The 72,089-nt window shown below is 41.2% G+C and overlaps 1 protein-coding gene and 1 pseudogene across 1 annotated transcript; one reads left to right on the top strand and one right to left on the bottom strand.

The window, feature by feature from the left end:
• The first annotated feature begins 42,513 nt into the window (after positions 1–42,513).
• On the top strand, positions 42,514–43,416 carry LOC150040022 (sperm motility kinase-like). The gene has a single exon (XM_090327446.1). It carries the CDS (start codon positions 42,514–42,516, stop codon positions 43,414–43,416), a length of 903 nt encoding a protein of 300 aa, XP_090183572.1.
• Positions 43,417–52,874: 9,458 nt separating this feature from the next.
• Positions 52,875–53,098, bottom strand: LOC150040021 (cytochrome c oxidase subunit 7A2-like, mitochondrial pseudogene; annotated as a pseudogene).
• Positions 53,099–72,089: the final 18,991 nt, after the last annotated feature.

Below are 72,089 nucleotides of genomic sequence, written 5' to 3'. Positions count from 1 at the left end.
GAGTTTCTTTCCTGATTATTGCCTCGTTCCTCTCACTATTGGCGCAAAGGAAGGCAGTTGATTTTTGAGGGTTGATTTTATAGCCTGCTACCTTCCAAACCTTTGAATCAGCTCAAGGAGCTTGGGAATAGAGTCTATAGGATTCTTTAAATACAGAATCATGTCATCTGCAAAGAGGGATAGTTTTATTTCCTCTTTCCCTACTTGGATCCCCTTTATGCTTGCTTCTTGCCTTATTGCACTGGCTATGAATTCTAGTACTATGTTAAAGAGGAGTGGAGAGAGTGGGCATCCTTGTCTCATTCCTGATTTTAGAGGGAATGGGTTTAGATTTTCACCATTAAGTGTAATACTAGCAGTAGGTTTCTCATACACAACCTTTATTACATTGAGGAAAATTCCATGGATTCCTAGATTCTCCAGAGCTTTTAACATAAAGGGGTGTTGGATATTGTCGAATGCATTTTCCGTGTCTATTGAGACAATCATGTGATTTTTGTCCTTGCTCCTGTTGATGTGTTGAATTATATCAATTGATTTGCGTATGTTGAACCAGCTTTGCCTCCCTGTGATGAATCCACTTTGATCATAGTGTATAATTTTTTTAAGAGATGTTGTAGACGAGTGGCCAGTATTTTGTTGAGAAGTTTTGCATCGATGTTCATCAAAGATATAGGTCTATAGTTCTCTTTCTTTGATGAATCTCTGTCTGGTTTGGGGATGAGGGTTATACTGGCTTCATAGAATGAGTTTGGTAAGAAACCTTCATTTTCAATTTCGTTGAAGAGCTTGAGGAGTATTGGTGTGAGCTCTGCTTTGAAGACCTTATAGAATTCAGCTGTGAATCCATCTGGCCCTGGGCTTTTCTTAGGTGGAAGTTCTCTAATTGCCATTTCTATTTCAGAGCTTGAAATAGGCCTGTTGAGTTGGCTTAGTTCTTCTTGGTTCAGTGTGGGTATGTTAATATTGGCTAGGAATTCATCCATTTCATCTAGATTCTCAAATTTGTTGGCATAAACGTTTGAGAAGTATTCCCTCATGATATTCTGGATCTTGGTAATTTCTGTCGTGATATTACCATTTTCATCTGCGATTTTGTTTATTTTGATATGCTCTCTTCTTTTTTTGGTAAGATTTGCTAAGGGCTTGTCAATTTTGTTAATTCTTTCAAAGAACCAACTCCTTGTTTTGTTGATTGTTTCAATAGTTTTTTTTTTGGAATCCAAATCATTTAATTCTGCTTTGATTTTAATTATTTGCTTTCTTCTACTGGGATTAAGGTTGGTTTGTTGCTCTTTTTCCAGGAGCTTAAGGTGAGACATTAACTTGTTTGTTTGCAATTTTTCCAACTTGTTGTTGTAGGCACTCAGGGCTATAAATTTTCCTCTGAGTACTGCCTTTGCTGTATCCCAAAGGAGTTGGTATTTTATGTGCTCCTTACTGTTAAATTTCATAAACTGTTGGATTTCTGTTCTGATCTCTTCGATGACCCATTGGTGATTCAACAATGTGTTGTTCAGTCTCCATGAGTTACAGGGTTTTCGTTGGTGGAGATGTGTGTTCAGTTCCAGTTTGATGCCTTTGTGGTCTGAGAGTGTGCATGGAATAATTTCAGTGTTTCTGTAATCTGTCCAGATTTGTTTTATGGCCTACAATGTGATCTGTTTTGGAAAATGTTCCATGTGCTGCTGAGAAAAACGTATATTTTATTGTTGCTGAGTGGAATATTCTGCAGATGTCTTTTAGATCTTGTTGGTCTATATAGTTGTTCGGTTCTAAGGTTTCTCTGTTGAGTTTTTGCCTTTTTAATCTGTCCATAGGTGAGAGTGGTGTGTTAAAGTCACCGACAATCTCTGTATTTCGATCTATGTATGGTTTCAGTGTAAGTAAAGTTTGCTTGATGAAGTTTGGAGCTCCGGGATTGGGTGTGTAAATATTTAGGATCGTTATGTATTCCTGGAGGAAAGATCCCTTTAGTAGTATGTAGTAACCTTCTTTGCTTTTTCTTACTAATTTTGTTTTGAAGTCTATATTATCTGATATGAGGTTGGCAACTGCAGCCTGTTTATGGAGGCTGTTAGCTTGATAGAGTTTATTCCAACCTCTCACTTGAAGACAGCAGAACGATGGCTCTTGCTTTTTGATCCAACTAGACAGCCTATGCCATTTAATTGGAGAGTTAAGTCCTTTGATATTGAGAGTTAGGATTGAGAGGTATTTATTAGGTCCTACCATTTTTAAAAGCTTTTATTTGGGCCTGTGGATTGACAGTTCTTGTGGTCCTTAGTTGGCATGCTGTTTAGGTGCTATTTCTTTCCCTATATTGCATTTATTTTGGTTTTCTATGTATAGAACATCTTTGAGAATTCTCTGTAGTGTTGGTTTTGTTGCGACATATTGTTGCAGGTTTTCCCTGGAAGGGAATGTTTTTATTGTTCCCTCAGTTATGAATGAGAGCTTAGCTGGCTACAGTATTCTTGGTTGGTAGTTATTTGACTTACGGGCATGACATATATGCTTCCAGTCACTTCTTGCTTGCATGGTCTCTGCTGAGTAATCTGGGGTTATTCTGATTGGTTTTCCTTTATAGGTTGCTTAGCCCTTTTCCCTGGCTGCCTTTCGGATCCTTTTTTTGGTTTCTATTGATCCAGTTCGGATTACGATGTGGCGGTGGGATGTTCTTTTCTGTTCAGGTCTGTTTGGGGTTCTAAAAGCTTCTTGTATCTGGATGGGTCTGCCCTTCTGGATATTTGGGAAATTCTCTGAGATGATTCCCTGAAGTATATTTCCAATACCATTGACCTCTTTTTCCACGCCCTCTTCAATACCAATTAGCCTTAAATTAGACTTCCTAATTGTATCTTGGACCTCCTGAAGCGCTCTCTCATTTTTCCTAGATTTGGATTGACTCATTTTCTTTTCTTTCTCTATAATAACTAAATTATCTTCAGCCCCGGAAATTCTCTCCTCTGCATTGTCTAACCTACTATCAAAGCTATCTACTTTATTTTTCATCTCCCTTGCTTCTAATTGCTCATTTTTGATGCCTTGCGTATCTTCTTTTATATCCTATATGGATTTCTTTAGCTCCTTGTTTTCCATTTGAGTGGTTAGCTCAGTAGCTTTATTTTCTTTGAACATTTGCTGGAGTTCGGTCACCTTTTTATTTTTGGATTCTATGAATTCATCCATCTTTCTTTGAAAAAACTTTATTATGGCCTCCTTTATGGCTTCTTCTTTTTCACTTATCACCTTGTTTATGGTTTCCTCTTGTTCAGCTATGGCTTCCTCCCTTATCTCTTTCTTTATATTTTCACATTTTTCATTAATGATGTTTATCATTTGCTTTTGTACAGCACTTGGAAGACTCTCCTCTAGGTTTTCCAGTGACTGTTCCATTGGCTGTTTACATTGGGTGGGGGGGTGTGGGATGTTGTTTCTTGATTTGACATTTTTCTTGAGTTTCTTGTTCTGCCCCTTTGAAACTGGGAGCATGATTAATACTAAACACGATTATAGTTTTTCAGATATAACCAACCTAGACCTCTGTACCTGGCAGACTCTAGATGTTCACAAGTTTTGATTGGTGTTATCACTCTTTCTTTTTGTGCAGTTATCGACTAGTCTAATAATGAGCGATTTTTATCCAAAACAATAAGCCGCTCAATCCAATCTCTATTGTCTTTAAGTCCCTCTGAGCCTAGAGAATAATTAAACACGTAGATATACAGTATTGCTCAACAGCCATCAAGTGTAGATCCATGCATTATAAGGGTTGAAAGACAAGCAGAGGTCCAGAGATAGAAAAATAGAATGAGAGAGGTCAGGGGGTAAGTAGGTAGCGTATTTGAGTACAAAGTTTGGAAAGTATTAGAATAAAACTTATGTGTTGCTGCACGACTAGCTCTTACCCCAACCAGTGGCCTCACAGTGGACCATGGGATGGATCTGCGAGATTCCTTCTGAGCGCGGTTGGCAGACGTTTTCCTGTGCTGCTTCCAGGGGCGGCCCCAAGCCAAGGGTCTGGGGATTGAGAGTTTCAGGGGCTCTCAGCCGGACGAGCAGGAGACCCCTCTGTTCCCAGGGGCGGGGCCTAGCTGGGGACGTGGTCTTCAAGGGCGGAGCCGCGCCTTTTTGGTTCTCAGAAGGGGAGCTTGGCTGCTGGTCTGCCCTTCAGATCCCTGCTGTGTTTCCACTGCTTTGTCAGAGTCTGTGACTGTTGGGGGGGCTCTCGGTGGTTTCTTGCTCAGGATTCCCAGCTAGAGGATGCCCCGCTCAAGAATTGAGGGGGGGCAGATGCAGGCTCCTATTTACCCGCACCCCCTACCTACTGTTGTAAGGCAGGGTCCCAATGCCCTCCACTCTCCAGATCCAGTGGCCTGGGAGAGGAGCCTGGTGGGCGGGTGGGAGCTGGGACAGCTCCGCCTCCCCTGGTGGGGTGCTGAGTCTTAGGGTTCGTCCGCTTGTCAGTCTCCAGTCAGAGGGCTGGGGGTTGAGCCCGTTGGCCGGGTGGGAGTTGGGACAGCCCCGCCTCCCTTGGTGGGTTGCTGGGTCTTCGGTGACCCGCCTGTCAATCTCCAGTCAATGGCCTGACGGTGGGGGCTGTTGAGGGAAGGGATAGGACTCTAAATTCCTTGCCCCCCTGCTCCGGCCAGTCTTTCTCGGGCGGGGTGTTGGGGTCTGAGTTAAGTTCTATTGCTTGGCACCCGCTCCACTTTCCCGATGTGTTTGGGGATGCGCTGTATTACTCATGCCTCTGCGTCCGTCTGCGGGTGCTCCACGGTGGTGGGGAGTCTTTCACTCCCCTCGCGTCTCCGCAGCCGCCTGTGTTCTGCGTCTGGGTTCCGCTGCTTGCTGTTCTGGTTCCGCGTCTGGGTTCTGCTGCTTCCGCCGTTCAATGGCCCGGTTCTGTGCAGGTTTCTGCAGCTGTTGGGCTCCCAGCCTGGCGCCCTCCACTGCTGGCCCCTTTTGTGGATTAGAGCCGGTGCCCGCCGCCGCTTTCCCAGCATGGAACCGGTGCCTGCTCAACCCACCTTTCAAGGCTTGGTCCAGTGCCAGCTGCCGCTTTTTGCGGCTTTCCGTGGCTTTGGGCGAGAGGTGGGGGAGGGGTCCTCGTGTTCCAAATTCTTTGAGAAAGTTGGATGTAAGCTTTATCTGGATTTCTTTTCCAGTTTGAATCCTTTTCCGTTGCTTTTTGAGTTTGTTGTTGTGGATTTCTTTAGGTAGTTGGCTCGTGGGATTCCCTGGTTCTCTCTTTTTGTCAGAGAAAGCTAGGCAGTGTCCCTATTGTCTCGGCGCCATCTTCCTTCTTGGGGGGTGTTTCTTAATCCAATCTGCTGCTCTGTGTGTTTTGATTAGATTGTTCAGCCTGTTCACATTTATGGAAATTATGGAGAAATGGTCAGTGACCATTGTTATTATTTATTTTTACTTCTAAGTTTCTTTCTCTCTTTTTTCCCCCTTTGTGTTTAGTGAATTAGAGGCAATTTCTTCTTGATGTGGGTTCTTGATGTTCTGCAAGTTGTCGATTAATTAATATTTTTTGTAATGCTGGTTTAGTTTGCAGGTATTCATATAGCTTCTCTTTGGAGTGAAATATTCTTGTTTCCCCCTCAAATGTAAATGCGAGTTTTGCTGGATATATCAGTCTGGGTTGGCAGTTGTTGTGTGGAGAGATCTGCTGTAATTCTAATTTTTCCCATTGTAGTATGGCTCTTTGTTTTAGCAGCATTTAAGATCAATTCCTTGGTATTTGGATCTAGTGTCTTTACTATGATATGTCTGGACAAGTTCCTTCTAGGATCTTGCCTGTTTGGAGTCCTGAAACCTCCAATAATGTGAGTATTTCCTCTTTTGAGGTTGGGAAAATTCTCTGCTATGATTTTGTTAACTTTTGACATAACATTTTTTCACATGTCTTCATTCTATCTTTTAGTTTACTTCTCCATATGTGTGTGTTCAATTAGATCTTCTTCAAAGTCACTGTTTTCTTTTTCCCATGTATTTTTATTGTAATTATAAAGAGGTTACATTTTTATTTACCAGTTAGAAGTAGCATTACTTCACACACATTCATACTCCTTCTCAAATTTTTCTCCTGATTTCCCTCCTCCAACCCCCCAAAGTCACTATTTTCTTCTGTTTAGAATCCCATATATGCATGCAATATATGTCTCTTTGAATTTCCATCTTGCCTCAATGTCTTCCTTTTAAAAATAATTTGTTTTCATCATATTTGTATATTTGTTTTTGAAGGTGAGTGTGTGCACACAAGCATACACACATACACACACACCTCTTTTTTTTCTGGTTGTGGGGCTTGAACAATGTGCCTGGGCACTGTCCTTGAGCTCTTTAGCTCAAGGCTACTGACCTACCCTTGAGCAACAGTGCCACTTCTGGTTTTCTAGTGGTTAATTGGAGATAAGAGTCTCATGGTCGTTTAGTGCCCGGGCTGGCTTTGAACCTCGATCCTCAGATCTCAGACTCCTCATTATCTAGGATTACAAGCATGAGCCACAGTGCCCGGCTTTTGCACACACACCTCCCTGAACACACAGATATGATAGAAAGAAAAGCCCTTTGGTCATATTTACTCCTCTGTAGTCTTTGCTTTTGAGTATGTAAATCTAAATATATTGGGAAAAGTAGACACCACTGCATTTTACCATAGTAGCCTTGGAGCATGGATTTCAAAGTAAAACTTGCTTACAACTCTCTCCATAATGAGTTCCTTGGAGTTAGATGTATCCCCTCTGTTTTGTTACATAAATAATAAAATTCCCTTATCTGATATTTAAGCTCTGTTCTGGTTGCTATATGTTGGGTCTGTGAACAGACCGAGTTGTATAGAATTTCCCTTACATAACTTTTCTTTTGAAAGTTGCTCTTGAATTGAACATGTGTTCTTTTTGTTTACATGGCAGCATGTCCTGCCATATAAACACATAGTATTAATGGCATGATTCAAAACACAAGATTTATTTTTTACTCAGTTGGAGCTAGTTACCCTATGAAAAAGGCAACACAATATTTGGTGTCTCACAACAGTCTAATCAACATTTAATGGGCAAAAGCTTTCCGTTGTGGTGCACTTGATAGTGAGGGAAAAGCTCTCTCTCAGCTTATATAAATCTCTAAATCTCACTCATGATAAATTATCTTCATGTCCTTACCTAAGATACAAGCTTAAGACATGACATTCCATTCAAACTAAGGTTAATCTATTAACATATTCCTTGGGAAAGATCCAAGTAACAAAGTCTTAAGATTGGAAATACTCCCCCTAAATTCTTTTTTTTATTTCAGGCCTGGGGCTTGAACTCAGGGCTTGGGTACTATCTTTGAGCTTCTTACAGGCTAGTGCTCTTGCTCTACTACTTGAGCTACAGCACCACTTACAGCTTTTTGAATGTGCATGTGGTCCTGAGGAGTTGAATCCAAAGTTTTGGTCATGCTAGGTACACTATAGTAGGCCATGCTCACAGCCCCTGCTAAATTTCTCTGCTTATTATGCAGAGTTATCTTCAAGAACTACCTTTTTGTTTTGGCCTTGGATTTTGCTATTTAGGAGATTTACAAAAAACCCTGATCTTTCTTTCATATATTTTTATTGTAATTAATAGAAGGGTTTCATTATATTCACCAAATAGAAGGTGCATTATTTCACAAACATTGATACACTTTCTCATGTTTTTATCCCCATTTCCTTCCCCCCACTCCCACCACTCATCTTGTTCTCCCCTCTTCCCTATCAGATTTCAAATAAACAAATACACATATGCCCAATATATCAGATAACATACGAAACTGTAACAATTCAAGATAACTAAGGGACAGGAAATGATATGAGAGATAACATAGTACATTAAGGACAACAGTCACTCACTATATAGCTTTTGTTTCTATATCATGGAGGTCCTTTCATTTAGTGTCATCCTATATGGCTTACTTCACATAATATAATTTTTTCTAAGTCTTTCCATTTTCTTACAAATGGGGTGATGTCGTTCTTTCTGACAGCAGCATAGAATTCCATTGTGTATAAATACCACATCTTGTTGATTCAATCATCAAATGAGGGGCATCTGGGTTGGTTCCATATCTTTGCTATGGTAAATAGTGCTGCAATGAACATTGTGGTGCTGGTGGCTTTAGTATGTCCTTGTTTCTGGATGACTGGGTAAATGCCAAGTGGTGGAATTACAGGGTCTTTTGAGGAGCTGCCGTAGCGCTTTCCATAGTGGTTGGACAAGTTTACACTCCAACCAACAGTGTTGTAGTGATCCCTCCTGGCTACATCACCACCAGTATGTGTTGTTATTAGATTTCTTTTTTTTTTGGCAGTCTTGGGCTTGAGCTCAGGGCCTGAGCACTGTCCTTGGACTTTTCTCAAGGAGGCTAGAGCTCTACCACTTGAGCCTCAGCACAACTTCCGGCTTCTTTTTCTATGTATGTGGTACCATGGAATCGAACCCCGGTCTTCGTGCATGCTAGGCAAGCACTTTAACCACTAGGCCAAACTCCTGGCCCCATTGTTATTAGATTTCTTGATCATGGCCATTCTAACTGGAGTGAGGTGAAATCTTAGAATTATTTTTTTCATTTATTTTATATTGTAATTCATAGAAGGATTACATTATATTTGCCAGATAGAAGGTACATTAATTCACATACTTTGATACCCTTTCTCATGTCTTGGTACCCATTTCCCTCCCCCCACCTCCACCCCTCATCTTGTTTTCCCCCTTCCCTATCCAATTTCAAATAACCAAAAAAAACATATCCAATATATCAAATAACAAAGTAAGATACTGTAACAATATGAGATAATCAAGAAATAACAAAAGAGATGAGAGATAATATAGTACATTAACGACAACAATCACACATTATATGGCTTTTGTGGAATCTTAGAATTGTTTTGATTTTTATTTCTTTTTTTCTTTTTTTTTTCTTTTGGCCAGTCCTGGGCTTGAGCTCAAGGCCTGAGCACTGTCCTTTGACTTTTCTCAAGGCTCTACGACTTGAGCCTCAGCACCACTTCCAGCTTTATATTATGTATGTGGTACCAAGGAATCGAACCCAGGTCTTTGTGCATGCTAGACAAGCACTCTACCACAAGGTCAAACTCCCAGCGATTTATATTTCTTTTATGGCCAGAGATGTAGAGTATTTCTTGATGTGTTTATAGGCCATTCTTGTTTCTTCTTCAGAGAAGACTCTTTGGCCAATCTTTTAATGGGATGGTTGTTTCTTTGGAGATTAGTTTTTGAGTGATTCAGTTTTCGAGCTGTTGATATATTTTAGATATGAGGCCTTTGTTGTATGGTTAGTGAAGATCTTCTCCCACTCTGTAGGCTTTCTAGTCAGTTTGCTAGCTATGTCCTTTGCCATACAGAAGCTCTGCAGTTTAATGCAGTCCCATTTATCCAGACATTTCTTTGATTTGTTGTGAAAATCCTTGATTTTTTACACAATTTTACTATGGTATTTGATATCTATGATGTTCACTTTGAAGCTTGGACAGCATTTAAGAATTTCTTCATTTGTTGTTTTGTTAGTGAAGATATTCTCTCACTCTGTGGGCTTTCTCTTTAACTTGCTAGATATGTCCTTTGCCATATAGAACCTGTGCAGTTTAATGCAGTCCCATTTGTCCAAACTTAATTTGTTGTGCTTCTGGGACTTTATTAAGAAAGTTTCGACCTGTGCTAAGAGGACCTATGATATCTCCTATTCCTTCTTGTAAAGATTTTAGCATGTCTGCTTATACTTTTGGGTATTTGATCCATTTGGAGTTAATCCTGGTGCAGGTTGACATAGAAGGATCTAACTAATTTTCTGCAGGTGCTTAACCTGTTCTGCCAGCTAGGATATGGAAACAAGACCTTTATTTTGACTGATTGTTGTTCTTAACATACTGTGTTCTCTTCTCCTTTATTGCCCTTTGGATAATCTCATATTGTCACTGTACCTGCCTCAATAATCTGATATATTGAATATATGTTTATTTATTTGAAATAGGAAAGGGAAGGGGAAAACATGATGATTGGGATGGGATGGGAGGAGGGAAATGAGGACAAAAACATAAGAAGGGGCATCCATGTGTGAGAAGTGAAGCACCTACTATCTGGCGAATGTAACTATTTGGCTCTCCTGTATGACAGCCAGCCAGTCTGTAGCAGTACTTACAGGACCATCAGTAATAACATCTGCCCAGATTGGGACATTGCTAGAACTTACAGATTTTCAGAGGTGAGTGTGAGAGGGCTGGAAGGATATAAAAATGTCTATTTTCAGATGTTAGAAAAGAATGATAGGATGAAACTGGAATTATGAACCCATCAGATTTTGTATTATCAAGGTGTATCTGGAAGTTACACTGTGGCTGAAGTGGTAGAGTGCTTGCCTTGTGCTAAAGAGATCAGAGATAGCACCCAGGCCCAGAGTTTAAGACCCATGACCACCACCAACAAAAAATAGTGTAAGTTATCAAATAGAGTGGCCACTGTGTGGAGAAAAGATGGGAAAGTTAGAGCAGACAAAGCAATTCTTTGTTGTTTTAAGCCTTGTGGATCATTTTCTTTTAAAAAATCAGTAAGTGGAAAATGACTTTTAAATGTGAAGATAGCTTAAGCAGGGTAATGATGACTCACACCTGTAATCCTAGCTACCCAGACAACTTTGACCTCCAGCGAAATGGCAGAAAGCAGGAAGTGAATGTGTGAATAAAGTACCAGCTTTGATGAAAAAAGCCAAGAAAGTTCATGAAGTACTGAGTTTCTTGTATTGGTAGTGGCAGTCATGTACTCACATGTGTATATGCACGTGCGTATGCACACGCGCCCACACACACACACACACACACACACACCCATACATACACATACAACATACACACACACACACACACACACCATATTATTGAATGAAATAAGAGTCAGAAAGGGGCATGTGTTCTCTCACATATGAAAGTAAGTATGTTGTACAACTATTTAAAATTTTAATTTTAGAGCCTGATGCTGCTGGCTCACTCCTGTAATCCTAGTTACTCAGGAGGCTGAGATCTGAGGATCTCAGTTCAAAGCTACCCAGGGCACTACAGTCTGTGAGACTCTTATCTCCAATTAACAACCAGGAAACTGGAAGTGGCACTGTGGCTCAAGTGGTAGAGCAGTAGCCTTGAGCTGAAAATCTGAAGGACAGAGCCTAGACCTAGAGTTCAAGCCCCATGACCAATAAAAATATTTTATTTCAAAAATGAAAGCAGAGTGGGAGGAAGATGGTGCCGAGACAATAGGGACGCTGCCTAGCTCTCTCTCTCACAAAAAGAGAGGACCAGGAATTGCCACGAATCAATTACCTTAAGAAATCCACAACAACAAACTCAAGAAGCAACAGAAAAGGACCCAAACTGGAAAAGAAATCCAGATAAAGCTCACATCCAACTTCCTCAAAGAATTTGGAACGCGAGGACCCCACCCCCACCGTGCCAGCTCTGAGCCAAGAAAAACAGCGGCGGAGGGGGCGGTGGAGGGAGCTGGGCCAGGCAGCACCAGGCTGGGCAACCGGGTCAGCAAGCTATAGAAGCAGCGGAACCCAGCTGCGAACCAGAACAGCAAGCAGTGGAACCCAGACGCAGACCACAAGCGGCGGCGGAGATCCGAGGGGAGTGAAGGATTCTCCAGCGCCCTGCAGCACTGACAGCCAAATGCAGAGGCATGAGAACTGCAGCGGACCCCCAAACACAGAGCAGGTGCCAAGACATAGAATTTAACTCAGACCCCTCCACCCCACCTGAGAAGAGCAGGAGTAGGGGGCAAGGAATTTTGAATCCTGTCCCTTCCCTCAACAGCCCCCTCCAACAGGCCAATGACTGGAGATTGACTGGCGGGAGGCACTAAGACCCAGAACCCCACCAAGGGAGGCAGAGTTGTCCCAGTCCCCACCCACCCACCAGGTTCCTCTCCCAGGCCTCTGACTGGAGACTGACAGGAATGCTATGCCAAGACCCAGCACCCCACCAGGGGAGGCGGGGGTGTCCCAGCTCCCACCCACCCACCTGGTTCCTCTCCCAGGCCACTGGGTCTGGAGAGTGGGTAGCACTGTGTCCCTGCCTTACAACAGCGGGTGGGGTGTACGGGACAATAGGAGCCAGCGTCTGTCTCCCTCAAATCTTGAGCCGGGCATTCTCCAGCTGGGAATCCTGAACAAGACAGCACCAAGGGGCACAACACAGTCACAGACTCTCTGACAAAGCAGCAGGGAACTGAAGGGCCACCAGCAGCCAAGCTAGCCTTCTGAGAATCAGAAAAGCTCGGCTCCACCCTTGGAGCGCATGTCCTCAGCAGGGCCCCGCCCCTGGGAACAGAGCAGACAGCTGCAGGTCCTGCTGAGAGCCCCTGGAAACTCCCAAACCCCAGACCCTTGGCTGGGGGCCCGCCCCTAGAAGCAGCACAGGAAAACCAACCATCTGCCCAGCACGCTGAGACCGAAGCTCGCAGATCCATCCCACAGCACACTGTGAGGCCAGTGGCTGGGCTGAGAGCTAGTCATACAGCAGCACACAGCCTCTGGGAATTGACCGAACACCTACAAAAAATGGCAAACTCTGACATAGTCAGCAGAGGAATCAATTTGGCTGAGAACCACAGGTATTCACATACTCCCAGAACCACAGTTCCAATCCAAGCAAAGACCTCTACCTACTGACCACAGAGCGAACTACAACAACAGTTCTCGATGCCGAGGAGAGCTCAAAGAAAAATCACGACATACGTAAATAATCAAAGTCCTACGCAAACCCAAAAGGCAAGAAGAGCAAAGGGATGAGAGAGATGTCACCATCCCAAGAAATGACACCTGAAGAGACATGAAACATGACCCTATTCAAGGAGCTGATTGTGAACATGATTAAAGAGATTAAAACAGAATTCCAAAAACAACTCCAGGAACATAAGCAGGAAATCTCCAAAGAGCTCCTCGAATTCAAAAGAGAAATGGAAGAAAAGATTAATACCCTCAGAGCAGACATGAGCAGCTCAGCATCCACACTTCAAGCAAAAATGGAGGCATTAAGCAGCAGATTGATGGAGATGGAGAATAGAACATCAGAAATGGAAGACAAAACACAAGAGCTGGAACAGAGAATCGCCACCTTGGAAAAATCAGTCAGAATCTACCAGAGAGAGCTCCAGGAACTGGCAGATGCAGCAAAGAAGTCTAATCTTTCTATAATAGGGATTGAGGAGGGGGCCGAATTCCAGGACAAAGGTATGCAACCTTTATTCACCAAAATCATAGCAGAGAACTTCCCCAACCTCAAAAGGGAAAATACTGACATTATTAAAGGTTTCAGGACCCAAAAAAGGCAAGATCCTAGAAGGAACTCACCTAGACATATCATAGTAAAGACATTAGACCCGAATACCAAGGAATTGATCTTAAATGCTGCAAAAACAAAGAAGGAGCTATATTATAATGGGAAGAACATTTGAATTACAGCAGATCTCTCCACATAAACCCTAAATGCAAGAAAAGTTGGAAAAACATCATTGATGTTCTGAAGACCAACAACTGCCAACCCAGACTGATATATCCAGCAAAACTAGCATTTACATTTGAGGGAGAAACAAGAATATTTCACTCCAAAGAGAAGCTTTATGAATACGTGCACACTAAACCAGCGCTACAAAGAATACTAATTAACCGAGAACAAATTGTAGAACATCAAGAACCCCCATCAAGAAGCAAACATCTATAATTCACTAAACACAAAAAGGGAAAAAAGAGAAAGAAACTTAGAAGTAAAAATAAATAACAACAATGGACACTGACCACTTCTCCAGAATCTCCCTAAATGTGAACAGGCTGAACAATCCAATCAAAAGACACAGAGCAGCAGACTGGATTAAGAAACACCACCCATCCATATGTTGCCTCCAAGAGACACACCTCACTGCCAAAGACAGAAACGAATTACAAGTGAAAGGCTGGAAACGAATTTTCCACTCCAATGCACCAAGCAAAAAAGCAGGAGTAGCAATCTTAATCTCCGATAAAATTAACTTCTCAGTAAAATCAGTACACAAAAATAGAGACGGCCATTATATATTAGTAAAGGGTACAATCCATGCCCATAATATTACAGTTATAAACATCTATTCCCCCAACACGTGAGCACCCAAATCGTCAAACAAACTTTTAGAACTACAGAACAAGATAGACTCAAACACAATCATTGTCGGTGACCTCAATACTCCACTCTCAACAAATGACAGGTCAACTCAACAAAAAGTTAAGCAAAGACACCATCGACTTAAATGACACCATAGCCCAGCTGGGCTTAACAGACATACACAGAGTCTTCCACCCAACGGCGAAACATTTTACATTCTTCTCAGCAGCACATGGAACACACTCCAAAATAGATCATATAATAATTCATACAGATAATGGGTACCAAGACATGTGAAAAGATATCAATGTATGTGAATTAATGCACCTTCTATCTGGCAAATATCACGTAACCCTATTACTAATTACAATAAAAAAATTTAAAAAAAAGAATAAATAAACCCAAAAGGGAAAAAAATAGTTCATACAGAAAACTTAAGCAGATACAAGAAGTCTGATATAATCCCATGCATCCTATCAGACCACAGTGGAGTCAGACTAATTCTGAACAATGCAGTCAAAGTCAAAAAACATTCAATCACATGGAAACTGAACAACACACTTCTGAATAACCCCTGGGCAACAGATCAGATCAGAAATGAAATTAAAAACTTCCTTGAATGTAATGACAATCAAGAAACATCACAAAGAAACTTATGGGACACAGCAAAGGCAGGTCTAAGAGGCAAATTTATCGCACTATGAGTGCATATTAAAAAGAAAGAAGAAGAGCATGTAAATAACCTTAAAAAAACTGAAACACCTAGAGGAGCAAGAAAAAGTTAATTCTAAAACAGCTAGAAGGACAGAAATAACAAAAACAAAATCAGAAATTTCAGAGATTGAAATAAGATCTACTATACACAAAATTGATAAATCAAAAAGTTGGTTCTTTGAAAGAGTCAACAAAGTAGACAGACCCTTGGCAAGATTAATCAAAAAAAGGAAAGGAGAGACTCAAATAAACAACATTAGAGACCCCACGGGAACAATCACAACTGATTCCCAAGAAATCCGGTCCATAATGAATAGGTACTACCAGGGCCTATATTCAAAGAAATAAGAAAATCTAGTAGAAATGGATGATTTCTTAAATAAATATAGGCTACCCACACTGAACCACGATGAGGTAAACAAATTGAACAGACCAATTTCTTAAAACGAAATTGTGGAAGCAATCAGGGAAATGCCAACCAAAAAAAGCCCAGGTCCAGAATGTTTCACTGTGGAATTCTATAAGACATTTAAGGATCAAATAACACCTATACTCTTGAAACTCTTTCGAGAAATAGAAACAGAAGAAGCAATACCAAACACATTTTATGAAGCTAATATTACTCTCATCCCCAAACCAGGGAAAGACCCAACAAAAAAAGAAAACTACAGACCTATCTCTCTAATGAACACAGATGCAAAACTCCTCAATAAAATATTAGCCAACAGAATCCAGAAACAAATTTAAAAAATCATACACTATGATCAAGTGGGCTGCATTCCACCAATGCAAGGCTGGTTTAACATTCGCAAATCAATCAATGTAATACATCATATCAATAGAGCTAAAGATAAGAATCATATGATAATTTCTCTGGACGCGGAGAAGGCATTTGACAAAATACAACATCCATTCATGTTGAAAGCACTAGAAAAAATAGGAATAAGAAGTACATTTCTCAAAATAGTGAAAGCCATACCTGAAAAACCTACAGCCAATTATTATACTAAATGGTGAAAGACTGAAGCCATTCACCTTAAAATCAGGAACTAGACAGGGATGCCCACTCTCTCCACTTCTCTTCAATATAGTGCTGGAACCCTTAGCCAGAGCAATAAGACAAGAAAAGGACATCAAAAGGATCCACATAGGGAAAGAAGAAATTAAACTATCCTTATTTGCAGATGACATGATCCTCTATTGAGTTACCCAACAAACTCCACTCCCAAACTACTAGAATTAATAAACCACTTTAGCAAAGTGGCAGGATACAAAATCAGCCTTCAGAAGTCAGTAGCCTTCTTGTACACCAACAATACACAAACAGAAGGCCAAATCAAGAAAATGATCCCATTCGCAATAGCCCCCAAAAGAATAAAATACTTAGGAATATACTTAACCAAAGAAGTAAAGGAATTATTCAATGAAAATTATAAAAGCCTAATGAAAGAAATTAAAGAGGACACTAGGAAATGGAAAGACATCCCATGCTCATGGCTAGGGAGAATCAACATAGTGAAAATGGCTATACTGCCAAAACTGATATACAAATTCAATGCAATCCCCATCAAAATCCCAAAGACATTCTTTATGGAAATTGAAGATATAATCCAAAGATTCATATGGAAAAAGAAAAGACCTAGAATAGCCAAAACAATCCTGGGCAAAAAGAGCAATGCTGGTGGTATGACAATACCAGACTTCAAACTCTACTATAGAGCCATAGTAACAAAAACTGCTTGGTACTGGCACAAAAACAGACCAGAAGATCAGTGGAACAGAATAGAAGACCCAGAAATAGAACCATATACCTATAGGCAACTTGTATTTGACAAAGGAGCCAAAGATATACAATGGAACGAACACAGTCTATTCAATTATTGGTGCTGGCAAAACTGGGCAGCCACATGCAGAAAACTAAAAATTGACCCTAGCCTTTTGCCATGAACAAGCATTAACTCAGTGGATCAAAGACCTCAACGTCACACCGGAAACCGTGAAATTGCTACATGATAATGTAGGAGAGTCACTGGAACTCATAGACACAGGCAACAGATTCCTGAACAGAATCCCAGGGTCACAACAGATCGGAGAGAGACTCGATAAATGGGACTACCTAAAAATAAGAAGTTTCTGTACAGATAAAAACATAGTTGCAAAAGTAGAGAGACAGCCAACCAACTGGGAAAAGATATTCACCAACAATACATCTGACAAATGCCTAATATCCAGTATCTCAGGGAACTCAAGAAACTAATCCCCTGAAAACCCAAGAAACCATTCACTAAATGGGCAAGGGAAGTAAAGAGAGACATATCAGAAGAAGAGATTAAAATGGCAGAAAAACATATGAGAAAATGTTCATCATCTATGGTCATAAAGGAAATGCAAATAAAAACAACCCGAAGATACCACCTTACCCCAACAAGAATGGCCAAGATTTTGAACTCAGACAATGACATTTGCTGGCGGGGTTGTGGAGAAAAAGGAACCATACTGCACTGCTGGTGAGATTGTAAACTAGTTCAGCCACTCTGGAAAGCAGTGTGGAGGTTCCTTAAAGAACTGTAAATAGACCTTCCCTATGATCCTGCCATACCACTTCTGGGCATCTATCCTGAACAACATGACCCAGGCTATTATAAAGGCATCTGCTCAGCTATGTTCATCTCTGCACTATTCACAATAGCCAGGCAATGGAAACAACCCAGATGCCCTACTGCAGATGAATGGATACAGAAAATGTGGTATATATACACAATGGAATTCTACATAGCCACCAGACAAGACAAAATAATGGCATTCGCAGGGATGTGGATGAATCTAGAGCGAATCATGCTGAGTGAGACAAGTCAAGACTTAAGGAACAAAAGGCGCATGGTATCCTTAATATGCGGTTATTAAATCCAAAGTGTACAAGAGCGAGGACTCAATAACTGCATACCCTAAGCAATGGACATGGTAATGGAAATACAAACATAACTATATAGACAAAAAAACCTATGACTCTATAATCATAATGTTTTATGTCATAAACTGATATGTTTCTATGACATACAAACCGTTAGCCTAATTTTGATTAAGTTCTAAAGACTAAGTCCCAGAAAATGTAATTAGAGATTTCCTCCTTGAACAACTGTTTGTTAAATTGTCATTTAAAGTATGATATAAACATAAGCCATATAATTAATCATTGTTGTTCTTAAGGCACTATGTTATCTCTCATCACTTCTACTGTCCCTTGATTATCTCCTATTCTTACACTATCTCACTTTGTTACCTGATATATCCAATATAATTGTATTTGGTTATCTGAAATTGGATAGGGAACTGGAGAAAACAAGATGAGGGGTGGGGGAGGGGGAAGGGAAATAGGGACCACGACATGTGAAAGAGTATCAATGTGTGGTAATTAAGGCACCATTTATCTGGCAAATACCATGTAACCCTTCTATTAATTACAATAAAAATATATTAAAAAATGAAAGCAAAAGTCTTCCTTCTATTACTTCAAATGATTCTTAACATCAAGACAAATTTTGATGGATGACAGTCTTGTCATTCATAGCACATCCAATTTTCTTTCCCTATAGCTCACCTTTGGGCCTTTTGATCATGCCTAGAGTGACCTTTACAAGTTTCCTGCTCTCTGAGAGATGGCCCTGAAGGCACATCGATAACCATGGTTTCCTTACTGCTTCACTTCAGCTGGAACTAGGTGGGACTGTTGACCTCACAAGATGAGAATGGCTTGTAGATTCTTACTGAATTGAAAGACAAAATAGCCAAGAACATCCTTTGTCTAGCCTATGAGCTAGTGATACCAAGACAAACCCTACCACATGTGTTCAAATTCATAGCAGTTTATAATCAGATAAATCTTCAGCAAGTGTCTATGGTGATAATGTGCCTTTTAATAACAGGCAAAGAGTGTATCATGAACTCACAGTGGGATTTAACCTAAGGAAGCAAGAGTTCATCCTAGGTTCACTCCATGTACCTCTCATTTTTTCACACCATCATGCAGATGTTTCTGGATTCACAGCTTTTTATCAAAACAATTCATACATCCAAAAGCCCAGAAGATTTTCCTTGCTAGGCTATGGTTTTCCTATTTTAATTGCACAGATTCAGAGTCTGACTGTGTGACAATGGAGAATTGTCTTCGTGAGGCCTCCTTGGATTTATTGCCTAGACACATATCTGACCTGTGTCTTCAGACAGTTACAATGTGTACAATGATGTGTATGCTGTGGCCCAGGCTCTCCATGACATATTACTTCATCAATCAGAAATACAAACAATGGGAAACAGAAAAGGAACAGTCAAGGCTTTCCCCTGCACAGGTAAGGCCTGCTTTTCCATGTTGGATGGCACATACCCTGCTCAAACTCCCTGCCTAGAGAGGTGTCTTACTGTATGAAATTATTATTTCAGGTGTTTTTCCAAAACCCAGGAATTTGTAATTGTCTAAATGTTTGTGAGGTACTCTAGACACATATGCTTTCAAGAAAACAACAGGCCATACTTGGCACAGTGGCTAATGCCTATAATCCTAGCTACTCAGGTGGCTAAGATATGAGGATCAAGGTTCAAATCCTGGGCACTAACGATCGACATGAGTACCTTATCTCCAACTAACCACTGGAAAACCAAAACTAGTGCTCTGGCTCAAGGGACTGGATGATAGCCTTGAGCTGAGAATCTCAGGGACAATGCCCAGGCCCAGGAATAGGGCGGTAGCTGAAGAGTTCAGGGACAGTGCCCAGGCCAACTTCAAGCCCCACGACAACAACAAAAAAAAAAGAAAGAAAGAAAGAAAGAAAGAAAGAAAGAAAGAAAGAAAGAAATTTATTTCATGTTTTTATACATCCTTTTTTTTTCTGGCTAGTCCTGTGGCCTGAACTCTGGGACTTGCCATTGTCCTTGCTCATTTTTTGCTCAAGGTTAGCACTCTGCCACTTGAGCCACAGTACCACTTCTGGCTTTTTTCTGTGTATGTGGTTCTGGGGAATCTCACCCAGGGCCTCGTGCATGCTAGGCAAGCACTCTACCACTAGGCCACACTCCTGGTCCTCTATACATTCTTTTAGTTACAAATAACCTTAAAATATTCCAAGATAATGTTCTGAAAACTGCAAACTCATCTTTTCCCTCTGAGTTTCTTCAGTAAAATCAAAGGATGACCTACTAAACTGAATTATCAATTTTTTCATAAGTTTCATTCTACTTTCAGTATTAAAATTGTGGTTGGGGCCAACTGAAGATAGCAATTGAAAATTGTCTCAGTTTATGGCTATTTACCTGGTATTGATTGCTCTTGAAAACCAGCCTTCTACTCCTTTTCTGAGTAGCCAGGATTTTAAAAGATTGTTTTTATTCTTCCATAGATTTTTCTTTGGGATGACTCATTCTTGAATTCAGAATCAGAGATTAAGGCAACCAGAAGGTTTTCTTAGATCATGTTTTCTGTCTTAACTCTGGATTTTACTTCATCATAAGATGATGTATCTCTTCTAGCTGTACCGAATTGTGAAGAACATTCAGTTTTACAATCCTGCTGAAGATCAAGTTATTTTGGATGAGAAAAGGAAACTGAAACCAGAGCATGATATTCTTAACAGTTGGGATTTCCCAGAAGGTCTTCAACTTGAAAGTAGTAATTTTTTTTCCATATGCTCTACATGGTTATCAACTGTCTTTATCTGAAGATTTGGTAGAGTGGGCCATAGGAACTACAGAGGTGGGTTGAATCATATCATAATTATTTTAAGGACATATGTGCAAGCAAAGATCATCCTTTGAATTTATACCCTGATGAGTGCCTGCAATTTTCTCTTATGATCTTCCTAGCTAAATCAGATTGCTGAGATCTGAATATCAGTTTAAAGTCAGCTCCAGCCTGAAAATTAGTCAGACACTTATCTCCAATTAACTACCAAAAATCAGGAAGTGGAGCTGTGATTCAAGTAGTAGACTCCTCATCTTGAGAAAAAAAAATCACCAGGACATTGACCAGATCTTGACTTCAAGCTCCAGGATCAGCAACAAAATATTAAATGTCTCTAGATGTGACAAGAATATGGTCTCAAGATATAAATGATGTCATTCTTATTTGGTTTCTGTGATAAAGTACCTGAGCAATCAGTTGATGGTTATCAGCTCTTCATCTTAAAAGGTTTATCTTGCTCTCTTCTGTGGAGGTCTCCTTCAAAGGTTAGTTAGCCTGCTTCTTAGGCCTCTTTGGTGAGAGGAATGATTGAAGAAGATGTGTGAGAAGAAGATTCTCAATGGAAAGATTTCCCAATGGATAACAAGCTGAGCCTGACTATAGAGTGTCCAAGAGTGGTTTCTCTGTTCCTATTGCTTCAGAGATGAGTAGGAGTGACCAAATGTAATGAGACCAATTCAAGAATGAGCCACGGCGATATAATTGATGTTTTAAAGAGACATGTAGGGGGCCGGGAGTTTGGCCTAGTGGTACAGTGCTTGCCTAGCATGCACGAAGGGTTCAATTCCTCAGTACCACATACATAGAAAAAATCCGGAAGTGGTGCTGAGGCTCAAGACATAGAGCTCCAGCCTTGAGAAACACCAAGGATAGTGTTCAGGCCCTGAGCTCAAGCCCAGGACTGGCAAAATAAATAAATAAATAAATAAATAAATAAATAAATAAATAAAGAGACATGTAGGAAATTGTAAGTTGTAGTATGTACAATTTTCAATAGTATTGCAGAACTATTTACAATTCTGTTAATAACAGTAAGAAAAAGTGTAGAAAATTGTTATTAGTATATTGGAATGCCCCAAGTGACACATTATCAATGCATATGAAAATGGATGAAGGGAAAACAAAATGGAATATAAAAGAAGACAGGGACCAGGAGTGTGGCCTCATGGTAGAGTGCTTGCCTAGTATGCATGGATCCCTGGGTTTGATTCCTGGATACCATATACACAGAAAAAGCTGGAAGTGGTGCTGTGGCTCAAGTGGTAGAGCGGTAGGCTTGAGAAAGCCCAAGGACAGTGCCAAGACCCTGGTTCAAGCCCCAGGACTGGCCAGAAAAATAAACAGAAAAGATGACAATGAGAGAGTTTATGGTTTAGAAATGAAACAAAATTGCTTTTATGATAACAAACACTACCGTGGTAGGTTGACATCTAAGGGAACTGTTTCCTAAATTCTTAGAAGAATGTAAAGAAGTTGTGGTAGCTTTTTTTGTACCTCTCAGCAGATATAGACCAGTGTATGAAGTGTCCACATCATTAGTATGACAACACACAGAGAAATCAGTGCCTCCTGAGAGCTGCAAGTTTCCTGGCTTTTGGAGATGCCCTGGGCATGGTTCTGACCTGCCTGGCTCTCTGCTCATGTATGTTCACTGCTGTCGTTCTTGAGATGTGTGTGAAATGCCATGGTACTACCGTTGTTGAGGCCAGTAACTAGGATCTCAGCTGTACCTCACCTCCTTCATCTTTGGTTTCCTTTGTTCCCTACTCTTTATTGGCCATCCCAACACAGTCACCTGCACCCTTCAACAAACTGCATTTGGAATTGTGTTTAGTGTAGCTGTTTCTACAGTGTTGGGCAAAACTGTGACTGTTATTCTTGCCTTTTAAGTTTACTTCTCCAGGGAAAAGTGGTGTGGAGATGTTCTCAATCTTGGCTTCTGGTGCAGGGCTCCTGGGCTGCATTTTTGCCCCCAAAATGTTACATCATCTTACTAATGCAAAACAGAAACTTTTGGCATAGCCTCAAGGATAAAAGATATATTAGGAGAAATAAACATTCCTAAGTTGAAATTCATCTATGTTTGATGAGTACATAGGTCTGATTTAAATCTTCATTAATGTTCCATTGCTGTATTAGTTGTATTGTGAAATAATTACTTCAGGGAATATATATTGCTCATTTTTCTCATAATTACAAGTGATGGTTATTCCCCTTTTCTTTCTTTAAACAGTGCATATGTCATATGGAGAAATCCAATCCCAAACATTGTACATAATAGGAAAGCACTCTAAAATTAGGCTATGTTCCCAAGAAGGTGTTAACTTTTTTATGATTAAAATGCATAAGAATTTTTACTTCTCTCTCTCTCTCTCTCTCTCTACATATATATATATATATGTTTATTGCCAGTCTGGGAATTGAACTCAGGGCTTGGGTGCTCTCCTTGGACACTATTTTTCTCTTCAGATTAACATCTGTAATGAATAATAGTTTCTTCCTCCATGGTTGGTTATATCTTTAAATTTATTATATAATCACTCTTTACCTACTTGACACAGAAATTTGTAATTTATATAATATATAATATATTAGATTAGATATTATATTATATTATATATATGAGCTGGGCACAGTGGCTCATGCTTGTAATTCTACCTACTCAGGAGTCTGAGATATGAGGATCAAGTTTCAAAGCCAGTCTAGGCACAAAAATACTTGAGACTCTTATCTCCAATTAACTACTAGAAAATAGGAAATGGGGCTGTGGCTCAAGGAATAGCCTTGAGCTGAAGAGCTCAGGGCCATCTCCGAGGCTAAGTTCAATCTCCATGACCTAACAAAGCAAAACAAACAGGCTTGATTTGGTCCATAAATCATAGTTTTCATAAGTTGGTTTTGTGTGTGTGTGTGTGTGTGTGTGTGTGTGTTGAATTGGAAATCAAATGCCACATGAAAGTTATTATCTGATTTCTGTTGCTTTTTGATTTATTTTATGAAAATATTAGATATTTTATATGCATGAATGAAAATAAAAGATTGGGAATAGCAGGACCAAGATGGTGACATCCTTGAAGGTAAATCCCCCACCTCTCTCACTCTAACCAGAAGTGTGGGGCCTGAGGGTACACTGTCTACCACGAATCCCACTGTATAGAACACACAAACAGACTTATTTTATTTTTATTTTTTTGCCAGTCATGGGCTTGAACTCAGGGCCTGAGCACTGTCCTTGGACTTTCTCCAGGTTAGAACTCTACCACTTGAGCCTCAGCACCACTTGCGGCTTTTTTCTATGTATATGGTACCGAGGAATCGAACCCGGGTCTTCATGCATGCTAGGCAAGCACTTTAACCACTAGGCCAAACTCCCGGCCAACAGCCTTATTTTTGTTTGTTTGTTTTTTTAATATTTTTATTGTAATTAATAAAAGGGTTACATGATATTTGCCAGATAGAAGGTGCATTAATTCACATATATTGATACCCTTTCACATGTCTTGGTCCCCATTACCCTCCTGTCCACCACCACCACCCCCCGTCTTGGTTTTCCCCCCTTCCCTATCCAATTTCAAATAAACAAATACAAATAAATTCAATATATCAGATAACAAAGTGAGATACTGTATCAATATGAGATAACCAAGGGACAGCAAAAGAGATGAAAGATAACATTGTACATTAAGGACAACAATCATTCATTATATGGCTTTTCTTTCAATATCCTGGAGGTCTTTTCAATTAGCTTCATACTATATGGCCTTATATATCAAGGTTTTGCTCTATTGCAGATCTCTGCTAGTAGAGCCCAAGGTTTCTACTGATTATGACAAATGAGGGAAACCATTGAGCCTAAGTTCCTTTGAGTCTGGCTCACTTCACTTAATATGATTTTTTCTAAGTCTTTCCATTTCCTAACAAATGGGGCAATGTCGTTCTTTCTGACAGCAGCATAGAATTCCATTGTGTACAAATACCACAACTTGTTCATCCACTCATCAACTGAGGGACATCTAGGTTGGTTCCATATTTTTGCTATGGTGAATAATGCTGCAATGAACATCGTTGTGCTAGTGGATTTAGCATGTCCTAGTTTCTGGATGGTTGGGTAAATGCCAAGTAGTGGAATTGCTGGGTCATAGGGGAGCTCTATGTTTAGTCTTTTGAGGCACTGCCATACTGCTTTCCATAGTGGTTGAATGAGTTTGCACTCCCACCAACAGTGTAGTAGTGATCCATCATGGCCACATCCCCTCCAGCATCTGTTGTCATTCGTTTTCCTGATCCTGGCCATTCTAACTGGAGTGAGGTGGAATCTTAGAGTTGTTTTGATTTGCATTTCTTTTATGACCAGAGATGTGGAGCATTTCTTCATGTGTCTATAGGCCATTTTTGTTTCTTCTTCAGAGAAGACTCTCTTTAAGTCTTTGGCCCATTTTTTAATGGGATGGTTGTTACTTTGGAGATTAGTTTTGGAGTGATTCAATTTTTGAGCTGTTGATATATTTTAGATATGAGGCCTTTGTCCATTGTTTGGATGGTGAAGAACTTCTCCAACTCTGTAGGCTTCCTAATTAATTTACTAGCTATGTCCTTTGCCATACAAAAGCTCTGCAGTTTAATGCAGTCCCACTTATCCAGCCTTTCTCTGATTTGTTGTGATTCTTGGTCCTTATTAAGAAAGTTTTCACCAGTGCCAAGGAGGCCTAGTGTATCTCCTATTCCTTCCTATAAAGTTTTCAGTGTGTCAGCTTTTACCTCCAAGTCTTTGATCCATTTGGAGTTAATTCTAGTACAGGGTGACAAAGAAGGATCCAACTTTAGTTTTCTGCAGGTGCTTAACCAGTTCTGCCAGCACAACTTGTTGAAGAGACTATCTTTCTTTCCCTCTATTTTTTTGTCTCCCTTATCAAAGATTAGGTGGCTATAGGTCTGTGGTTTAATATCTGGGTCCCCAGTTCTATTCCATTGGTCTTCAGGCCTGTTCTTGTGCCAGTACCAAGCTGTTTTGATAATTATAGCTCTGTAATAGAGTCTGAAGTTTGGAATTGAAATTCCTCCAGTGCTGGTCTTTCTGCTAAGAAGTGTTTTTGCTGTACGGGGTGTTTTATTATTCCATATGAAATTTTGGATTGCCTCTTCTATTTCTTTAAAGAATTCCATTGGGATATTGATGGGTATTGCATTGAATTATACAAACAGACTTATGCAAAACCTAGCACCTCAGACAGGCAAGAAGAGGAAAGATGGAAAACAGTGAGAGATACCTGCTGTGGAGCAATGCCAGGTGTGCCTGGTGAGCAGCTCTAAAAACTCTCCTGGGAACACCAGAAATTCTGCTGTGAACCATAAGCAGCTTCTGAAGATTCCGGCATGTCCCTGAGTTTACAAATCTGCTATCTGGGGTGGTTCTGCTGTTATTAGATGAGTGGATGAGAAGCTTCCCTGTGTCTGTGAAAGAGCTTCTGGCTCTCCATGGCTTTGGTGTCTTTCAAGGGCTCTTCACTGTCATTCCTGGAACTATTCTGTTCCTGGTTAGTATCCTGCTATCCACCCCTTTTCTGTGCCATTTTCTCTTGGAGATAGAGGTTCTACTATCATTCTCTGGCTGCTGAAAAGTACATTATACTCTGACGTGCTTTCTGTCCAAAGTAAGAACAGCCAGGGGTCTTCACTGCCACTTTGCTCTCTGTGAGACAGTGATAGGGTTTCACCATAGCTATCACCCCCAATGATCTCATTGGTATCACAGTGGTCAGAAAAAATCTTCTCTAGCAGGACATACTATGACATATATTCAAATGTGCATGGCTCCATCTTAAGATCGGATGTGAGGGAGTCAATCTTAATAACTTACCTACATAAATATGCGGGGGACTAAACCTTGATTAAATTTTACTCAATAAATAAGGAGGTAGCAAATATTTTTTGTGGGGGTAGTGGGTCATGGGAATTCAATGCTGGGGCTTGGGCATTGTCCATGAGCTTTTTAGCTCATGGCTACTGTCCTGCCCTTGGTACCACAGCCACACTTCCCCTTTTATAGTGATTAGTTGGAGATAAAAGTCTCACAGTCTTTAGTGCCTGGGCTGGATTTCAACTGCAATCCTCAGATTTTATCTTCCTGAGTAGCTAGGATTACCACTGCACTTGCAAGCTAGGTAGCAAATCCTATCTGAAATGAATAGAATCAATTTGATGGGTAGCAAATCTTAAGTAAAATTAGATGTATTTAAACCACAGATTAATGGAAATCTCCAAATCCACACAACACAAAGCCTCCCTCTTACCCCCCCCCAAATAACCAAAAAGAAAACATTTACCTATCTCTGATTTCCTCCAGCAGGTCATGCAAAGAGGAGCTCAGCACTGTAACTATCAAAGTTACAGTAACCAACTGCCTTTAATAACCCTGGCTGGGACCTCACAATGGCATATGAGGTCAGTGAGGTAATGGACCAATCACAACTTAGCTTTCTGAAAGCTGGGATGAATGGGCCAATCACAGCCAGGCCAGTAATATTGGGGAAGAATGGACCAATCACATCCAGGCATGGAACGCTTGAGCTCTTAGACCTTGAGGACTGTTGTCAAGGGCTCCAAGTGGACTGCTATGGTAACCAGTGGCAAAACACTACCCTAATTTCCAGGGCCATGAGATCCTAGGACCTGCTTCCCACAAGAACACTGCCTCTGTTCTCCAAGCTCAAAGGCCACAGCCTTCTTGTGGGTAGGTCCTTGAAACAACAATCTGTGAAACTATGGTGGCTCACAATGAAGCCCTAGGCAGGCTGGGGGTGTTGCAAAGAGGCGGCCAAAGCTGCATCCAGGTTACAAAACACCCAGTGGTTAATGGAAGATAAAGGTCTCATGGACTTGACTGCCCTGGCCTGCTGCAAATCGCAGTCCTTGGAGTTTAGGATACTATATAGTGCCCTGGGTTTATAATGGAACTCTTATCTGCTATTAATGAAAAAAAAGAAAAGGAAATAGACAGAAATGGAGTTTTGGCTCAAGTAGTAGAGCCTGGGAGCCTGGAATCTACACGAAAACAAAAGCCTCAGGTAGAGTCACCAGGTCGTGAGTTCAAACCCTAAGTACCAATGCACATCTTTATATACAAAAAGACTCTGAAGTGAGTTTTTCCTCAAAGTATAAACCCTGCTAGCTTTGAGGAAATAAAAAGAAAAAGGTCCTGGACAGTGACCAGGCCTAGTTTTCAAGTCCTAGCACAAGAACCAAAACACCCAAAGCCAGGAGTTGAACTGTGGCCCAAGTGGTAGAACCTGCCAGTTATTTTCATCAAGGTCTTTTTTTGCTGTCATTGTTGGTTGTGCAGCTTGAACTCTGGGCCTAGGCACTCTCTCTGAGCTTTTTAGCTCAAGGCTACCACTTTACCCTTAGGCCTGGACTAAGATCTTCAGCTCAAGGCTAATGCCCTATCCCTGGAGTCCTAGCACTACTTCTGGTTTTCTAGGGGTTAATTGGAGATAAGAGTCTTATAGACTTTAGTGAGCGGTCTTTAAACCTCGATCCCCAGATCTCAGCCACCTGCACAGCTAGGATTTTAAGCGTGAGCCACCGCACCCCTGCCAGTTATTTTCAAACAAAACAGACATACAAACAGGCTTAGTGGCTAGGCCCTAACATCACATCTGAAGACCTGAACTAAAAAGAAAAAACAAGACAAAAAAAAGGCCAAAAAAAAAGATGAGAGAGGAGCCAAATAAATTTAAATTAAAATCATGGTTCACACTTGTACTCCTGAATTTGAGCTTTGGCTCCAAATGTGAATTCTGTTGGCCTTGAGGGGGGTAAAAAGCAAAACAAAGAAATAGACCTCAGGGAAAGTCACTGATTCATAACAACAAGCTAAAGAATCTGCACAAAAATACAAAAACAAAAAAGCTATAAAAATGAATGACAAAGGAGAAAATATCAAAGAACCAACTCAAAAAGTTGAAAATACTGTTCATTCCTATATCCTACTTGCTCAGGTCACTGAAATCAGAGGATTGTAATTTGAAGCCAGGCTGGGCAGGAAAGTCCATGAGAATCATTTTAGTGTGTGCCTGCCAATGGTAGACTTGTTTTGGTGTTTTGCTCATGATTAGGGGCCTACCACTTTCTGCCTCTTGGTGGTTCACTGGAGTATCATGGACTTTCTTGCCCAGGCTGGCTTCATACCATGTTCCTCAGATTTCAAGACTCTGTGTAGGCACTCATTTTTAAATATTTTTTGTGGGTTACGAGGCTTAAACTCAGTCTGGTCACTGTCCCTGAGCTCTTCAGCTCAAGGCTACCACCCTACCCTGGCAGGTGTGAGCCATTGAGCCCATCTGTGTAGACATTCTTATTTCCTATAAACCAACAAAAAAATGAAATGGCAGAAGTTTAACTGTGACTCATGTAGTAGATCCTGGGAACATTGAATTAAAAAACAAAAACAAACAAACAAACAAAAAACCTAAGATCCGTTTCAGCTCTAGCATTGAGTGAGGAAAGAAACTCCTTGACATTTTAAGTCCTAGTACAAGAACAACAACAACAAAAAAGCCAAGTGGGTGCCAGTGGCTCATGCCTGTAATTCTAGCTAGCTGCTTTTTGGTGTTAAATTGGAGATGAGTATCTCATGCAATTTTCTGCCTCAATGCACTTTGAAACACAGTCCTCAGATTTTAGGATTCTTTCTGTGCACTTGTTTGTTTAATGGGACACTTATCTCCTTTTAACAACCAAAAAAGAAAAAAAAAGCACAAGTTGAGCTGTGACTCATGTAGTAGAGTCTGTGAGCGTTGTAATATATATATACTTATGTATATATATATGTATTATATATGTGTATGTATTATATTATTATGTATATTATATATATGTAGTATATATGTAGTATATACATGTATTATATATGTATGTATGTATATATGTATTATATATATTTATGTACATATATATATATATTTAATCTTCAGGCATTAAGTTCAGGCCCTAAGTATAAACACCCAATTTTTTGAAGAAAAAAATCAGATGTTGAGTTTTACCTTGAATTGTAGGTCCTTCTACCTTTGAGGAAAAAAGAAAAAAAGAAAGAAAGAAAGAGAAAGAGAGAGAGAAAGAAAGACAATTCCTGGACATTGAACAATCCCAGAGTTCAAGTCCTAACACACAAAAACAGGTTACAACCTGTAATCTTGGCTACTGGGAGAGGGGGTAATTCCTAACTGAAGATCACAGATGTATGGGAGTCCATGCAGAAAATTTCATGAGACATTTACTTCCAATGAAGCACTAAAAGCCCAGAAGTTGCACAATGGAACAAAATGGTAGAGTGCTACCTTTTAAAGAAGATCTCAGTAAATTAAACTATTTACGGACAATGACTAGGCCCAGAGATTAAACACTAGCATTAGAACCAAAATATCCAACGTCAGTAGTTGACCTGTGGCCTAGGTGGCAGAGCTTCCAAATGGTGAGCTAAAACCAAACAAAAACCATTTTTAAAAATGAAGATGAGTATTTATTCCTTAACAATAAGCCAGATGACCTGAAATAAAAACCAAAATGACAGAAAACCTAAAATAAATGCTAAAGAAATTGAAAATATAGAAGAGCCAATTAAATATTTTAAAATCATGACTGAAACCTATATTCTACCTGTTCAGGTCACTGAAATCTGTGGATTATGATTCAAAGCCTGCCTGGGCAGGAAAGTCCTTGAGACCTGTTTTAGTGATTGGCAGTGGTGGCTTTGAACTAGCTGCGTTTGTCTCATGGCTAGAGCTCTACTCCTTCCTGCCTCTTGGTGGTTACTTACCAATAAGAGTCCTAAGTACTTTCTTGCACATGCTGGGTATGAACCACAACCCTCAGATCAGAGCCTGCGTATGCCCCCATGTACACAAGACTGTCCTATAAGCCACCAAAAAAAGAAGAAAGAAAGAAAGAAAGAAAGAAAGAAAGAAAGAAAGAAAGAAAGAAAGAAAGAGATGGAGGAAGGGAGGAAGGAACAAAGGAAGGAAGAAAGGAGGGAGGGAGAGCCAGAATCAGGGGGAGCGAAAGGGAAGAATGAAGGCAGAAGGAAGATGGGACAAAGGAAGGAGGAAGAAAAGAGACAAATAGGTAAGAGAGAAAGGAGGAAAAGAAAGGAATAAAACTGTAGCTAGGAAGAGAGAAAGAGAGAGAGAAAAAGAGACAGAGTGAGAGAAAGGAAGAAAGAGAGAAATGAAGGGAGAGAGGGAGGGAGGAAGGGAGGGGGAAGAAAGGAACAAAGGAAGGAATGAAGGCAGGCAGACTGAATTTGAACTGTCACTGCAGGTGTGAAACCTGCTAGCCTTGAGAGGAAAGAAAGCAAAGCAAAGCAAAGCAAAGCAATACACCTCAGGGAGAGTTGCCTATCCACAACAACAACTTAGAAGACCTCTAAAAACGATTGAAAGAAAGTAAGAAAAACCTAAAAGGGAACAAAAATGAACCAAAAGGAAGGAGAACATAACGAAGAACCAATATAAACGTTGGAAAATACCGTTCATGATCATAATCATTTCATTGTTTTAAATGAAAAATACAAAAAGACTCAGAAGTTGAGTTTTGCCTTGAATTGTAAATACTACTAGCTTTGTGGGGAAGAAAATAATCCACTCAGAAACAATGTCCAGATCCAGCCTTCAAGCCCTAACACAAGAAACAAAGACCCAAAGCCAGTAGTTAGCATGTTACTCAAATTGTAGAGATTGCTATTTGGTGGTTTGGGGGTCATGAGGATTAAACATTGGCCTGGGCACTGTCCCTAAGCTCTTCAACTCAAGGTTACCACCCCACCCTTGAGCCATAGCCCCACTTCCCATTTTCTAGTGATTAATTTGTGATAAGAGTCTCTCAGCTTTGTATTGCTCAGCCTGGCTTTGAACCTTGATCCTCAAATCTCAACCTCCTGAGTATCTAGAATTACAGGCATGAGCCACCAGGCCTGGTGAGACTGCTATTTTTTTATTGTCTCACATTTTCTGCATTTATTTATACTAGCTTTTGTTTGTCAACTTTGGAATATTTTCAAAGTTGTTTATCCTGAGTAATTTTTGGTATTTCTCTTTTATCTTAATTCCTTGAAAATTTTTTTAGATTTTATAAACACTGATTTTTACATCATATTTCAAATGTCATGTTAAACAAATATTCAAGAAGTGTATCTCTATATACAATCACTGGCACTTACATTTTAGAACATAATTAATATTAAGCTGAGGGCTTGTATATCATAGATACATATTAATATATGTAATAAAACATACCTAGAGAGTATATAGCCCATCATAGATTTTTATATCTATGTAGTTACGTTTATATCTCCAAGACCATGTCCATGACTTTGGTTACCCAAATATTGAGTCATTGCTCTAGTACTGTTTGAATATAATTAAGGATACCATGTGCCTTTTGTTTCTTTGGTCTTTACTTATCTCACTCAATATGACTCTCTCTAATTTTATCTCACTTCCCAGAGTATTCCATTATTTTATCTTGTTTGTTGGCTATGTAGAATTCCATTGTATATACAGACCACATTTTTTGTATCCATCTGTAGCAGGGCATCTGGGTTGTTTCCATTGCTTGGCTATTGTGAATAGTGCAAAGATTAACATGACTGAACAGGAGTTCTTATTATATCCTGTGTTATGATGCTCAGGGTAGATGACCAGGAGTTGTATGGCAAGATCATAGGGAAGGTCTATTTTCAGTTCTTTAAGTAACCTCCAAACTGCTTTCCAGAGTGGCTGTATAAGTTTACATTGCCACTAGTAGTGCAAAAGAGTTCCTCTTCCTCCACAACTGAGACTGCTATTTTTTTTAAAATATGTTTTTTTTATAAATTCATTTTTATTGTATTTTTTGTGGGTCATGGGGCTTAAACTCTGAGCCTGGGAGCTGTCCCTGAGTTCTTCAGCTCAAGGCTAGCACTCTACCACTTGAGCCACTTCTGAGATTGCTATTTTCAAGCAAAACCCGGAAACAAAAATAAAAACAAATGGAGTTTCAGTGGCTAACCTCTAACATCAAACCAAAAGATCTGAACTAAAATTAAAAAATAAGAAAAACAAAAAAATTAAAATGTGAAAGAACCAAGTACAGAAAATGTAATCATGGCTCACACCTTTAATCCTACCTACTTACACTGCTGAAATTTGAGAATCACTATTTGAAGCCAGACTGGGCGGGAAAAGCATGTAAGATTTGTTTTAGAGAGTGGCACTGGTTGGCTTGAACTTGCTGTGTTTTGTTTATGGCTAGAGCTCTACTATTTCCTGTGTCTTGGTGATTAATAGAAGGAAAGTCTCATGGACTTTCTAAACTTCCCAGGCTTGTCTCAAACCATAATCCTCAGATTTCCAAGCTATGTATGTCTTCATGTTCATGTGAGACTCTTTCTCCTATGAGCCACCAGAGAAAGAAAAGGAAAGTAGAAAGTAAGTAGGAAGGGAATTATGGAGGAATGGAGGAAGAAAAGAAGGAAGGGAGCAGGCAGGCAGGCAAGAGGCAGGCAGGTAAGCCGGTAGGTAGGCAGGCCAGCCAGCCAACCAGTAGTTGAGCGGTTGCTCCAGGCATGAAGCCTGCTACCCTTGAGGAAAAAGATAAGTAAAACAACACTGAGTGAGGAGCTAATCCTTAATAAGCTAGAATACTGGAACAAAAAAAATAAAAAGCAATGAAAAATGAATTAGATGGAAGAGGACATCAAAGACACAACTCAAAAATTTGAAAACTTGGTTCATGTCTCTTTCCTACTTGCTAAGGTCACTGAAATCAGAGGATTGTGGTTCAAAGTAAGCCTGAGTAAGTCCGGGAGACTTGTTTCAATGTGTATGTGACAGTGCTAGGTTTAAACTGGTGGTGCTATGCTCATGATTAGGGCCCCACTACTTTCTGCATCTTGATGGTTCATTGGAGAAAAGAGTTTCAAGGACTTTCCTGCCCAGCATGGCTTCAAGCCACAATCCTCAGATTTCAAGTCTCTGTGGGGTGTCCTTTGTGTTCCAGGGGCAGTCTTATCTCCTAAGAACCACCAAAAAATAAAAAGGCAGAAGTTGAGCTCTGGCTTGTGGAGTAGATCCAGGGAGCCTTAAATGAAAAACAAAACACCAAACTTGTAAGTCCAGTTTTGGCTTTACTGGTACACCCTGAAACTTTTAGGGAAAAATTTATTTTGGACAATGAACAGGCCCTGAGTTCAAGCTCTAGTACAGGAACCTTTCCTTCCCCTATCCCTCTACCCCCAGACAAATCAAACTACTAAGCAAACAAACAAAAAACAGGCAGTGCAACAGCGTTTTATGTGTGTAATCCTAGCTAATTGGGACCTAATTTTGGAGAGTTCTGGTTCTAAGCCAGCCCATGCAGAAAATGATGTGGAAGACATTTGCCTCCAATTACTATTCAGATCCTCAAAACCCAAAATTTGCATTGAGGATCAAAGTTGTAGAGTGCTAGCTTTGAGCAAAAGAGCTCAGGGACAGTGCCCAGACCCTAAGTTTAAGCTCCATGTTAAATAAAGATAGTAGTTGACCTGTGGACTACATAGCAGAACTTCTAAATGTTGAGAGAGAAAAAAGAAAATTAAATTTTGAAAAATTGAGGGTTAGCCCCCAACAAGAAAGTGGTGGTCCAGAAATAAACTGAACAACTATGAACTATTATATAAACAGAAATAGTGAATAGGCAAAAACAAAGAAGAAAGTAAAGAGCCAATTTAAGACTTTCAATAGCGTCTAATACCTGGAAACATACCTGGTGAGGTTGCTGAAATTTGAGGCTTGTGGTTGAAAACCATATGCCACTGTCACAAAACGTTCCACCTTTCTACTGGAAGGGAGAGGTAGGTTTCCTTCCTAGATTTCTTCTTTATCATTGCCTTCTCAGTGTCTGCTGAACTGTGAAGCAGACAGGCAGAAGCACTGCCCTGCTTGCTATTCCCTTCTTTCTGCAGAGGAGCTCAAGCCACAGCCACAACCTCATTGCACAGCATGGGTCAGTGGTTGCCCTCCAAGGTCCCTCCCAAAGACACATGAGGAGACCCAGAGCTGTAGAGCTGAAGCAAAATCCCTGCCCTCTGCACAGCCCCAGAATGAGAACAGAGACTTTCGGGCTACCAAGATTCAGAGATGCAAGGTGCCTGGAATGAGGCCTAGGAGATATGACTGGTATGGTTGTAAGGAGCTGCCAGAGGAGGCTGCAGAGAAAGTTCCTGCTGCTGAGGCCCCAGCATGCTCAGCAAAAACCCCTGGCTGCTCTTGCTTTTGGCCTGGACACAACACCTCAGAGGACATTGTTCTTCCATTTCAGCAGCTATAGCATAGCAGAGCCTATAGTTCTAGGAGCAAATGGAGTAGGAAGGGGGAGGTAAGCAGAATGATGGCTGCTTTGAGGAGAGTTTGCTACTGTTTGCAGACCTAGTAACACGCAGTTCCAGGGATGGCAGTGAAGAGCCCTGAAAGACAAAGCCACTGAGAGCCAGAAGCCCTGTCACTGACACAGGGAAGCTTTTCATCCATCCATCTGGTCATGGGAGAACCACCCCACCCAGAGGTTGGTAACACCAGGGCCATAAAAGAGAAAATGACCTTGAGTCTCTGGACTCTGTAAACCCAACAGAAATGAGACTGCTGAGGTAGTCACAATTTGAACTGCGTGAAAACACATACAACTGATTTTCCCTGGGAAAATCAAGTGGAAGTTCTGCAAAGACAAAACAAGAACAATCATCACAATAAGGAAAGCCAAACTGTCTGTGCTTGACTGGCAATGCTGTCCTCTCTGTATGCCCCATAATCAGCACACTTAGGAATAGTTTAGACGAGTTTGTGTTGCCTCTTTAAAACATGGATAAGTGACCTAATCCTTTAATCTTGAAATCATTTTTAATTCTAATTTTACTTATAGTGTATTGACAAATACATATTATTTTCAAAGGTGTGATATAACTCTACCCTTTCTTTGTAAACTAAAAAACATAATCAAAAAACACCTGAAAAATGTATAAAAATGGAGAGAAAAATGTAGCATTAATCACTGCTGGTTAAGATGGTGAACTCTGTGTCCCCCTTCTGTGAGCAAGCAACTCAGAGTGATTAGCACTGCCTGTGCCACAACATTTCTCCATCCCTCCCCACCATGACTAGTCCCAGGACAAAAGGGAAATAAGAAAATTCAGATAGTGCATCAGTTTCACTGCCACAGATGTCAGAAAATGATCCATCTCAACATAGGTTGTGAAGTTTTAGTTCTAAATAACTCCCTGATAGGAAAAGTCAGGGGTTTTAGTCATGGGACTTGAACTCTGGGCCTCAGTGTTATCCCACAGTTCTTAAGTTCAGTGCTACCGCTGTATGGACCAAAAGTACTCTGCTGAGCCGATGCCTTCTGAAATGTTGGCTCATTCAACTGCACTCTAATCTATGAATAAATCACATCTAAATCAGTTCTTCAGACTCTTTATTCCATACTGTGTTACAAGTATGGAAACTTCCTGGTCATTGAATTTCCTGGGTACATCTCCTGGTGTGTTTTGAATTAAGGTTGACACTTTTCATATTTTAATTGGAGAATGCAGATTCTTTTCCTAGGTCTCATGAGTGGGAAGTTGACCTACCCTTGTGAGTACCAGTGTTTGTGATTGAAATCCTAGATATTCAGGAGGCTGATATATGAGGATTGTAGTTCCAAAGGCTGGGAGGGGATCCTAATGGTAGAGTGCATGACTGGCCTGCATGAAGCCCTTGTCTATCCCTTGGTACCCATCTTCAGAAAGAGCAAGAAGTGGCTCAAGTGGCAGAGGGCTAGCTGTGAGCAAACAGTGTCCAAGGAATGATCCCAGGCCAAGAGTCCAAGCCAAATGACAGATTGAAAAGGAAGAAGAAACAAATTTTAAAATGATCTGGTATATTTACCCCTGAGCCACCCTCACTGTATTCCAGTTCCTTCATTTCTGAGACCAGATATCCTGACTGGGATCCACATAAAAAGTGTCCCAGATTCAATGAACCAATACTCAGTGCATCACACCTGCTCATTCACTAGAGAATGGAAACAGCTTCAGCTTAAACATTGTTGCTAACTGGAAGGACAGGGCACCACAAAACCAACCCAACTGAAAGCAGGCACAGGTGGGATGAATGGGGACTATTAGCCAGTCACAAGGAGAAGGCATGGCAGGAGGGACTGAATCAGATTAAAAGATGGAGTGGAAGGGAAGAATGACCACATGGAAGCTACTGCTAAGGAGGAAACATCGTTTCCTGCTGATTCCAGGAGGGATACTTGAGGAGCTCCTTTCTCCTGGAGCATTGGTTACTGTGGGCCTGAATTTGGAAGGTGTTTCTTGCATCCCTTGCAAAATTTTATGTGGCTGCTCCTTGCTTCCATCTGTCATTCAACAACTCTGCGGTACACATTATTCCTTCCACACTAGATAGGAATGGACACAGGTAAAAAATGTTTCCTAGGCCCTTCCTTTTTTCTCTTTCTTTGATTCATTCTCCCAGACTCTGGTGCTGGGATTCAGGCTTGAGGAATTCCAGAGTTCCCCTGTATCTCCTGGAAAAAGGATAGGATGCTAGGGAAAGGTATTGTCTTCCTCCCCCCCCCCCCCCCGCCCCAGAGCATCAAAGCCTATCCCAACTGCAAGCAGACACAGGTGTGTGGAATTTCAAGTGGGGCCCATCAGCCAATCGTAAGGAGAAGGCCTGGCAGGAGGAACTGAATCAGAATAAAAGCTGGAGTGGAAGGGAAGAATGACCAGTTGGCAGCTACTGCTAAGGCCTCCTCAGTAGGTTGTGCTGTAGGCTTGAACCACCGCGCCTGGCCCATGGTGCCTTCGAAGGGCAATCCCCAAATCCGAACCTCCTGGGTACCTTGGGTTACAGGCCTGAGACACTGGGAGCTTGCTAAGATCTCCATTTAGGAGGTGCAACTGTCCCATGGGGAAGAGTAGGAAACTTACCAGATGGGAAGTAGACATAGGAAGGGCAATAAGGATGTAGGAATTGGATTAAGGCAGCTCCATGTCTCTGTGTAAAGAATAGATGGAACACCAGAAAACTTATACATGTAAACGATGAAGCAATAAATTAAGGAGGGAGGGAAATGGGAACAGAAATCTGAAAAGGGGTGCCAATGTGTGAGTTGTAAGGCACCTACTATCTGGCTAATAAAACTGTAACCCCTGTAGATAATTCAATTGAAAAATTCACTGAAATCATCACGTAAGGACATTCATTTACTTCTCCAGAAAATAAAGTGTATGCCATGGAGAAGGAAACATACATAATGAAATTAGGTAGAAGTACTGGTGTTTCCCGCAGGCCAACGGCATTGGAGCTGCTGGGAAACTTCTCAGAATGGTGTGCAAAGACCCGGAGGGGAGGTTTCTCTGTCTCCATTACTGGTGTCTGAAGCTGTGAAAGTGATATGGGTCTCACTAGTGCCCTGAAAATGCCCCACCCTGACGGAGCCTGGGATGCTGCTGACTTCTCTTTGACCTGTGTTGTGGTGCGCATTTTTCCCCTGCTTCTGCTGGATCTGCCTACATTTTAAGGACCAGTATTTTTTGGTGTAAGGTTCAGTGTTGAGCCCAAGTGACTTCATCCTAGCTGGAGTAACTCCATCTGGTCTGAATGACCAATTTGTTATGGATGCAAAAGTACAACCTCACCTTGTTTAAAGACATGAAACCCAAAGCAAGACTACTGGATTAAGTTCAATGAGAACTGAGAGTGAAGACACTGAAAACACCTTGCAGACAGTCCCCTAAACCAGTCCATTTCCAAACACGAGGCTCAGTCACAAGATTAGGACAGGCCATGTGGAGACATCCAGTCAGCAGAAGTACATGTGTAACTGTGCTGTTTGTAACCAGTCAGCCTCTACCAGATGCGAAGCTGTAATAAACTTGGGGTTTGCGGTTTTGCCCTATAGAACTTAGCCTGTGAGGACCGGAGGGGTCACTCTCTCTTCACAGAGTTGGTCCTGACTGGTCAGTGACATTCTCCGAACTTGGTGTGAAATAAAAGTTGGCTTAACATTGGCTTTCTGTCAGTCTGGTTCCTTTGATCAAGGACCCCAGTATTGGGGAACACCCCAAGAGATAACATCTCTGTGATCTCACTCTCAGCAGTTCTCTGGAGTTACTGGAGAAGAACCCTCTGCCACTGCGGGATAGAGAGGGCCAGATCATATTCCAAAGTGACAAGATGGATCAAAAGTATTTTGCTGAGTCGATGCCTTCTGAAATGTTGGCTCTTTCTGCAACACTCTGTTCTATCAGTAAATCGCAACTGAATTAGTTCTTCAGACTATTTATTCCCCAAGGGGTTACAAGTCTGGGAACTACGTGGTCATTGAATTTCCTGGGTACATCTCCTGGTGTGTTTTGAAATTTAGGGAGACCCTTATCATGTTTTATGTGTGAATGCGGATTCTCTTCCAACTTCTAAGGAGTGGGAAGATGACCTGGCTTGGTTGGGCCGAGTGGATCACCCTTGTAATCTCAGCTAGTCGGGAGGCTGAGATGTGAGGATTGCAGTTCCAAAAGCAGACCTGATGGCTGGGAGGGTAGCCTACTGGTAGAGTGCTTGCCTGGCCTGCAGGAAGCCCTGGGGCCATTCCTTCGCAGAAAGAGCCGGAAGTGCTGCTGTGGCTCAAGTAGAAAAGTGCTAGCCTTGAGCAAACACTGTCCAAGAATCATGCCATTGAAGAAGCAGAAGCAGAAGCAGAAGCAGAAGCAGAAGCAGAAGCAGAAGAAGAAGAAGAAGAAGAAGAAGAAGAAGAGGAAGAAGAAGAGGAAGAGAAAGGGGAAGAAAGAAGGGGAAGAGGAAGAGAAATAAGAAATCTTGGGGCCGGGAGTTTGGCCTAGTGGTTAAAGTGCTTGCCTAGCATTCATGAAGACCCGGATTCGATTCCTCGGTACCACATACATAGAAAAAGCCGGAAGTGGTGCTGAGGCTCAAGTGGTAGAGCTCTAGCCTAGCCTTGAGAAAGTCCAAGGAGAGTGCTCAGGCCCTGAGCTCAAGCCCAGGACCGGCAAAAAAAAATCTTTCAGGTAGATTCATCCCCACCCCAACGCCGCCCCCAACCTTGGCTGGTCTTCAAGTTCCTTCTTTTACCGTGATTAGAAATATCATGAGTGGGATTCAAGTAAAATGGGTCCCTTACTTAGCAATGAAACAATTCTCAGTGCATCCCACCTGCTCATACACTAGAGAATGGAAATAGCTTCAGCTTCAGCATTTTTGCTCACTGAAAGGACAGGGCACCACGAGCCCATCCCAACTGCAAGCAGGCATAGGTGTGTGGATTTCAGGGTGGGGCCCATCAGCCAATCATAAGGAGAAGGCATAGCAGGAGGGGCTGAATCAGAATAAAACCTGGATTGGAAGGGAAGAATGACCACTTGGCAGCTACTGCTATGGAGGAAACATCGTTTCCTGCTGATTCCAGCAGGGTTACTCGAGGAGCTCCTTTTTCCTGGAGCGTTGGTTACTGTGGGCCTGAATTTGGAAGGCGAGTGTTTCTTGCATCCCTTGGAAAATTTTATGAGGCTGCTCCGTGCTTCCACCTGTCATTCAACAACTCTGCAGCTGACATTATTCCTTCCACACTGGAGAGGAATGGACCCAGGTAAAAAAAAATTTTTCCTAGGCCCTTTGTTTTACACTGTCCTTGGCACCTTGTCCTCAAAGTAATAAAACCTGGGTTTTCAAGCATGCTAGGAAATCACTCTTCCACTAGTCGAAAGTCCTTTCCCCAGTTATTGATTTTTTAAAGTGAAGTTCCAGCTTTCAAACAAAGATCTTGTAGTTCAACATAGGTCCCTCTTTCTAGGCTGGCGTCTGGCACTTATGTCCCCTATTCTAGACCTTCTCTGACAATTTCAATGTTTCATCCAAGTATCTCTGGATTTCAAAGGAAGAATTTTTTGGGAAATCCTGTTTTGTTTTATCTCATAGATGATAGTAAATTCTAGTGGGTGTGAATATGGACCTGATGTTGCTCATATATACATCAGCAATTCAAGTGTGTGAGATGGAGCAGGACCCTTTGACCCTGTGCAGGATATCCTACATAAAATGAAAAATATATACATGCAAAAATGCAAATCCACAGAAGACAGAGAGAAGCAGCCTTCCCTGGCTTCACTCCTGACTCTCCGTTCCTCACCCCTCCCCCATGACTGATTCTTTCTTGGCCATGTTTGTCCCTATGTACCTTTTTCTTGCAACACTCAGATACAAATTTGAAGTTTCTCTTACTGTCAGAATTTGTTTTGTGATTTTTCTATGATATTCTTAGTGTTTTAATTTTATTTTTATTTATTTATTTCATTTTTTGTGGGTCATGGGAGTTGAACTTTGCCTGGTCGATGTCCCTCAGCTCTTTAGTTCAAGTCTACCACCCTACCTCTGTGCCTTGGCTTTATCCAGGAGCTATTCAGCTGAAAGCTACCATCCTACCCTAGATCCAAGCCCCACTTCTCATTTTCTAGAGATTAATTGGCTTTCAGTTTTATGCTCAGATCTCAGCCTCCTGTGTAGCTAGCCACCACCCAGCAGGCCTACTTTTCTTTTTTTGACTGTCTGGGGCTTGAAATAAGGGCCTGAACACTGTCCTTGGTCTTCCCCAAGGCACATGAGCCACAGCAAGACTTCCAGCTTTTTCTATGTATGTGGTACCAAGAAGTGAAACCTGGCTCTTTGTGCATGCTAGCAAGCACTCTACCACTATTCCAAACTCTCCGTCCAAGCCTTTTAATTTTAAATTATTCCCTCAAGTTGTAAAAAATATTTTGAGTTTTTAAAAATAATCAGTAAAGGGCCGGGAGTTTTCCCTAATGGTAGAGTGCTTGCCTAGCATGCACGAAGACCCAGGTTCGATTCCTCAGTACCACATATGTAGCAAAAAGCCAGAAGTGGTGCTTTGGCTCAAGTGGTAGAGCCTTAGCCTTGAGAAAATCCAGGGTCAGTGCTCAGGTCCTGTGCCCAAGTACAGGACTGGAAAAAAAATAATTATCAGTAAAATAATATGGTACCAAACCTGACACATCAATTTTTCTTTAAACTTGATGCCACTCTGGTAGCTTTTGCCAATCCCCATGTGTTCAAGAGATCATTGTGATCCAACATGTTTTCAGAGATTGTGGGAGCAAGTCCCAGAAGGCTGAGGTCTTGCAGAAGCAGATCCTAGGATGCCATGGCCCTGGAGAAGGAAGGAGGGACTTGTCCAGTCCTCATGGTTCCCAAAATGCTGCCATGAGAATATCCATAGGGGTCCACTTGAAGTGTTTTACAACATTCCTACAAACTAGATCCTCAATGGTTCTATGAGTGGCTATGACTGGTCCATTCATTCCTGGTGACACGAGGCCTGGCTGTGATTGGTCCATTCTTCCATGATGCCATTAGGCCTCACTGTGATTGGGCCATTTCCTCACACACCTCACATGCCATTGTGAGGTGCCTGGAGGGGTTGCAGAAGGCTGTTAGTTGCTCTCCATTTTCAGTTAAAGTGCTGAGAGAGCTACTTTACAGTGCTTCAGTAAATCAGATTTAGATTGATTCTTTTATTGGTGAGTGGGGAGGAAAGGAAGCTTTGGGTTGTGTGGGTTTGGGGATTTCCATTATTCTGTAGCTTAGATTGTGCTAATTTAAGATATGCTATCACTGAATTGATTAGCTAAACTTCGTTAAGATTTGATACCTACTCCACTGATGTATAAAATTGTTATATATATTAATATTTATATTTATTGTCATCTTAACTTAGCTAAGTATACTTAAAATATACTAGCCACCATATTTTCTTAGCTGTTTGGTAGTGGCTGGCTGTTTGCCATCCCATGAGAAAAATGGAGTCAACAGACAGCAAATGCCCTACATTCTCCTCCGCAGAGGAGGACTTCCTTGTCAGTCAATATCATGTACAGCAGACCACTGGCACCTTTGGGCAGGTGAAGAAGGCCTATCACTCCCTCACAGACAATGAGGTCACAGTGAAAATCTTGGGGACAAAAGAGTACCCAATGCTGGTGGAAAATCAGGTGGATATTGTCAAGCCTCTGAATTACCCCCATGTGATTAGGATGTATCAAGTGATCCAGGGAGTGGAACATGTCTACCTGGTGATGGGAATGGCCACCAAGGGAAACCTGCAGAGCTGGATCAAAGCATCATGCCAGGTTTATGAGAAGGAAGCAAGGAAGTTGATGAAGCAGATGGGAAGTGAGATGCAGTACTTCCATTGGCATGGGATTGCACACATGGACCTGAAGCCTGACAACATCCTTCTGGATGAAACCGGCAATGCCAAGGTCAATGACTTTGGGTTGAGCCTGAGGATTGCCCCAGTGCAGTTGATCACAGATCTTCCTGGTGCCTATGTGGTCTGTACCCCTAAAATATACCTGAAACAAGCCTATGATGGCTTCAAGGTAGATGTCTTGAGTCTGGGCACCATCCTGTTGTTTATGATTATGGGACAATTCCCATTTCAAGAGAGCACTTTCAACCAGCTCTGTAGAAAGTTTGTCGAGGGCAGGTATGATGTACCACAACACCTGATTGCCAGAGGACATCATGTCTTTTTCCAGCTCTTAATTTTAAACCCTCAGCAGAGGTCTGATGTGCAACAAGTCATGGCACACACATGGTTTGATGGATTTGATGAAGGCTCCCTATATCCAGTTGAGCCCCTGCCCAAACAGTTATACCCAACTGTGGTGAGCAGGATGTGTTCAGTGGGGTACAGTTAATCACAAGTCCGCACATCAGTTTTGCACAGATCCTTTGATGATGTGATGACCACCCATTTTTCATTAAAGATGGCCTGAAGGCAGAGAGAGTCAGCCCTGTGACAGCTCAATCTCTGGAGTGGGGTATTCAGCACTATGCCACTGTCCCAAACCCTTCCACATTCCTACTGGAGGAGAGAGGTAGGTTTCATTCAAGATTTCTTCCTTATCATTTCCCTCTGTGTCTGCTGACCTGTAATGTGAAGCAGACAGGCCGAAGCACCTCTTTGCCTGCCATTTCCCTCTGTTTCCTGCAGAGGAGCCCCAGTCACAGCCTCATGCCATATCATGGGTCAGTGGCTGCCTTCCAAGGTTCCTCCCTGCCACAGAGAGAAGAGGAGACATTTTGCCAAAGAGGTAAAGCAAAATCCTTGCCCTCTTCACAGCCATAGAATGAGAACAAAGTCTTGAGGGATACCAAGAGTCAGGGCTGCAAGCAGCCTAAAATGAGGCCTAAGAGATATGCCTGATATGGCTGTAAGAGCTGCCAGTGGAGGCGGTGGATAAAGTTCCTGCTGCTGAGCTCCTAACATGCTCAACATGGACCTCTGGCTGCTCTTGCTTTGGACCTGGACACAACACCTCAGAGGATGTTGTCCTTTCCTTGGAGCTGACACAGCATGATGATAGAGCCTCTAGCTCCAGAAGAAAATGAGGCAGGAAGGGGATGCTGAGTAGAATGATGGATACCTTGAGGAGATTGTGCTGCTGTGTGCAGACCCAGTAACAGGCAGTTCCAGAGATGGCATTGAAGAGCCCTGAAAGATACCAAACTCACTGAGAGCCAGGAGCCCTGTCACTGATACAGGGAAGCTTCTCACCCACCCATTTGCTCACAGAACAACCCCAGCCAGGGGCTTTGTAACACCAGGATCATGCAAGAAAGAAAATGATAGCCCTGAAATACACCAAGGCCACAGAAAGCTAGAAGCCCTGTCTCACCCATCCATGTGGTCATACCAGAACCACCCAGCCAGTGACTTTGTAACACCAGGGGCATTCAAGAGAGAAGGAGCTTGAGTCTCTGGCACTGTGACTCCAATAGAAAGATCAGTGCTCAGGTAGTCACAAATTGTACTGCCTGAAAACACAACTGATTTTCTAAGGAAAAACAGAGTGAATGTTCTCCAAAGAAAAAAACATGATCAATCATGACAAGAAAATAATGAAGCCAAACTGTCTTTGGGTGGCTGGAGTGCTGTCCTCTCTTGGGTGGCTGGCAGTGCTGTCCTCTCTGTATGCTCCATTCCTTGGTACACTTAGGAATAGTTTAGAGGCACTTGTGTTCCCTCTTTAAAATGTAGCTAAGTGACTGAATCTTTTAAGCTTGAATTTCATTTTAATTCTAAGTTTACTTATAGAATGTAGAAAAATCCATATTTTCTTCATGATAGATATCTGTGAGGTCTATCAGTAATTGTTTAAATGTAATAAAACTCCACTCTTCAATGGAAAAAAAAAGAAAGAAAAAATATAGCTTAAATCAGTGCTGGTTAAGACTCTGAATTCTGTGAGCTCCTCCTGTGAGAGAAAGCTCTTCAACAATGATTTCCACTTCCTGTGCCAAGGCCCCCATCCCCACGACATGACTATTCCCAGACACAAGGGAAATAAGGCAAGTCAAATACTGCACAGTCCATCAGTTCTCCCAGGGCTGCACAGACACAGGCATCAGAGAATCAAGATCATCTCAACATTGGCTGTGAATTTTCCATTCTAAATTACTGACAACTCTGATAGAAAGGGCTTTCTGTAGGTTGGGGTGAGATTTGGATGAGGTTAGCATGATATTTTAACCTTTATTGTCAAAAAATTATATTTTTCTCGTGTCTTATTAAACAACTGTTTTTCAACTTCTATATTTCATTTTAAAATCATCTTAACTGTTTTCAAAACTCTTCTCTCTCTCTCTCTGTCTCTCTCTGTTTCTGTCTGTTTCTGTCTCTGTCTCTGTCTCTTTCATGGTTATAGAACTCGAAATCAGGTCTGGGGCACTGTCCCTTAGCTTTTCTGCTCAAGACTACTGATCCACCACTTGAACTACAGCTCAATCTCCCTGGATTTTGTTGTTGTTGTTTCTTTTTTTCCCCACCCTGGGTGTGATTTATTGGTTATATATCTCATGGATACTCAGGGATTTTTCCCACCTGGGCTGGGTAAAAATTAATATCCACAACTCTCAGTCCTCTAAAAATCTAGAACTATAGACATAAGCATACATCACCCTGATCACTTTAAGGTGTTTCTTTGGCTTTTCTCTTATTTTACCCTCTTTTACATTTGTTTTATTCCTAATTGTTTTGATGTGGAAGAGGCTTGTTGATATTCAGTGCCTCCTCCTCCTGTTTCTTCCTCCTCCTAATCTTCCTCTTCCTTTTCTTCCATTACTTCTTCTTCTTCCCTTTTTCCTCCTCCTTCTCTTCCTCCTCCTCCTATTCCTTCTTCTCTTCTCAATTCTAACAGCTAAAATCCAAATTTTCAGTTTTCATGTGCATTTGGGTGCTAATTCTGCTAACTGAAAGGATTGAACTCAGAAGGCACTGGCAAGTTTCCCTAATCTCCCTAAGTTGGCATTTTTATTTTATTTATTTATTTGCTCACTATGTTAGTCATCTTCATGCCTTGAGCCAAAGCTGAATTTCTGGCCTTCTTTTTTTTTCTTGTACTGGTGGTCTGACCATATTTTTAATCCCCCCCCAATACTAACAGCCTCTTCATAAGCCACGAGGGATTTTCTGATTTTGGTTGGTTGTTTGGTTGTATTATTCCTTAGGTTTGAACAGAAGGCATAACCAAGTGTCTAACATTTTCTTTCTCTCTTTCTTTCTCTCTTTCTCTCTCTCTTTCTCCTTTCTTTCTTTCTTTCTTTCTTTCTTTCTTTCTTTCTTTCTTTCTTTCTTTCTTTCTTTCTTTTTCTTTCTTCCTGTATGCTAGCATGTTCTACAGCCAGAGCAGCAAGTCAATTTCTGGTTCCCTGTGCCCTTTGTATTGGTTAATGGAAGTCTCATAGTCCCATAAGTCTCATAGTGTCCCATGAGACTCTTCAATTAACCACCAAACGGTTGGAAGTGGTAGGGCTCCAGCCATGAGCAAAAGACCACAAGTTCAAGCTCCAGGACTGGCATACAATGCAAGAAGTCTGATGGCTTTTCCTGTCTAGGATGGCTTAGAACTGTGATCCTCAGATTTCAGTGAGCTGAGCAGCTAGAATTTTTTTAGCTACAAGTCAACATTTATTTTTTGTTTTGTTTTGTTTTGCCCTTTGGTGTTTTCCTGCTGTTTTAAATCAGGGCTTAGTATATTCTGTCTGAAAGTTTTTGTTCAGAGCTAGCAGGCTGTAGAATTTAAGCCAAACCTTGATTGCTCTTGTTTATTTTTTAAATTTGGGTCCTGGTATTATGCATTTCACCCAACGGCTGGTGCTTCTATCTGAAGTTTTTGTTTATTTTCTCAAGTCTACTGTTTGTTCTTATTTGCACCATATGTCAAGTTTGGTTTTGTTTTGCTTTGCCTGGGATGGTCCTACACCTTGAACTCAGGGCCTAGCCTCTGGCTTTTAAAATTATAATTATTTCTTTTCTTTTCTGTTTGTGTCATGAGCTCTTTTCCTTCACCTTTTTATTTCATTCACTTTACTTTTTCTGTCATTTTTGTTTATTTCAGGTCGTCTGGTTTGTTGTCACACTAACCACCCACCTTCATTTTTTGTTTGTTTATTTTTTAAAGTCACAATTTGGAGGCTCATGACCTAGTGGTAGGGTGCTCCCCTAGCATTCAGGCAGCCCTAGCTTCGATTCCTCAGTTCCATAAAGGAAAGGTGGAAGGGGTGCCTCCAGCTGTAAAGTGCTAGTCTTGAGGAAAGCCCAAGGACAGTGCCCAGGCCCTGGGTTTAAGCCCCCAGACTGACAAGGACAAAAAAAATGTAAAAAATAATTTGGAGTCTCTGCAAAAGTCAACTACTGTTTTTTGTTTGTTTGTTTGTTTTTGCCCCAGTTGTGCGGCCTGACCTGTTGATGGTTAATTGGAGAGGAGAGTCTCAGGGACTTTCCAGTCTAGGCTGGCTTTGAATCACAATTGTCAGATTTTACAATAGTATGTAGTACCCTCAGCTTCCCATGGAACTCTTTATCTTCTATTAACCACCAAAAAAGAAGGACTAGAGTAGGGAATAATGTAAGGAAGAAAGAAAGGAATGGAAGGAGAGAGTGTGGCCAAGTGGTTGGGCACTCATTTAGCATGCAGGAAGCTCTGCGTTCTAGTCCTCAGTACTACATACACAATACAAGCAAGAAGTGGTACTGTGGCTCAAGTGGCAGAGCACTAACCTTGAGCAAAATGTGTCCAAGGACAGTGCCCAGAGCCTGAGTTCAGGCCTCAGGACTGGCAAAACAGGAAGAAAGAAAGAGGAAAAAGAAAAGCAAAAAAGGGAAAGGCACAAGTTGAGTGGTGCTTCTAATAGTAGAATTATGAGCCTTGAAATAAAAACAAACAAACAAAAAAGAAAGCAAAAGGTATGGGGTGGGGGGAGGAAAATGGGGACCAAGATATGAAAAATATTTTAATGTTTGTGAAGTAATGCACCTTCTATCTGGTGAATATAATGTAATCCTTCTATTAATTACAATAAAAAATATACGGAAAAAAAGAAAAGGAAAGAAAAAGAAAATCCTCCTCTGGGAGAATCAACCCTATGTAAAATCACTTATACCAAAAAAAAAAAAATCCTGAAGTTGATTTTTGCCTCTAAATGTATACTAACTAGCTTTGGGTGGGTGGGGGGAGAAAGAAATGACTTTTGGATTCTGTTCAGGCCCAAAGTTCAAGCCCTAGAATAAGAACCAAAAACAAACAAGTTTTTTTGTTTTTGTTTTTTAAGAACCAGGGCAAACACCAATGCCTCACACCTGTAATCTTGGCTTTTCACTGCTTGCAATCTGAGGATTGTGATTCAAAGCCATCCTGAACAGAAAATTTCCTGTGAGACCCTTACTTCCAATTAACCACCAACAGACAGGAAGTACTAGAGCTCTAGCCATGAGCCAAACACAGCAAGTTCAAGGCCACGACTGCCACTCACTAAAACAGCTTTCATGGGCTTCCCTCCCTAGGCTGGCTTTGAACCACAATCCTCAGAGTTCAGCAACCTGAGCAGGTAGGATTACAGATGTGAGACATAATTTAAAATTCTTTAATTGGTTCCTCTCTTCTGGCATCTTCATATCATTTCATGATTGCTTTTACTATTTTTCTTTTTAAAATTTCAGTTCTTATGGCTTTTTAAGGTCTAGAAACTCACACTCAGTTTGTATTTTTGTTTTTGTTTGGGTTTTTCATTTGAAAATAGTTTCTATACCTTGGGCTACAGATAAACTACTAGCTATGTGTGTTTTTATTTTTGCTCCAGGGTTTCAATTCTGGGCCTGATCACTTTCAGTGAGTAGTTTTTTTTTTCCTCTCAAAGTAACCAAAGTATACAATAAGAGGCAAAACTCAATTTCCAATTATTATTATTATTATTTTTAAATTTGAGTACTGGTACTTAGGACTTGAACTTAAAGGACTGGTGACTCTCCCAGAGGATTATTCTACTTTTTTTTTTAATTCAAGGCTATCATGCTCAACTTTTGAGCTACAACTCTACTTTTGCCTTTTTTTGGGGGGGGTATTATTCTTCTTTGGTTGGTAATAGGAGATAAGAGTCCCAGGAGAAACCAAGGGCACTGGACAGTGTCCTAAAGTCTGAGGACTGAATTTCAAAACTAGCCTGGGCAGGAGACTGCATGAGATTCTTAACTTCAATTACCACCCACAGGCCAGTAGTCAGTGGCAAAGGCATGAGCCACTGTGCCAAGCCTGGCTGTTTATTATTTTTAATTTTTTTAGTTCCTGTTATAGGGCTGGAATTCAGAACCTGATCCCTAGCCAAGATATTTTTCATCAAAATAGCAGGGAATATAATTAGAGCTAAAATTGGACTCATGATTTTTTCTTTTCTTCTTCTTTTTTTAATTCTGGGCTCCCTGACTCTACTACTTAAGCCACAGCTCAATTTCTGCTTTTTTATTATTTTGATGGTTCATAGGAGATAAGAGTGGATACACAAGGGCACTACATAAAGGCTTGACATCTTAGGATCCCAGTTTGAAGCCAGCCTGGCCAGGAAAGTCCATGAGACTTTCAGAGGCAGAAAGCAGTAGAGCCCCAATCATGAACAAAACACCCCAAGTTGATTTGACAGGCACACACTAATACAACTGTCATGGACTTTCCTGCCCAGGCTGGCTTTAAACTATTATCCTCTGATTTCAGTGACTGGAGCAAGTAGGATATAGGCTTCAACCATGTTCTCAAAACATTCAGTGGCCCTTTGGTGTTTTTCTTTTCACTCATTTTTTGTTCGGTTTTCTTTTTCTTTCTCACCCTCCCCCCTTTTTAAAATTTGTTCAGGTACTCTGCCTTGTTTTCTTGAATGGGGCACTCTCCCTGAGGTTATAATCTTTCCTTTGCTTTTTTCCCCTCAAGGCTAGCAGGTGAAAACACAGCCAAAAGTCACAGTTTCTTTCTTTCTTTCTCTCTTTCTTTCTCTCTTTCTTTCTTTCTTTCTCTCTCTCCCTCTCTCTCTCTCTCTCTCTCTCTCTCTCTCTCTCTCTTTCGCTCTCTCTCTCTCCCTCTTGCGCTCTCTCTCTCTCCCTCTTGCTCTCCTTTCTTTCTTTCTTCTATTTAATTCTTTCTTTCCTTCCTTCCTTTCTTCCTTCCTTCCCTCCTTCCTTCCTTCTTTGTTCTTTCTTTCTTTCATGGTTTATGGGAGAAATAATCTCATGTGAACATGGGGGCATTACACAGACTCTGAAATCTGAAGACTGTGGATCAATGCTAACCTGGTAGGAAAGTCCATGAGAGTCTGTAATCAACCACCAAGAGACAGGAAGTATTAGAGCTCTAGTTGTGAGAAAAAAAAGCAAGTTCAAGCTCATCACTGCCGCTCACTAAAACAAGTCTCTTAGAATTTCCTGCCCAGGGTGGCTTTGAACCATAATCCTCTGATTTCAGTGAACATGGCAAGTAGGATACAACCATGACCCAAGTTTTCAAATTCCTTTTTATTTTTGCCATATCTAGGGCTTGAACTCAGGTTTTGAGCACTGTCCAGGGCCTTCTCAAGGCTAGAGTTCTACCACTTGAGCCACAACACTATTCATGGCTTTTTTTTGTATGTACTACTGAAGATTTAAACCCTGGTCTTTGTGCATGCTGGACAAGCATTCTACCACGAGGCCAAACCCCAGCCTATGTTTTCAAATACTTCTATTGTCTCTTTGATATCTCTTCCTTCCTTTTAATTCATTTTCCTTCCTTTTTCTATTTATCTATCTATTTTGTTTGAGTCTTCTACTTATTTGTTATGGATTGGCAACTCTCCTTGAGATCTTTTGCTTTACTTTGCCTTTTCCCATCAAGACTATCAGGCTTCAAACTGGAAACCAAAGCTCTAGATAGGTGCCTTCCTGCCTGTCTTCCTTTCACCTTCCCACATTCTGTCCTATCTCTTTTCCTTCCTCCCACCCTCCCTTCCTCCCTCCATTCTTCCCTCCCTCCCTTCCTTCCTTCCTTTCTTCCTTCCTTCCTTCCTTCCTTCCTTCCTTCCTTCCTTCCTTCCTTCCTTCGTTTTTTTTGTGGTTTATAGAAAAAAGGGTCTCATGTAGCTATGTGGGCATACACAGCCTCTGGAATATGAGGATTGTGGTTCAAAGCCAGGCTGGGTAGGAAAATCCATGAGACTCTTTTCTTCAAGTAATCACCAAGAGATAGGAAGTAGTAGAGCTCTAGACATAAAACACAGAGAGTTCAAGCTCTCCAGTGCCATTCACTAAAACAGGTCTCATGGACTTTCCTTCCCAGGCTGGCTTTGAACTTCAAACCTCAGATTTCAGCAATCTAAAATAATAGGATCACAGATGTGAGCCATGATTTAAATTTCTTTAATTGGCTTCTCTCTTCTATTGTTTTTCTTTCTTTCTTTCTTTCTTTGATTGTTTTTTCTAATTCAACATTTGGAAGCACTGCCATTTAGGCCACAAGTCAACCACTGGCCTTGGGTCCTTTGGTTCTGGTTCAAGGCTTTGAACTCTGGCCTGGTCACTCTCCATGCTTGCTTATTTTATTTTATTTCCTCAAACTAGCTGTGAGTACAATTGAGGCCAAAACCTGACTTTTGACTTTGTTTTAAATTCAAGGCTAGCGGGCTCTAATACATGAACCACAGCTCAACTTTTGCCTTTTTATTTTTTTGGTGAGTCATAGCAGATAAGAGTACCCAGAATAAACAGGCACAGTACACAGACGCTTGATATCTGAGGACCATGGTTCAAAGCCAGCCTGGGCAGGAAAGTCCATGAGACTCCTTATCTCCAATGAACCACCCAGAGGCAGAAAGTAATAGAGTTCTAACCATGAACAAATTACCAATGAGTTTAAGTCCACCATTATCAGGGAGGCTCATGGATTTTCCTGCCCATGCTGGTTTTGAACCACAATCCTGTGATCTCAGTGAGCTGAGCAACAATAGTATACAGGCATGAATGATGCTTTCATGCTTTTGAGTTGTCTCTTTGATATCTTCTCCTTCCTCTTAATTCATTTTTACATGTATTTTTTCCACAGTCAAATATTTCATAATTTAAAAGGATAACATTTTTAAAAGGTAAAGGAGGATCTGTGACATGGTTGCATCCACAAGAAGAACCAGCCTGCATTGTAGTGCGAACAATCCTGCTCTGTTCCCATGGGAACACAGACTTGCTAGGACCTGGGCTGTGGCAAATAGCACTTTGAAACAAGCACAGGCAGGCTACAAATAATTTCTATTAACATTTTGCTGCAAGATGGAAAAATCCCCCAAGGTACCACTAAACAAAGTCCCTTATTTCAAGCGCCTAGTCTTGGCTTGCCTTACTTCTTCAGTCAAAACCAAATCTATAAAGGCTTGTGCACTCCAAGGTGGAAAAAAAAAACCCACACTCCAGGTATCTGAAGACCTCAGCTCTGACTGACACTAACTAACCAGCCCCTGTTCCACCTTCATTCAGACTTTCCAGGGAAATCAGGAGACCAAATAAGTGAGTTCTGACATCTGACAGGCCATATGCACTTCACAAACAAACCAAAATACTGTTCATATCTTTGTCTTTGTTTTGCAAAATTTTTAAGGAGACCATCCAAGAAGAGGGAATGAAACTGATTATTTGTTAAATGAAAATTGAAGTTTCAAAGGGTCTATTCCAAAACCCAACTATGCTCTGTACCAGAGCTCTCTTGTTTTTGGTCTGGGAGGCCATGTGGAGGGCAATCAGGAGTGGATGGTACCTCCCGCGGTCAGTGCACAGTGGTTGGTTAAAGCATCAGATCAGGCAGGCATCTTTTCAGGTGGATGGGCATACCATCAGATATCTGGAAATACTTCTACAGCTCTGGATCTTTGTTCTTCCCAGCATAATCATAAACAGTGGGATTGGAAGTCAGCTTTGTTGGTGTGGTTAATATGACAGACAGAGCTTCAGTGGACATCACAGGCTTTAATTCCTGTGGGCTTCCGGTCTGAAGTCCAGGTTCCAGCCAACTTCTGTGTGAAGCCTCTAAACATGTAGCACAGGATTCAAGCAGCCAAGCCTCCAGCACCCGCTGCTGGTGAAATCGCCCAGAAGGATCTGCCTCCTTTGCCTTAATTCATTTTTTTGTTCTTCTTTTTTTTGTGTGAGATGTGGGGCTTGACCTCTTCTGGACCCAGGCATTGTTCCTGAGCTCTTCAGCTAAAATCTACTGCCCTACCCTAGAGCCAAGCTCCACTTGCCATTTTTGAGGGGTTAATTGGAGATAAGAGTCACAGATCCTTTTATGCCTGGACTGGCTTTGAACTTTGATCCTCAGATCCCAGCTTATTGAGTAGCTAGGATTACAGGTGTGAGCCACCACGCTGGCTTTTTTTTTAATTCAAGTTCTCTAACTTGTTATGGATTGGCTTGTCTCCCTTAGGTTTTTATCTTGCTTTGCTTTTTTCCATCCAGGCTAGCAGGATTCACACCAGGAACAAGGTTCAAATTCAGGCTTTGTTTAGTTCATTTGCTCTTATTTGCTTGCTTGCTTGCTTGCTTTCCTGCCTGCTTGCTTTCTTTCTTTGCTTCCTTTTCTATTTCCTTCTCTCTTTCTGTTTCCTTTTCTCCTTTATTGTCTCCCTACCCCCCGCCTTCCTCCCTCCCTTCCTTTCTTTTCTTTATTTTATTCATTCTTTCTTTCTCTCTCTCTGTTTCTTTTGTATTTCCCTCCTTCTATCCCTCCTTTCCTCTCTCCCTCCCTCCCTTCCTTCTTTCTTTTCTTTCTTGCTTGCTTTCTTGCTTTCTCTCTCGCTCTAATTTTCTTCCTTTCTCCCTTTCTTTCTTTTCTGTTCTTTGATGGTTTATATGAAGAAAGAGTCTCATGTGAACTTGAGGGCATTACAGAGGCTCTCAATTCTGAGGGTTGTCTTTCAAAGCCAGACTGGGCAAGAAGGTCCTTGAGATTCTTATCTGTAATCAACCACCAACAGAGAGGAAGTACTAGAGCTCTAGCCATGAGCAAAATAAGTTCAAGCCCTCCACTGCCACTCACTAAAGCAGGTCTCATGGACTTTGCTGCCTAGGCTGGCTTTGAACCACACTCGTCAGGTCTGAGCATCCTCAGCAGGTAGGATTCCAGATGTGTGACATGATTTGAAAGTGTTTAACTTGCTCTCCTCTACTTTCTCATTCCTTTTCATCTAGTTCACTACTTCTGTACATATTTTTTGCTAGTTTTTTCAGTTTTATTATTTCAGGACCTCTATTTTCTTGTTGGGATTAATCACTCTCCCTCAATTTCTTTTTTCAGTTTAAAACTTTTTATTTTTGTTTATTTCCCCTCAATATTTAGAAGCCCTGGTACTTGGGACACAGTTATACTACTAGCTTTGTTGTTTATACCAATATAGGGCTGGGCCTTATGGTTTGGGCAGTATTCCTGAGTTCTTTTGCTCAAAACTGGATAATCTATGACTTTGCTCCATAATGCAACTTTTGGTGCATGGGCCGGGAACCCCCAAGCCCATCCAGATGCCTAGTCAAAACCCGCGGTAAATAGGCCGGCTATGTTTGTCTCTGTGTATTATTTCCTTTTGTTTTTTCTGATTTGGGTATCTCCCTTTGAGATGGGACTATTCTGCTTGCTCTTCTAATGATGAATTTTAAGGATGTTAGAAGCAGAGGTTTTGATTTGAGTAAAGACAAATTAATTACTCTTTGTAATTTGGAATGGCCGACCTTTGATGTTGGATGGCCCCCAGAGGGTACCTCCAGCCTCCCAACAATTTCGGGAGGTTAGGGAGAAAATTTTCTTACCAGGATGATCTGGCCACCCTGATCAAATTCCTTACTGTTAATCTAGACTTGGTCTTGCAACATTTTTAAGAGAAAATTTGGGGTTTACTTAAAGGTCTCTGCTTCTCTGTTAGATGTTTTTGTCTTGTTTGGTACCAGCCCTAATGTTTTGTTAGATGTTTTTATGGATTCTTGTTTTTGTGTCCTTGTCACTAAGACAATTGGTGGCAGTACAGAGGCATCAGTATTGGTTCCCCCAAGACTGAGGTGTTACTCTTGCCCCCCTGATAGGTAGGATGTTCTTGGCCGGCCGCCTCCAGAAAATGGAAGTCTTCATGGGGAGTTTGCTTGCCTAGTATGCACAAAGACCTGGGTACAATTTCCTTGGTACCACATACATAGAAAAAGCCAGAAATGAGCTATGGCTCAAGTGGTAGAGCTCTAGCCTTGAGAAAGCTCAAGGACAGTGCTCAAGCCCTTACAGAAATTTTCTGGCTTTTAACCAGCTTCCTAAGTAGTTAGGATTACACACATGAAGCACTGCTACACTGCCTGGATTGTTGTTGTTCTTTATGTGCTAGGGCTAAAACTCAGGTCCTGGTCTCTGCACAAAATAATTTTTTGATTCAGTGTTTCAGGGAGTACCATTAGAGCAAAATGGACTTGTGAGTTTGGTGGGGTTTGTTTTGTTTTTAATTCAAGGTTCCCTGGGTTAAAATATAAGGCATAGTTCAATTTCTGCCTTTTAATTTTTTTTGCCAGTCCTGGGCTTGAGCTCAGGGCCTGAGCACTGTCCTTGGACTTTCTCAAGGCTAGAACTCTACGACTTCAGCCTCAGCACCACTTCCCTCCTTTTCTATATATGTGGTACCAAGGAATCGAACCCGGGTTTTCGTGCATGCTAGGCAAGCACTTTAACCACTAGGCCAAATTCCTGGCCCCTGCCTTTTAATTTTTTGGTGGTTCATAGGGTATAAGTGTTCCTTGGAAACACAAGGGCACTGCAGAGGCTTGATAATTTAGAATGGTGGTTTGAAGCCAGCCTGGGCAGGAAAGTCCATGAGACCCTTATCTCCAATAAAAAACCCAGAGGCAGAAAGTAGTAGAACTTTAATCATGAACAAATCACTAATCAGTTTAAGTTCACTATTGCCTGGAAGGCTCATGGATTGCTGCCCAGCCAGGCTTTGAACAACAATCCTGTGATCTCAATGACCTGAGCAAGAATAGGATACAAGCATGAAAGATGCTTTCAAAATTTTGAGTTGTCTCTTTGATACCTTCTCCTTCCTTTTAATTCATTTTTTGTTCCTTATTTTTGTGGTCCATGGGGCTTAAAATTAGACTGGGCGCTTTCCCTGAGCTCTTCAGCTCAAGGCTACCACCCTACCCTGAGGCAAGCCCCACTTCTTGTTTTTGCAGAGGTTAATTGGAGATAAGAATCTCGGGGCCTTTTGTGCCCTGGCTGGTTTTCAACTTTGATCATCAGATCTCAGCCTCCTGAATAGCTAGGATTACAGGCATGAGCCATATCACCCAGCTTTTGTTGTTGTTGTTGTTTTAAATTCAGATTCTCTAACTTATGATGGATTGGTCAGTCTCTCCAAAGTTTTTATCTTTGCTTTGCTTTTTTCCCTCCAGGCTAGGAGGATTCACACCAACAAAAGTACAACTTCAGACTTTATTTTATTTGTTCTTTTCTTGTTTGCTTTCTTGCTTGCCTGCTTGCTTACATTTTCTTTGTCTCTGTCTTGCTTTGCTTCTTTTTCTATTTACTTCTCTCTTTATTTTCTTCTCACCTTCTTTCTCTTCCTCCATTCCTCCCACCTCCCTTCTTTCTCTTTCTTTCTTTCTCTTTCTTTCTTTCTTTCTTTCTTTTTGTCTTTCTTTCTTTCTTTCTTTCTTTCTTTCTTTCTTTCTTTCTTTCTTTCTTTCTTTCTGTCTGTTTATCTGTCTTTATTTCTTTCATTTTCTCTTTTTCTTTCCTTCCTCCCTCCGCCCCTTTCTTTCATTCTGATTTCTTTCTCTTTCTTTTCTCTTTATTTTCCTTCTTCCCTCACTCCCTCTATCCCCTACACCCCATTCCTCCCATCCTTCCTTCCTTTCTTTCTTCCTTCCTTCCTTTCTTTCTTCCTTCCTTCCTTTCTTTCTTTCTTTCTTTCTTTCTCTATCTCTTTCATTATTTTCTGGGTTTTTTTGGTGGTTTAAATGGAAAGAGTCTCATGTGAACATGGGGGCATTACACAGGCTCTGAAATCTGAGGATTGTGGTTCAAAGCCAGCATGGGCAGGAAAATCTGTATGACTCTTATCTATAATCAACCACCAACAGACAGGAACTATTAGAGCTCTAGCCATGAGCAAAACAATTTTAAGCCAACAATTACCACTCACTAAAGCAGATCTCATAGACTTTCCTGCCCAGGCTGGCTTTGAACCACACTCCTCAGATCTCAGCAACCTCAGCAAGTAGGATTCCAAATATGTGACATGATTTGAAAGTGTTTCACTGGCTCTCCTCTACTTTCCCCTTCCTTTTCATCTAGTTCACTATTTCTGTACATATTTTTTTGTAGTTTTTCAGTTTTATTATTTCAGGAACTCTAGTTTCTTATTGGGACTAACCACTCTCCCTTAAATTTTTTTTTCATTTTAGATGATTTGTTTTCATTTTTTCCCCCCTCAATATTTAAAAGCCCTGGTACTTGGGCCACAGTTCAACTACTGGCTTTGTTGTTTACCTCAGTGTGGGGCTGGAACTTATGGTCTTGACAGTTTTTCTAAGTTCTTTTGCTCAAAACTAGACAATCTATGACATTGATCCACAATGCAACTTCTGGGTTTTGAGTTGTAATTGGATGTAAGTGACTCACAGAGAATTTCTGGCCTGGGCTGAGTTTGAACCAGAACCCTCAGGTCTTAGCCTTCTGACTAGCTACAATTACACACATGAAGCATTTCTGGCTCACTGTTGTTTTTGTTCCTGTGCTGGGGATTGAACTCAAGGCCTGATAACTGTCCCCACAAATGTTTTTTCCTTAACTTTAAGAGGGAGTGCCAGTATAGCCCAAACTACACTTAGCATTTCGGTGGGAGTTTTCATTTATTTGTTTTTAAATTCAAGGTAGCAGACTCCATTACAGGAACATAGCTCAAGTCTGGCCTTTTTATTACTTTGGTGGTTCATATGATATAAAAGTACACTGGAAACACAATGGAATTACACAGAGGCTTGACAACTGAGGATCATAGTTTAAAGCAGGCTGGGGCAGGAAAGTCCATGAGACTCTTTATCTCCAATGAACCACTCAGAGGGAGAAAGTAGTAGAGCTCTATTCTTGAACAAAACACAAACCAGGTTAAGTCAACTACTGTCAGAAACACACTAAAGCAAGTCCCCTGGATTTTTCCCACTCAGGCTGCCTTCAAACCACAGTGACCTTCAGTAACGTTAGCAAGTAGGATAAAGACATGAACTGTTTTTCTTTTTCTTTTTTATAAGTTGACAGAACTCTAGATATCTATTCAACATATTCCCTGGTGAAGATTTATGATCACAACATTTTTCTCAGATGTTAAGCATTTGTCACTATGTAAATACTAATAAAATCTAAATTTGTATCACTTCTTATTCACTAAATGTCTATAAATTGTATTTTATTTTTTTTGTTAGTACTAGGCCTTGAACTCAAAGCTGAGCACTGTCCTTGGACTTCCTCAAAGCTAGAGCTCTACCACTTGAGCAACAACACCACTTCTGACTTTTTTCTATGCATGTAGTGCCGAAGAATCGAACCCGTGTCTTCATGCTGTTGTACCCGAATTCCTAGAACCCCAAAAAGACCGCCAGAGGCCACAGTCAAAGCTAAAAAGCAAGGGTCACTTGTTACGAGTCTAAACTCGGACCTCCGTGTACCCGTAGCTGGGAATGCTAAGAGGTCCTGAACAAGGGTTTTACACAGCTTTTATAGGGGAATTCCATAGTTAAAATCACCTGATTGGCTGTTTGGTAACTCAAACCACTGGTCACTTTAAGATTAATTAGAGCTCAGGTGCCTAACCACTGAGCATCAAAATGTTGCCACCTAGGGTTCAAGTACATGGGCCCTGAGCAAGGGAGGGGGAGGGGTCATTCCCAGAACATAGGACAATCTTGGCACAACAATGCATGTTAGGCAAGCACTCTTCCACTAAGCCAACCCAACAGCAATTTATTTTTATTATTTTAAAGAATTTACAACATTGATATTCACATCATATTTCAAATGTTTAACCATGTTTAACCAACAAGGAGAAGGGAATCTCTATATATGAACCATTGTCAATATTTTCTTTTGTCAGTTGTAGGGCTTGGACTCTGGACCTGGGTAAGGTCCCTGAGCTCTCCAGTTCAAGGATACCACCCTACCCCTTGAGTCCCAATGCCACTTCCAGTTTTCTGGTGGGTAATTGGAGAAATAGGTCAACTGGTCTTTAGTGCCCGGACTGGCTTTGAATGGAAACCCTCAGATCTCAGATTCCTGATTAGCTAGGAATATAGGAGTGAGCCACTTCACCCATCAACTTTTGAAAATTTTGAGTTGTCTCTTAAATCTTCTTCCTTTTAGTTCATTTTTGTTCCTTTTTTTTGCCAGTCATGGGGCTTGAACTCAGGGCCTGAATATTATCCTTACACTATTTGTCAAGGCTAGAGTTCTACCACTTGAGCCACAGCACCACTTCCAGCTTTTTTCTATATGTGGTGCGTGGAATCGAACCTGGGTCTTCGTGCATGCTTGGAAAGCACTTTACCACTAGGCCAAATTCCTGGCCCCCATTTTTTGTTCCTTTTTAAATTTTTTTTTTGCCAGTCCTGGGCTTGAGCTCAGGGTCTGAGCACTGTCCTTGGACTTTCTCAAGGCTAGAGCTCTACCACTTGAGCCTCAGCACCACTTCTGGCTTTTTTCTATGTATGTGGTACCGAGGAATCGAACCCGGGTCTTCATGCATGCTAGGCAAGCACTTTAACCACTAGGCCAAACTCCCGGCCCCTCCTTTTTAAATTTGTTTGTTCAGGTTTTCTAATTTCTTATGTAATGTCTCTTCTCTCAGGCATGTAGAGGTTTGCTTTTGTTTTCCCACAAAACTAGCAGGCTTTACCCCTGCAGCCACTGCTCAACTGCAGGCTTTTTTCCCTTCCTTCCTTCCTTCCTTCCTTCCTTCCTTCCTTCCTTCCTTCCTTCCTTCCTTCCTTCCTACCTCTTTGCTTCTTCTTTTCTTCCTTTCTTCCTTTTTTTCTTCCTTGAACACTCTAGCCTTCCCAACTTCCCTCTCTCCTTCCTTCCTTCCTTTCTTTTTCTGGTGGTTTATGGGCAAAGAGTCTCATGTGAGCATGGACTTACATTGGTTTTGAAATCTGAGGATTGTGATTCAAAGCCAGCCTGGGCAGGAAAGTCCATGAGACTTATCTGTAATCAACCACCAATAGACAGGAAGTACTAGAGCTATAGCCAGGAGTCAAATATAGCAAATTCAAGCCCTGTGCCACTAATTAAAAGGTAGTTTTCAGAACTCCTTATATGTTGAAAAATTATATTGTTTGGGTGTGGAAATGGTTTATTTTCTTGTAAGTACAAGCCAATTGAGAAGTTAGTGAAGTAAAACATGGCCCTGGAGTAAGGGAAGCATGACTGCTACATATAAATAAAAGTTAAAAATTGTTTTTATTAGGGGTAGTGTAATTTAATAATTTAAATAACAAGGAAATTTCTTTTACAGTAGACATGTAGACTTTTCTTTCTTTCTTTCTTTCTTTTTCTCTTTTGTCAAACATAGGGCTTGAACTCTGGGCCTGGGCACAGCCCCTGAACTCTTTAAATCTACTGCTTTGAGCCCCAGTACCTTTTGCAGTTTTTTATTGGTCAATTGGAAATAAAGAGTCCCATAATCTTTCTTGCCTGGGCTAGATTTTAATTGCATACTCAGATCTCAGCCTCCTGAATTGGTGGGATTCCAGGCTGCATCACCAGTGTGTGGCTTTGTAGTCCTGTTTTCAAAATGGAATTACATTTGCCTCATTGGCCTAGGGATGCCTTACCAGATTCAACACTGATTCTAGAGTTATAAGTGTCAACGGACACTGGGGTAATGGGTCATAATTAATTTTTATCATCATTAGTTTTAGAGTATTTGCTTTTCTTGGGCCTAACTGGTATGATAGTCCTGCTGTTCGAGTTGGGAATAAAAGGGCTAAAGGGCCAATTAGAGCCATATTTAGGGTTGTAAACCAAGAAGAAGCAGCAAACAGTGACTGAAACTTATTGATGGATTTATGGCTTGTTAAATTATTTTTAATTACAAACTTTTTTTTAATAGACAGTATAAGAGTACCAGGTCTCCGCTAAGGCCATGCAGACACTTTCTTTTTTTCATATATTTTTATTGTAATTCATATAAGGGTTACATGATATTGCCAGTTAGATGGTGCATTAATTCCCATACATTGATACCCTTTCATATGTCTTGGTCCCCATTTCCCTCCCCTCCACCCCCACCCCTCATCTTGTTTTCCCTCCTTCCCTATCCAATTTCAAATAACCAAATACAAATATATCTGATATATCAGGTAACACAGACACTTTCTGTTTTTATGAAAATATTTTCAGGACTTACTCTGTTCAGAAGTTTACTTGGGGAAACTTTCAGTGTTGTTCATGCCTGTAATTCTAGCTATTCAGCAGGCTGAGATTTGACCATCTTGGTTTAAAGTCAGCCCTAGGACCAAAGAAAGTGAGACACTCATCTCCAATTAATCACTAAAAATTGGAATTAGGACTGTGACTTAGATTTACAGTGGTAGGCATGAGATGAAGAACTCAAGGCTGAGGCCCAGGGTTAGGGCAGCTGCCTATAGTTGAAGAGCTCAGGGGAAGCACACAGGCCCAGAGTTCAAGCCACATGACGCACCAAAAAAACATACTTGGGGTCAGATGCATGGCTTAGCGGAAGACTGCTAGCCTAATATGCATGCAGCTCTGGGTTTAAATTCCTCAGGACCACCTAAACAGAAAAACACCAGAAGTAGTACTTTAGCACAAGTGGTAGAATGCTGGCCTGCACCTTCCTGTACTGGAAGAGGAGAGCTAAATTAGCATGAGCTCCAGAGAGGGGTCCACAGGAGGTACAGGGCTCAATCCTCTTTGCCTTCCACATGCAGGACCTTCTATCTATGCCTTCAGGAGGAGCTCATCCATATCCTGAATGTGGCCATATATTTTGCACATCATCTGTGGCCTGGACTTTAATACAGTCCAAGGTATTCCTTCTGTGCCTCTAGTGTTGCGAAACATGGTCGCCCAGGCTATTTTATATTTTTCTGTAACAAGCCACCTGAGGCTGGATACTTTTAGAAGTAAAAATTTCTTGAGGTTGCATCAGGCAAACACATGTGTCTGGTACATACTTATTCCAGCTGTGTCACAGCAGGACACATGATATCACATAGCAAGAGTACAAGGCCAGAAGAAAGAAAAAGATAGTGAGATACCACCCATCCCCATCCCCATCTCAACACAATGTTGCACATGGGGCCACATAAGAAAGATTGTGATCTAGGCCAAGCCAGGCAAAGATACAAAACTTTATCTGAAAAAGAGGTATGCCTCAAGTGGTAGAGTGCTTCTCTTTCCAGTGTATTGTCCTGAATTCAAAACACCAGTACACACACACACACACACACCTCAAGGATGCTTACACTGCGGCAGGTATTATTTCATCTCTTATGTGGCTAGGGCAGATTATTTTCCCTCTTGGATACTTAGATTTTCCAAGTGTAATATGAGACAGGAGATTATTGGTTCAAAAAGTTGGAATGTGCAGGGCACTGTTAGGGTAGGTTTTATATTCCAAATTTGATCTTCAAGACAACTTGGAAACAGTTTGGGGTCCTTCAGAAAAACTTTATGTTCTTTTTTTTGTGGCAGTCATTGGGCTTAAAATACAGGCCTAGCTGCTGTCCTGAACTCATTGTGCTCAAGACTAGTGGTCTACAACTTTGAGCAACAGCACCATTCTGGCTATTTGTGGTTAGTTGGAGATAAGGTCTCTTGAAGGTTACTGGTAGCTCATAACTGTAATAATCCTACAAATACTGAAAGATTAGATCTGAGGACTGAAGTTCAGTCCCTAAGTGCAAGCTCTGCAATTGACTAACACAATAATAGTGTCCCTGACTTTCCTGCCCAGACTGGCTTTGAACCTGGCTTTGAATGATCCTCAGATCTGTTTCTGAGTAGATAGGAGATCTGTTTCTGAGTAGATAGGATTGCAGATGTGTACGACCACCACTTGGCACCCAGGATCTTCATAGGTAATATCCATATTTTTCTTGAAGCTGACCAGAGCTATTCATTTCCTGCAATAAGTTTCCTTACCATGAGATCGAACAATAACCTGTCTTATCACCAGGGCTTATCACTTTCCCTACCAGGCTATGTATTACTGCTTTTTTATTTCACATAGGGACCAACTGAGAGCCATTTTTTGCTTTTATTTTCTATTGTGGAGGTTAAATGAGGCCACAGTCTACCCCTTGATCCATGCCCCTTTCCTGCACTTTTAATTTGCTTTGCAGATAAATCTTCTCACTTTTGCTTTAAGTGGTTTTGAATGTGATCCTATGTCTGAATCCCGAGCACCTGGGATTTCATCCCACATACGCTCCTGTGCAACTTTTTGAGATCTAAGAAAAATGTGTACCAGTGATACTTGTAGAAAGCTTGACAAATGTTCAGGGACTACCAAAGAATGATTACCATTCAGAGTGGAAATAGATGGTATCACCGTACCAAAATCTGCCTTATCCCAGTATTGATTCCTTTGTTCTTAAATCTTATGTAAATGTACACATAGTCTTTTCTTTTTTCATGTTTTCACATTTTTCTAAGCTGTCTCCCTCACCCACAGCTTCGTTGAGGTATAATTCCCTAATAGAAAAACTATGTACATTTACAGTGTTCATGATTTTGTGTCTCTAACAGCTTGACTAAAATATGGATCACTAGGGCTGGGAATGTGGCCTAGAGGTAGCATGGTTTCCTAGAATACACAGAGCCTTGCATTGGATTCCTCAGTACATCCACAGAAAATAGTGGAAGTAGTACTGTGGCTCAAGTGGTATAACAATAGCCTGATCACAGAAAGGCTCAGGGATAGTGCCCAGGACCTGAGTTTAAGACCCAGGACTGGCAAAAAAAAATGGTTCACAGACTGCTCTGTGCCACCACTGAAAGCATACAAACCAGTTCATTTTAGTATATTCCCAGAGCACAACAATCAGTCTTGGAATATTTTCACTTCCCCTCTGACAATCCCTATAGTGATTAACATAATTTCCCATACCCAGCACAGTCCTCTCTAAACCTGCGCTAGCCTTTGTCACTCACTAATCTATTAGATTCACTGGCCCATTTGGGATGCTTCTTTTTTTCTTTTTCTTTTCTTTTTTTTCCCTTTTTTTGCCAGTTGTGAGGGTTGAACTCAGGGCTTAGGCACTGTCCTTGGACACTATTTGCTCAAAGCTAGTGCTCTGCCACTTGAGCCAGAGCACCACTTCCAGATTCTTTTGTGTATGTGGAACTGAGAAATCAAACCAAAGTCTTTGTGCACGTGAGGTGAGCACTATATTACTAGGCTAAGCTCCTGGCTCATTTGGGATATTTCCTAGCCCCAGAATAATATCTAGAGTCTTTTGCTTTTTTCCAGTCTTGGATTTTGAACTCGGGTGGTTTGTTTTGGTACTGAGGAATCAAACTCAGGGCTTCATGCATGCTAGGGAAGCACTCTATCACTAAGTTGTATTCCCAGCCACTCAAAAGGGTTTGTTTTTTTGTTTTGTTTGTTTGTTTGTTTTGCAGACTCCTGTATGTCATGTTTGCTAGACCCATCTACATAACTAACATGTGAAAGTATTTCTATCCCAATAGGTCAATCAATCCTCATTCATGTGGGTGTTTCATGTCTGCAAACCAAAGCTCAGAGTGGTGCTCTGATTCTTATTCTCTAGAGCTCAGCAACAGAGATCAATCGAAAGAAAGGACTGCTTTTCAAATGCTTTGTTCCAGAAGTAGACTGAGTCCTCACTAACAGTCACAAATCACATGTGTTAAATAGTTCCTTGGCTCTTCAGTTGAGTTCATTTGTCTATTGTATGGCTTCCTTTCACAGAAAGAATTTCCCAATTTTTTCTTAGAGCAAGAGATGATATGAAGAAAGTAGTGATGCTGTTCCCTACTGGTTTTCTAGTGGTTAATTGAAGATGAGTCTCATAGACTTTAGTGCTGTGACTGGCTTTGAGCCTCGCTCCTCACATGTCAGATTTCAGCCTCCTGAGCAGATAGGATTACAGGCAAGAGCAACCATGCCTAGCTCTTCCTCTCTTTTCTGTGCCTAACCTAGGGCTTGAACTCCATGCCTGGCATCTATTCCTTTGGTTTGTGCCCAAAGTTAGCATTCTACCACTCGAGTCACAGTACTATTTCTGGCTTTTTTTGTAGTTAATTGGAGATGAGGTATCACAGACCTTCCTGACTATAAGAAGGTGACAAGGAATGTGGGTATCTGAGCCCCCAAGAGTATGCAATGCATCATGGGACTGGACCATGATGTGAGTTCATCTACAAATCCATGGAGCCTCTTAATGGCTGGCCAGGTCTAAAATTTGCAGGAGTGGATATACCATCATTTGGAGCTGCCCCCTGGCCTTCCAGCTAGAGCTCAGCCACATGTGAACTTTGATCTGACCACTGTGCCCTGTGCCAGCTACAAGATGCCTCTTTAACTTATGATAAGTAGCTGAGAACACCCAGAAGTACAAACTCTTAAACTTAAGAGCTACTAGGTCTGGTTGCATGGTAGAATAAGCTGGAATGTTGAGAAATTATAGGCTTCTGGATCCTCTTTTGAATCTACTGACTTAATTCACTGGGTGTTGTATGCTGTCATGTGTTTTAAAAGCTAAACTTGTGGTTCTTCTCCTCCCACTCCGGCCTTAAAGGGGACTCCAACTAGGTATCTGATAATTGTGGACCATTAGTAACTTCAAGTACCAAATGTCACTTGCTAGTGACTTCATGTATTAGTTGACAATGTCTTAAGTGCTCACTGACTTTATTATAAATTCTAGCATTGATGATTTGGAAATTACTCTTCCTGAAATGAGGAAGTGTCAGACACCCAAGTATTAAGAGTGGCCTTGGGTGATACTCTATTGGCCCAGGAATCAGCAAACACAGCCCATGTTCAGTAGTTTGGATAAATCTTTTGGGGCCTACTGTTTCTCCTTAGGGAGTCCTAGGCTTCTCTTTGTAGCCACAGAAGATGGAGAAAGTAGCTGCCAAGCCTGATATTATCAGGACCTATAAATCTTTCAGGTATTCTGAGATAGAATTTTCCTTTAAGCAATATGTCTTTGAATTTACTCTGCTTTGGTTTCAGCTTCCTAAGTAATGAAATTACAGGCATGCCCCTCCATGTCTAGCTGTTTATCAATGGCCATTTGAAACAAGAAACATGTACCATTTCTACTAATACAATTGTGAAAAGAGCAAATGACTTACAGCATAGTTACAAAGTACATAGACTCGGGTGCCACTGAATTTCAAATCCAATTAACAACAAAAGTACTTATTGTTGAAGAGGAAGTTACTTGTATCACTGAGCTTTAATTGCGCATATAGAAATGTGACTGGAGCTGGGTGCCAGTTTCTCACACCTGTATTCCTAGCTCCTCAGGAGGCTCAGATCTGCAGATTGATTATCAAACCTAAACAGCCTCCATGAAACTTTCAATAATGGAAGTAGAGTTGTGTGTGGCTCAAGTAGCAGTGTTCTAGCTTTGAACACAAAGATATTGGGGGACAGCACCCAGGCCCGGAGTTTAAGCCGCACACTGACCAAAAAAAAATGTGATTGGATAATAATATTTACTATTTCCTGTGTTTTTAAGGCCAATCAATACATATAATTTATCAAGCATTTCCTATTGAAAAGAAATAGGGATTTCTCCTTGCCAGCAAATAAATTGTGATGCTGCAGAACAGGCACTGCATATCCTCTAATTCAGTGTAGAATTGAATGTAAATTTTGTCATGCCTGTTAGAAGAGCAGCTCCAGAGCCAGACTGATGAGCCAGATACTATTCTGAAAATTGGATTCATGAGGTAAATTCCGTTTTCTGCACATGAATTTGCCACATTGATTTTGGTCAGGAAATCTGTAAGGCTCAGGAAAGCATTCTAGCTCTGTATCCATTTACATTCTTATCAAAGGGAATTAAGCCAAACAATGGTGGTTCATGCCTATAATCTTCATTGCAGAGTAGACTGAATGTAAGGATCATGATTCCAGGCCAGCCTAGGCAGGAAATTACGTGAGACTTGTCTCCAATTTTGCAGTGTTAAACCCAGTTGTGGAGATATGGCTTAAGTAGTAGACTATCATCCCCAAAGAAAAGAGCCAAGGGAGAAGTAGAGACTCTGAATTCAATCCAGAGTCCTGACACATAAAAAAGAAACAATGAAATTGTTTTTACAAATGAGAAACCAGACCCTTGCTCATCATAACTGATTTCAAATTACTTGTGAGAGAGAGCTAATGCTTCAAAGAGGTGACCTGCTCTGTGGATTCTTAGCTACTACATTCTACAGCAATGGCTATAGATGTAAGAAGTGGTTTGTTTCAGCAAGCTTCACAGAACAGTGATTTCTAATTTCAGTGAGACTAAAAGGGGTCAGTCATTATCTCTGTTCTCTTTCAGAACTACTTCTCATTAATGATCAGTACTAAAAAATCAGATGTGCATTGGAAGGGAAATATCTAAGTATACTTTGTGATTTTGAAAGGGGATATTTAATTTTTATTTTTCTTTTGTGTGGAGGCTATCATACTTATTCAGTTACTGAGTGAAATCATCAGGCTATAATAGAGTAAAAAGACAACTGACAGACTTCAATGGCTGGGTTCTGATTTCTCAAGTATGTGACAATAAATTTATTGCACCTCCTTGGAAATAAATATGCTCCAAGGTGCTTCTGAGGCTTAATTTGTTGCTTTAAAAAATAGTAAATGATGTTTCATCCAATACCTACTACAAGTGTTATAATCACCTCTCTTTTATCCTACCCATTTGGAATATTGTTGTCTTTTTCTTATTTCTCTGTTTTGTTTCTATATGTAAGCTGCCCTAAACTATGAATCAGTTCAGGTCAAATGTTCGGACATGGCTGCCCTGACTTCCTTTGGTGGGTTTGCATATAGCCTGGCTTTCCCTCCTGTGCATAGGCTGTTTGGCCATTGGCATTGGGGATGGAATGATGCACGTATGGAATACACTCTTCATAAAGAGCAATTAAGATATAAAAATTTTCAAGATTGCAAATCCACAGTTACCCTAACAAGGATGCTTTCTTTTTCCTTCCTTCCATCCTTCCTTCCTTCCTTCCTTCCTTCCTTCCTTCCTTCTTTCCTTCCTTCCTTTCTTCCTTTTTGTCTTTCCTTCTTTCTTTCCTTCTTACTTTCTTTCTTTCTTTCTTTCTTTCTTTCTTTCTTTCTTTCTTTCTCTTTCTCTGTTTCATTCTTTCTGTTTCTCTGTTTCTCACTTTCTCTTTGTTAGTTGTGACGTTAGAAGTCTGGGCCTATGTACTGACCATGAGCTCTTCAGCTCAAGCCTAACACTCTACAGTTTAAAGCACAGTGCCACTTCTGATTTTCTAGTGGTTCACTGGAGCTAAGTGTCTCATGGACTTTCATGCCTGAACTGGATAGGATCCGTGGTCCCATCCGGCTGAGTAGGTATGAGACACTGGCCAGGCTTGTTTTTCTTTGGGTTAGTCATGGGGTTTAAATCTCTGGGCATATGCGTTGCCCCTGAGCTCTTAATCTCAAGGCTAGTACTCTACCATTATGAGCCACTGTGCCATTTCGAAACAGATAAGCTTTTAATATACAATTACCAATTTTTGAAAACAGTTTAAAAGTATCTGGTGTTGCAGCTCAATCCCATAATCCAAGCTACTCAAGAGGCTGAGATCTGAGGATGAAGCTTTAAAGGCAGCGGGGGCACCAGGGCACCGAAGGACCTGAGAATCTTATCTCCAATTAACCACTAGAAATAGGAAGTAGGGCTTGGTTCAAAGCTAGGGCGGTAGCCTGAAGCTGAAGAACTCAGGTTTAGCTCTGACACCAAGTTGTAGCCCCATGACTCACCCCCCCAAAAAAAGAAAAAAAGAAATCATCCTTGCCACAGTAACTTTGAACTGGAAACCTTGCAAAAATCTCAGCATGGTTGCGATTTATGAAGAGCACATTCCATGTATGAATGTTGCCATTCCCAAACAGTATGGGGGAAAAAAAGCCTACACACAGAGAAAAAAGCCAGGCAAATGCAAATGCAACAGGGATGTCAGGGCAGTCATGTCCCAACATTTGACCTGAAATGATTTAAAGGTTAGGCAGCTTAAGCATAGGAAAGAAAGCAGAGAAATAGGAAAAAGACATAAATATTCCCCATGTATGGGATCAAAGAGTCTGGAAAGAGTATAACACTTACACAATCTTTAAAGCCCAGGTTGGCATTGAAACTGTGATCCTTGTTGTGCCAAGATTGTCCCATGTTCTGGGAATGACCCCCCTCCCCCCTTGCTCAAGGCCCATTTACTAGGAAGCAAAAACACATGTCCCTGGAACTAGCCTGGACTTGAACCCCAGGTGGCAACAGCCCAATGCTCAGTGGTTAGACACCTGAGCTCTGACCAATCTTGAAGCAATCAGTGCTTTGAAGTTACCAAACAGCTAATCAGGTGATTGTAACTATGGAATTCCCCTAAAACTTGTTTGTATAAAAGCTGTGTCAAACCTTTGTTTGGGGCCTCACCATTGCTGGCTATGGGTACGCGGAGGTTCACGTTGGAACTTGTGTCTGAGTTTGAACTTAAAATAAATGACCCTTGCTTCTTTGCTTTGACTTTGGCCTCTGGTGGTTCTTTCGGGGTCCTAGGAATTCCGGTACAACAATCCTCAGATCTCAGCCTCCTTAGTAGCTAGGATTACAGGCATGAGCCACTCTGTCTTGCTTGGAACAAACATATTTTAGTACTTAAAAATAATATTGCTGGGAGTGGTGGCTCATGGCTGTTATTCTCTGTATTCAGGAGGCTCAGATTGGAGGATTTTGGTTCAAAGACAGCCCAGGAACTAAAGAACGTGAGACTCTTTCTTCTTCTACTTTTTTTTTGCCACTCCTTTAATTTGGGCTTAGTGCCTGAGAAATGTCCTTGTGCTTTGGCAAGGCTAGTTTTCTAGCACTTAAGCCACAGCATCACATCTGGCTTTATCTCTGTAGGTGGTACCAGGAGATTGAACCCAGGGTTTTATGCATGCTATCCAAGCACGCTACCCCTAGGCCATGCTCCCAGCCCAAGAATGTGAGACATATGAGACTCTTATCTCCAATTAACCACTAGAAAACCAGAAGTGGTGCTGTGGCTCCAGGGGAAGGGTGGTAGCCTTGAGGTGAAAAGCTCAGGGACAGCACCCAGGCCCAGAGTTCAAGACCAACAACAACAACAACAACAACAAAAAGAGCAAGAAATTAAATCTCAAGGCATATTGGAGCATATTTATTTATAAGGAGATTCAATATATCCAGCATCTTATAGTTTAGAAATCAGAACCTAACCCTAACCCTGAATCATTTAATTTTGTCAATTGTCTTTTTGTGCTATTATAGCTAAGATGATTTCATCAAGCCAATTAAGTAAGAATGGCAGCCTTAACACAAGAGAAAAATAAAAATTAAAGGGCTCCTCTCTATTATAATAGGACTGACAAAATTTACCTTCAATTCTACATTGAATTAGAGTGTATCCAGGGCATGTTCTGTAGCAGCATATATCCCTTGCTATTGAGAAGCCAGGCCTATCTCTTTTCAATAGGGAATGCTCAGTAAACTCTGTTTTTTCAGTAGCCATTATAACTCTCAGCAATAAGAAATGTAGCTATCCAATCTTGTTTTGCATTTTCTGTTGTGGGCCTTGAACTCTGGTTTTGGGTGCCGTTCCTAAGTCTCTTTGTGCACAAGGCTCTACCACTTCAGCCACAGCTCCATTTCTGAGTCTTTCTATGGAGATAAAAGTCTCAGGACCTTTTCTACCCTGCTGGCTTTGAACCATGATTCTCATATCTCAGTCTCCTAACTAGCTAGGATTATAGTGAATTACCAGGAGCAGATGTCTGTGAGACACTTACCTTTCAAGAAAGGTAACAGTTACCAGCCAAGAAATCTGGAAGTGGAGTTGTGGCTAAAGTAGTAATGTGCTAGCCCTGTGTGTATAAACAGAAAAAACAAACTCCCGGTCCATCTGTGAAATTCTTATCCCATATTAATTAGCAAGAAATCATAACTGGGATCTGTGGCTCAAGTAGTGGAAGGCCAGACTTGACATAAAAAAAAATGCTAAGCATCAGTGTCCAGATGCTAAGTTCAACAGATTCAAACCCCAGAATCCACACACACACACACACACACACACACACGAATATGTGTCTGTGAAAGGTGCCATTGAAAGCACTAGTACTGGGACTAAAACTCGGGGTCTGATACCAATGCCTGATTTCTTCCTGCAAAGCAGATGGCTGTACCACTTCAGCCAAACACCCACTTTGGGTTTTTCCTAGTTTGTTGAAGATAGGTGCCTGTCAACTTTGTATGCCCAAGCTGCATTTGAATGTTGTGCCCAGATTTTGGGGTCCCCAAACACCACCAAGTGGGTGAATCTTATGTAAGAGCATGAAAGTCTTTATTGCAAGCTTAAGCCTCGATTCACAACAGAAGAGGACACAGTGGGTCTGAGTTGAGACTGTCTTCCTGTTGTACAAGGTTTTTATAGGGTTCTGGGAACTTTTCAAGCATAGTCACAAGTTGGAGCAAATCATGACACACTGCAGGACAAATGGCTGGAAGTGATTGGTTAGCTCAAAGGGTTGACATATTATGAATTGATTGGCTCCTGCTAGTGCAGTTCCTGTGGTTCCTCCTAAAGCATACATGCTGAACTACAGGGAAGCTAGTCAGGATTGCTTATCTCATCTTATCCTGGAGCCTTAAATCACTGGGGGTGGTCTTTCCAGAGGGAGTTGTCTGGAATTTACTGTTTTCCTTGAAGCTGCTAGCTCTGCTGGTTTAGAATTGGGGTCAGATTGACTCTCTGGCAGGGCC

Source organism: Megascapheus bottae, unplaced genomic scaffold (assembly GCF_031878675.1).
Source record: "Megascapheus bottae isolate mThoBot1 unplaced genomic scaffold, mThoBot2.hap1 HAP1_SCAFFOLD_113, whole genome shotgun sequence".
Classification (NCBI taxonomy): Eukaryota; Metazoa; Chordata; class Mammalia; order Rodentia; family Geomyidae; genus Megascapheus; species Megascapheus bottae.
This window is presented reverse-complemented; position numbering and strand designations above follow the sequence as displayed.

Bases quoted from the DNA above. Each gene is read 5' to 3' on its own strand.
- LOC150040022 (XM_090327446.1), top strand. From the start codon at position 42,514: ATGGAGTCAACAGACAGCAAATGCCCTACATTCTCCTCCGCAGAGGAG.